Genomic DNA, 58,625 nt, shown 5'->3' with positions numbered 1-58,625 from the left:
AATCCTTTGGGAGTGAGGGGGGGTGTTCAAAACATGCTGAAACTGTGGCTGATTCGTTTTCAGGTGAAATATCTTGAAAAACTGTTTCGATGCAAGAACATCCTGCTACTGACAAAGTTGAATCTTTATTGAGAATGACAAGATTGCATTCAAACCATAGCCTCTACAAAATGTATTGCATCTGCCTGCATTCAGAGGGTCTATAACTAAGTGAAATTTTGACCATCTTGGATCCAAAGAGTCCACGTGTGCTCTGGTGTCAGGATTTCCCCTTCCAGTTTCAGTTCCTGATGTGGCCCTTTGGGATTCCACCCTAAGTTGCAGCACAGAACGTGTGTGGAAGTTAAGCAATAGTGCAATCCTTTCCAAAAGAAAGTCCTATTGATATCATTGGAACTTATTGCCAGATAAATAGGCTTACAGCCTTGAAGTCTCATTTCACTGGAAGAATTAATAAGCAGTTGCGCAACTCTCTTCCATCGAAATCAATGGGACTGTAAAAAGTGTTTCATTGTGCATAATTTTACCTGGACGAACCCTAGCGTATTATAGCAGAAAGATAAGATTTGTGAGAAATAAAATGCAACAGAAGCTGATCTATGTTGTCCCCCTTTCACTGGAATTAATGGGAGGCTACAGGAGATCATAAAAGAAAATGTCGAGGCAGCGCGAGGCGACCGGGTAGGCGCCCTCCTTGCCAACAACGTTCTTCCTCGGACAACGCGTCTGCTGCGCAGGCCGGCCTTTCCCGCAGGGCTGCGCTGCGCCCTCTAGCGCTCGGCCGGAGTTCTGCGTCCTAACCTGCGCCCAGGACCAGGAGGAAACGGCACCCGCTGGTTGCACGCACCAACGAAGGTTCCCCGGGGAAAAGCCAAGCGAAGGTCGCTCTCCCCATTGCCATGGAGCGGAAGGTGGCCAGGGAATTCAGGCACAAGGTAAGAGAAGGGCTCTCGGCCCACCGCCTGCCCTACGGTCCCTGCGACGTCCTCGGGCTTCCACGCTAACCTCACTTTCCGCCTCGTAAGCGAGAGAAGCTGCTGCCGCTGCCAGCGAAGGGAGCGTGGGCATTTCGCTGGGACTATGGACTCTCGGTGTCAATTAACTTGGACCTGGCGGGTGGGGGAGCAGGGGGAGGGGAAGGGAGGGTGGCATGCTTCATTTAGCAGAAGAAAGTCCCCCCCCTTCTCTCTCCCAGGGGACCCGGTGTGTGTGGCGGATTAGGGTAAGATTCCTCTCGGCAGGAAGGAGCAGAGCCGTCCGGCCCCCCCTCGCCATGGGCTGCTCGCAATGTGCGCGCCCAGCAAACCTGCTTCTCTCGGGCGCCATCCATCTTTCTTCTACCGACCCAGACCTGCTGCCTTTCCCTGCGCCTCTCAAAGCAGGCGAGCTGAAGGCAATGGAAAGTTCACGGAGCTGACCTTGCCGTTTCTTAACTTTCTGGGCAGTCTTTACAACAATAATCAACATCACTACATATAGAGAGAGATAAATCGCTGCAGCATCATTTTAGAAAATCTCACAGAGCAATTTCTCAGGAAAGGAATACCCTACAAAAACAGTTTTTGCCGCCTCCTCCTCCTCCTCTCTTTAGTGTTTCTTTGTCAATGACCAAGAGACTTGGCAAGGCTAGGTGTATTGCATAATAGCTCTTTTGTTCTTACTCTTTTTTAAAAAGTGAAAGTGAGTAGCTGCCAGGCAGCAATGAAAAAATTCTTGACCTAAAAGTAGGCGAACACTTGTTCTTTAAACAAAATTTGACCACATTGAGAAAACAAAGAAACAAAAAAGATTCATGTGTTATTTGGCAGGCAAAACGATATGAAAATAGTCTTTGGCAGTTTCAGTGATGTGGGAGGCTGTAATTCATTCACACTGTAAGAGCGTTTTTAGGCATCATACTGGACATATATAGGCTGTGTCTAACTAACTTTGTTGGACCTGTTGAAATGAATGAGCTGAAATTAGTCATGGCCATTAATTTTAATGGGTCTATTCTAAGTGAAAGTTGTCCGACTCTTTGTGACCCCATGGACCATAGCACGCCAGGCACTCCTGTCTTCCACTGCCTCCCGCAGTTTGGTCAAACTCATGTTCGTAGCTTCGAGAACACTGTCCAACCATCTTGTCCTCTGTCGTCCCCTTCTCCTAGTGCCCTCAATCTTTCCCAACATCAGGGTCTTTTCCAGGGAGTCTTCTCTTCTCATGAGGTGGCCAAAGTATTGGAGCCTCAGCTTCACAATCTGTCCTTCCAGTGAACACTCAGGGCTGATTTCCTTCAGAATGGATAGGTTTGATCTTCTTGCAGTCCATGGGACTCTCAAGAGTCTCCTCCAGCACCAGAATTCAAAAGCATCAATTCTCCGGAGATCATGGTTCCATACATCACTACTGGGAAAACCATAGCTTTAACTATACGGACCTTTGTCAGCAAGGTGATGTTTCTGCTTTTTAAGATGCTGTCTAGGTTTGTCATTGCTTTTCTCCCAAGAAGCAGGCGTCTTTTAATTTCGGGACTGCTGTCACCATCTGCAGTGATCAAGGAGCCCAAGAAAGTAAAATCTCTCACTGCCTCCATTTCTTCCCCTTCTATTTGCCAGGAGGTGATGGGACCAGTGGCCATGATCTTGGTTTTTTTGATGTTGAGCTTCAGACCATATTTTGCGCTCTCCTCTTTCACCCTCATTAAAAGGTTCTTTAATTCCTCCTCGCTTTCTGCCATCAAGGTTGTGTCATCTGCATATCTGAGGTTGTTGATATTTCCTCCGGCAATCTTAATTCTGGCTTGGGATTCATCTAGTCCAGCCTTTCGCATGATGAATTCTGCATATAAGTTAAATAAGCAGGGAAACAATATACAACCTTGTTGTAAAAGTTAGCTGAATACAAACCATTAGCGGGGGGAGAAAATGAAACTCCAGTTTTGTTCATAATCCCCTTAACGTCTAAGATCCATTTATGTTTGCATGCATTCTTTTTAGGGATTAGCACAAATACACCAAATAATTGTAATTATTATTTTTATATTTGCAACCTGCTCTTCAATCAAGAGGTCCTCTGGGCAGTACACAACATTGTATTAAAATACAGCATATCAACATAAAAGCCATTACAATTAAATAAAACCAGTAACAGACAACACAGCAGTCCAGGAAAGGCCAGGTGTTATTAATCAACTCTCTTCTCCACTGAAGCTACCTGAGTCTCAAGTGACAGTAATGGCTCTATGAACCTTCAGAGGAAATGCAGCTCCATCCTCAACAGGCTGCCTTCTCAACTCTTTGGACCCACAATCAATACCAACCTTATTTTATATCTGTGCATATTTCTAGTAAACAAATAATCATGAAGAGCATTCAGCTACCCCCCCATTAACATTGATCTTCCCCCCTTTTCTGTCTGTACCAAACTCACCAATCTAGGATAATTTAGTCTCATTTTTAAGTTCCACCCAGTTTCATTTTAAAATTGCATTTGTACAGCTTAACTTCGAGTTATGTGTCTTATTGGGCTCTGCCTTTGCCTTTTTTGCAACCTGCTCATAAACACATTTCTCTAGAAATAAGCCTGTAATAATAATTGTTGTTGTTGTTTAGTCGTTTAGTCGTGTCCGACTTCGTAATAATTACCTGGGAATAAATAAATGGGAATTACTTATGAGTAGACACATATCAGATTTCACTGCCAGTTACCATTCACTTCAGTGGCATTATTTCTGATAAGCATATTCAAGACTGCTCCTTACATTAGCAGAAAGAAAACCTCACTCTTCTTTTGTCTTTCGTGGCTAAGAACTAAATTATCTAACAAAACATTAGGCTTAATTTCCTTCCCACCACGATAAATAGGGAAGCACTATCGTGAAATTAAATGGTGAGGTGAGGTTAAAATATTTTTGGCAGCTTTTAATAAAGGATCTCTGCTTCTGTAACTATGATTGTTTTTCATATCTGTTAACTATAAGTGTTGGACTGGGTTGCAGCAGACATATTGCACTCCTGTGTAACTAACATAATATTTATGGTCTTGTACCTTGTACTTGTGGCCTTTTATGATGATAATATTCATAAATCATTCTGAGACCAATCAGGGATGCCTGTTCTACTCTCACCACAGTTCCAATACCTTTGTCTATAAGCCATCCCAGCCTCTGAGACATACAAAGTAGAGCATGTTAATTCCAGCCAGATAACTAATGGCCCATTTAATGCAACTGAACAACAGTGCAATCCTCACTCGTGTTCTGTGCCACTGGAGGGAGTTAGGGTAAAGCAGATGGGACTCTTTCCTGGCAGAGGAGCTCCACTGCTGTGGAGGCTCTTTCTGCACTCAGCAAGGAAGGAAATTGCTTCCAGTGGTGGTTCTGTCAGTGATAGCCTGAGGAGAAGCCCAAATGGGTTGCCAATCCTTGGAAGCTGGTGCAGCGGACCTGAGTGAAGACTTGCTCAGTCTGGTCCACTGCCAAGGCTCCACCCCACCCCCTCCATGGCCAATTTGAATTGAATAGTTGGTGGGCACTCCCATCATTCACCGCAGTCGACCATGGCCAAAAGCAGTGGCCAGGGCTCTTCCCACCCTACCCCAGGGAACTCTGCTGGGCTGCAACTGTAACCCACCCCCGATTCTGGGTAAGCAGCTTTTATTGTGTCTGGACACATACGCTTGGATACCAACCTTCATTTTATGAACAGAGCAGAGCTCACATTTTATGGAAGGGTAATTTCTTACTTCCTCCTTCCCTCTGCAATCCGGGAGATACTTGGGAATGATGTGGGATATAGTACAGGATGTTAAAGATTAGGGGAGGGGTAGAAATGCCCACCCACGTGAATAGAGGAGAAACTTAGGATCCAAGCCATAGACTTCAAAATCTAGTCATCATTATTTATGTTCTTATTTTATGTGCTCTGCTGCTGGAAAGGCCAAGTGATGCCATACAGAACATTATTGCACAATTTATGTCCCTTCTACAAGTATTGCTCAATTTACTGTTGCATATTCAAAGTCACTAAATAACGTATACATATTCTGTTCATATATTTATGGGTGTTTTGGCTTTCCCATTTGTACGTCATTCTATTTAGAATACATAGTTCAGTGATATCGCATGAGTCCTGACAGCTTCTTCACTAGAGATTGGGGGGGGCAGGAAAAACAAACAACAATGAAGAAAATGGTTTGACAGTGTTCATGGAGAGTGTGTCTGCACTGTAGATTATTTTCCTATTGTCAGTTGTTCATTTGCATTGCTGCAGCAGTTTTGTATGGGGCTTACATGGTTCTTCCTTAGACCTTATTAGGAGCATCTAGGGCACAGGGCAGCTGCAAGCATTTAATTATATTCAATCAATGCAGGTGTTGGGAGGTCGGCTGCACCCACAAGACCCTCCTCCTTGTTCCATAGCCCCATCAAAAACTCATTGTCATAGGCAGCAACTTTAAGAAGAACACAGTTACACAGGGAGTTCCAGCCATGGAGCTTCACCATTATGTTTTGTGCTTCCAGTCTAAAGGACAGCTGTGGACAGTGGTCACTATAGCATGCTGTAAACAGTAAGTCCTATCCCATGTTTCAAAGCTCCTGCACAGCAGAGCTTGGGGGTCAGGATCCAGCTACGGTAGAGGTTGAAACCCATTGACTCCATGGCTACAACTTAATACAGCTCAAAGGAATGGGATGCAAGCAGGGGCGCAGCAAGGGAGGGGCATAGGGGGTGCTCCGCCCTGGGCAGCATGATCCAGAGGGCGCCGTGGCTGCTGCCCACCCACCCACCCACCCGCGCGGGGTGCCCCGCCCCCAGAACGCATGCCAGCCCTGCTACCGCCTGCTCTCTGCCCCTGGTGCCAGAGAATGAAGCTCCACCAGTGGATGCAAGAGATATATTTTCCATGAACACCTGTTTCAGCCCAGCACCTGTGTTTCACTGCTGCACTTATTCTTTCAGTTGAAGTGCAACCCCACCTGGGCAGAACACCTAATTCCCAGATGTACACTGTACAACTCTGTACACTGCCTCCATCTTGTCAGGATTCAGCTTCAGTGTATTGGTCCTCAGTCAGCTCCTGTATCCAGGCACCAATCCAGCACACACATAGCCTCATCTGACTCAGATGACAGAGAAAAATGGAACTGTCATTAACATACTGATGTCACCTCACTCTAAATCCTCTGATGACCTCACTCTACAGCTTCATATAGATGTTAAAGAACATGAGGGACAATATAGAACTAACTTTTTGTTACTCGAACACAAGTGCCATGGAGCCAACCAGAAATCTCCCACTGCAACTTTCTGAAATTGACTCTGAAGGTAAAAGAGGAGCCACCATGTCACTGTGCTGCCACTTCCCATCCGACAGAGTTGATCCAGCAGGATCCCACGGTCAATAGCACCAAAAGTCACAGAGAGATCAAGGAGAATCAACAGTATCACATTCCACTTGTCTCTCTCCTGGCAAATATCATCTATTATGGCAACCAAGGCTTCCTCTGTGCCAAACCCAGAACTAAACCTGGATTGAAATTCCTCCAGTAAATATGCTGGGGATTGCAGTACATGGCTGAATCATGCCCCATTAATTTTTTGCAAATGTTACTTTGCATGTTGCTTATGTAGGCTGAGCAATCTTCATTCTCTTTAGCTCTAAGGAATGAACCAATAGTACAGGATATGGTTTTGTATGCCATAGTTTCGAGCTTCATTCCCCAACAGCTCCAATTAGAAGAGTTATAAAGAGCAGGGCTGAGAGAGCCTGACACTTTGAAGACAAATCCTCAAAGTTAAAGAACATATTAGAAAATACAGTTGGCATCCATCTGTCTCAGGAGACAAGGGAGGCATGTACCTTTGGGGTTGAAAGCATGCTAAAGGTATCTAATTTGAGACAATATGCTTTGAATAAATTAACCCAATAAATTGAATTATTGGTCTTCTGAAGAGCATTGGATGTATTGCAGCATCTAATGTATTTCTCCATTTCAAGCAGGCTTTGTCTCTTGTTTTGTTTTGTTTTGTTTGTTGGCTTCTGGTCCCCTTGGGGTGTTGCCATTTCCATTTTCTGCTTGAGACCTGGGAGATCCTCTGCACCATCAGAATAGATGACACTGGCATAGATGGACTGATATACTGAGTCAGACCATATGTTCCTATGTTCTTCTGAGAATTGCCTTTGTAGCAACTCCAAAGCTCTTAGGAAAATGAGCACAGACATGATTGACTTTCACTGATGTGACAGCCACAGGCAGTGGTGGTCCTTTCTGATTACTAAAAGTAACTTGTTCTCCCATGATATATGTGGGCGCCGTGCTTTTATTTATTTTTGAACAGTCAGCAAAATTAAAGTCTTGAAACCTGACACCAATTTAAGTGAACATGTTGTGATAGACAGTGAAGAAAGAATAACTCTAGCAGCGAGCTCTCCTCTGTCAAGCTATTAGAGCTGCAAGGAGCAATCTAGTTTGCTGCACAGTGTCATGAGAAGGATGCTGGCATGTCTAGTTTAAAACCATTGAACTTTGTATCTAGATGGTTTTGGTAGAATTGTTTCTGGTTGTTCAGTCATGTGCTACATTAGCGAATGGCCTAAAAGGTTTCTGAAGATATTTATTCAGCAATTTAGTCATTATCAGGTAAGAGAATCAATATATTGCTCTGTGGTATGAAATGACTAGATTTTGGCACGATAATAAATTCCACAGGTGTAGTTTTTATTTCACATTCTTAAAAAATGTTGCTGCCTTTGCAAGAAGCCTCCTGTAAGCAGAAAGAAATACTGTATATTTAATTATAATATTTTGGTTAATAAGTTGGGGTGTATTCAGCTGTCACAGTTTGTGGTCAGAGTATTACAATGAAATTATCATCTTTTCCAGGTTGACCTGCTGATTGATAGTGAAGCAGAGAAAGATTATCTGTATGATGTGTTGCGGATGTACCATGAGTAAGTTATTCCTCCATACTAATAATTGATTTCACACTTCTGGCAGTTTGGCATTTGGTAGGAAGGAAGTTATAACAATAGAAATGTCTGCTCATCTTTAACCTGTAAAAAAAAATAGGCAGAGGAACTATTTAAGACTTCCTTTTTGCAAAATTGCTTCCGCATTTAACACACAACTAAGGAATAAGTAAGACTTTTTACAATGTTCCTGAATTATTCCCAAAGTCTTATTTCAAACTGTTATAATAAAGGAACGTTTGATAAAATGTCTTTCGGAAACGATTGTCATTAGGAAACTAAAAGCACATTTGAAAATGCTAATACTAAGATCCACTTCTTAACTTTACTTGATTCTGGTATTCTAGCCTTTGGTATTCTAGTCACATTTGAACAACTACAGTGCAACTCTATTTGTGTCTACTCAGAAGTAATCCCCATTATATTCAATGGGACTTGCTCCCAGGTAAACATTGTATAGGATTGCATCCTTTATTATTTTAACACAGAGATCATCAGCAATTTCTGTTAACATTTTGGTCATATACGCTTGTGTTTTTGTTAATACAATACTGTAAAACAATACTGTACAAACAAGATACAAATATAGTTTCTGATATAATTCCATTTCCACTGTATACTATTTTCACCCAGCGTTTCATCTGTACACTGTACTTTCACCTGGTCCATTTTGTTGTTGTTGGGGGAGATTATTTTTCCATTCTTCATAGATGAATGATTCTGGCCATTATCGTTTCTGGGCATAACTTAATGAATAGCATCATAGTGGAATGAAATGTAGACTTTTCAAGTTTCCATGTGCTCTTTGTGTTAAAGCAGAGTTTTGTGTAGCCTTGGCTACAAACCCGGTTTGGTTTCAGTTCGGGCTGTCTAATTGCTTCATCATTCATAAAGCATTGCCTGCAGCTCGTGACATCAGGAAGAATTCAGCGTAGTTAATTATTTAAAACTTCACTGGCGTTGTAAACCTAACACATACCTCAAGCATTTATATTTCCCACTCCACCACCCCCAAAGCTGGGAACTGTTGCTTACACTTAAATAAAATGTACAATATTGTTACAAAGGTATATGACTTTTTATGGTCCTTAGATTTCAAAGAAATACCCTAAATCCATTTTGCTAGATGAATATTTCATTTCCGCACGTGCCCCTCCAGAAACTAACACCGAGCACCTGTAAGTGTGTTTGTGTATATTATTCCCCTGTTACCCTTGCCTCTGTGGTCTTTTCGCTTCTGTTAAAATTTACAGAATAAGCTCACTGGGGCTTTTGTTTATGTTATTCTGTAAAGATATATAGTTTTATTATTTGTGTCAGGAATGGATCACATCCATGCTAAATGGTTCCTGCATTAATATGTATTCTGTGTAGAAACTTGTATGACACAGTACTATTGCCAGTTTTTCCCTCTGTCTTTCTGTTCTCATGAGAGAGACGTGTGCCTGTGACCACTTCATATATCTGTTGTTCTGGACTCTAATCCAGAAAAACGTATGCCATAATAACAAACAAATGCTTTTATATAAACATATGACTGCTTGCCATGGATATCTATAAAAATTTTGTGGGTTAAATATGCACTTAGATTTTTTTTGGCCATAATATAAAAATCATATAATCCAAAGCCAACACTGAGAACACAATATTTGTCAAACTTAGAAAAATAAGAAGACATTTGTTTATATTTTTAAAGATCACAACACATTCAGTTTGGCATTTCCTTTAATATTTGGTGATGTATTTCCGACCCTGGTGTGTATTTAATTGCCATTAATAATGTGTTACTTGTACATCAAGTGACATACTAGGGTGTCCAGTATCTTGTGATGACTGATGTAAAGAACACAAACAGATGGTATGGAGTTCTGCCTTTGTTTAGGCTAGAGTAACTCGGCTGAAGTCAACAGACTGCCTACAGATTAATTCTGTTATTTTCATAAAGTTGTTGTCATAGAATCCCGTTAAAATGTCAGTATGCATGTAATCTTAAACACTTGAAGATTAGCTGTGTCAAATACAATTGGGTTTACTCTTAAATAAGCATGCTCATGATCAAACTCAAGAACTTGTACACAGTACCATAGGAATGGGCAGTTATAACAAAAAAATGTGTATGCCATATGTTCAGATGCCTTTCAGGCATTCTGTGGATGCATTTGCTTTGTGGGGAGAGGGGAAGGGGATTCACACTAGGGACCCCCCTGCTGTGCCTTGACAACAGCCAGAGGTCTGAAAGATTCCTACTGTACATGCCTGTGTGTATACAACTTGTACATTCACAGGCTTCTCCAGAACACTAGAGGTTGGGGCCACAGATAGTGAGCACCATCTTCAGCACCACTAGCCATTGGAAGCATTGGAACCTAGGAAGTGAGACTATTGGTCCATCTAGCTCAGTATGGCCTGCACTGATTGGCCATGGCTCTCTAGGGTTTCATGCAGGGTTCTCTCCCAGATCATTCTGAAGATGTCAGGGGTTGAACGTAGGACCTTCTGTATGCAAAGCAGATAACTACCACTGAGCCCTTCCCCCATGTGTTCAGATGAAACTGTGATTAAAGTTATATAGCCTTTTCATAATGTTCAAGGGCTGGCAATTTTTTTCAGAATGCTGGCCATTTCATTTCCAAGTGTTTTCTTAGAAATGGTGAACATTAGTCCTCTGTGTGCAGTTTTGTATTGTGCATGTTGGACAAATACAGAATCACATAGCATTGGGGTTGTGTAATCCACATAAATTTGGACCAGGCATCCCCAAACTTCGGCCCTCCAGATGTTTTGGACTACAATACTCATCTTCCCTGACTACTGGTCCTGTTAGCTAGGGAAGATGGGAGCTGTAGGCCAAAACATCTGGAGGGCCGCAGTTTGGGGATGCCTGATTTGGACTAAAGCCTACACTGATCTTTTGTCTATTCTCATTGTAGCTTTCAAATATAGCCCTGCAGCATATTTTACTTTAACTCCATGAAGTTTATTCCATGAACTCCATTTAAATGCAGGTGCCTTATGTATCAAATCAGTGGATTTAACATTAGAAGCAGAAGAAGAATGACTCTTGGGGGCATGGGTTTTAAGGTAGCATCAATAAAGTCAGAGAGCATGATATGTTAAGTACATTGTCAGTAGTTAATTTTGCATTCTCCTTATAACCTTCTTCAACTTCATTTTGTAGATCCATGAATCTTCCAGTGTTGGTGGGAGATCTGAAGTATGTAATCAATGAACCAAGCCGTCTGCCCTTATTTGAGGCCATACGCCCTCTAATCCCATTGAAACATCAAGTGGAGTATGATCAGTTGACACCTAAACGATCTAGGTAGGTTTCAATGTACCTCCCTATATGAGCACACTTTTTTCTTTTTCTTTTTTGCTAATTATGAATTCTTACTCAAGAACTCAGCAAGCATACATAGGCATATTGATCAGTTATTTGCCCCAATCCTCACCTAACCTTAGGTGGCCCCCCTCTCCAAAATACCCTTTTCAGGATGCCTGCTGTTTCTGCAGCAGAAAGTTAATATCAGTTAATCAATCATAGCAGGTCTCCACCTGAAGTTCTTCCCCTTTTCTTCCTCCCTCATCCTGATAAGAAACAGGAGGCAGAGGTGCTCCCTCGGTCCTTACCCTTTGAGCCCAGGAGCCCTGCTGATTAAAGAGCTGTCGGTCTTTGGTTTGTGGAGACTGAGACTAGAGTTATTTTTTATATTTTAAGTGGGGCTCTTGTGTCTTTAACAGCTGCACAGCAGATAGAAGTTGAACAGATGCCTTTTCTAACATGGAAATGTGAATCATTTTTAAAAGCAATACCAGTTTCTATCTGTTGTGATCTGTTATAGGGGAAAGAGTCAAAAAAAGAGTGGCATCCTTATAAGAGTCTGGAGTACCCAGTCAGGGTAAGGGAGGAGAGCTAATGAAAGTTGGAAGTTGCTTCCTACTGCTCTATATAAGAGGCCTTCCCTTCCCTAAGACTTAGTTGCATGCAATGCAAATACAAGTAATTTATAGGACAAAGTAAAGTATAGGATAACACACACCACATTCTTCAGAAGCCTTGAAAATTGATACCAGTGAATGGCAGATGGATACATGGGACTGTTTAAGTAGCAACTGTATATTCTGTTTATCCTATTCCGACTTTTGCAGAAAACTGAAGGAGGTGAGGTTAGATCGTTTGCATCCTGAAGGACTTGGGATAAGTGTGAGAGGAGGTGTCGAATTTGCCTGTGGCCTTTTTATTTCTCAGCTAATGAAAGGTGGACAAGCAGACAATGTTGGACTTCAGGTGAGAAGGACATTCTGTCTCGTATAGCTAGAAAATATATTATGCATAGTCTAGTATTCAAGTTGGTGGAATTGCTGCTGCTTCCTGAGAAGGGGAGGGGAGAGGTGTCAGCAAGAGTGGTGCAGTGCAACACACAGCAATGAGCACTTTGGCTCTGCTAGTGTGTTTCCACTGTGCCAGCCTCATTGCTGCCTCTACCTCCCAGTAAGCAGCAGTGACATGAGCACCCCAGCATACCGTCCACTAGTAGTAAAATGTATGAATACTGTTTATCACTGTAAGCCCTTTTTGCCAGGAGGTGAGATTTGACCCCTTCAGGGCTCTTATATCCATTAACCATTACTCTACAAGCAATGGTATTGTTGCTGCTTACCAGAACCGGAATGGCTGAGTCACTACTCTGCACTTCATATTCCAAACTTCACATTAAGTTCTGGATTGGAGTGGTCCATTTATGACAATAAAGACTGTAGGAGGAACCTATGTTATGAACACTAACATACTTAGGAACAAGAAAACAGGCACAGGACCTGTTCAAACCTACACACACAATAAAAATGTGACTTTAATATACAAAAGGATTAGTCCTCCTCTTGCATATATTTTAAAGGAGAAAACTAGCATGTGCCCTCTGTAACTGACATGACACATTTTGAAACCAGTGAACTAAGTTTGTTGCTTCATAATGGATATTCACATGCATTCCTGTTTCATGAATGGTTTGAAAAAAGCTTAGATCATGAGCCAACCCATACTCAGAAATCTTCCAACAGATGAATAAGAAGGGAGGGGAAAATGTGGATCCGTTCCTAGACAAAGGGGATATATGAACAAAGACATCCCACACTTTCCTATTTTGACTTCGTTAAAGTATATCTATTTATACCAAACCAGTAATCTCATTTGCAGAAAATGTAGCTCTGCCTTCCTTGGTTTGTTGATATGTGATGTTAAGAATCAGCTTAAGATGCCTTCATAATAGTCTGTACAAGACACTTTCTAAAACTTTCTAAGACCAAGTGAACAAGGGGAGTTGACAGGCTGCTCATTGTTCTAAATTGCTGCCTCATGATAAAGCCAAATGCTTCTGAAATTTCACCCATCTGCATTATTTCACTAAATCTCCACACATTTTCCAAGCTAGAAAAAAATGTAGTCTGGGAAAAGGCATAATGATCTTCTATCATAATATCAGTTTCTGGCTCCTTTTTTCCCCTATACCATTTTGATCCATCCTCTTGACTATGAGAAATGAGGTAGTTTTCCCACCACTTAAAGTGTGTATGTGTGTCTGTATAATCAAGATACACAACTGAAACGTTTGTGGCATTGACCTATTTTCTTGTGATTTCTCCTTCTTCTTTTTCCTAAATGGATACAGTTTAGCCTTTTCATGCATTTCATCTGTCTGTTTTGTTGCTCTCACAGATACTGTACTCATATCTTTGGGGATTATGTTAACTAAAAAGGCATGGAGATTATTATGAATAATAGAAGTAAAGGAAACACTAAAAAAGTAAATCTGAAACCATCATGATTCTGCTCCATATACTTTAGTTAGTTTTTTTTAAAAAAAAGGTCCCCTTTTAATTGTAAAAACAAGGGAATGCATGAAACAATTTTCTATTTTAGTTCCCTGCTCCCTTGTTTTCAGACCCTTAGTCAATTCTTCTGTAATAACATACTGGTGCTTAATACATTGACAATAGGAAACAGAAGGGTTTTTGCCAAGTCTACATTGAACTCTATAGAAAAGCTAGCAAACATTTATTTCATGAAGGGTGTAGTTTGCCAATAATGTTTTAATGGCTATTATTGGAGCATTGCATACACACAGAGAGAGAGAGAGGGAGAGAGAGAGTGCAATTCATCCAACTTTTTTTGGTGGGGTGGGGTAGAAATTTGTCCAATTTTGTCCTCCTGTAGTGTGACCAAAAGCCAATAACCTATGTATGTTTTAGACAATATAAGCAGCTAGGATTTGTTCTTACACACTGACTGATATTTATACACTGGTAGTTGTATAAGTGCCAAATAGTGTTGGTCCACACTCACAAGGAGGAAGAAGAAGAAGAAGAGTTGGATTTGATATCCCGCTTTATCACTACCCGAAAGTCTCAAAGCGGCTAACATTCTCCTTTCCCTTCCTCCCCCACAACAAACACTCTGTGAGGTGAGTGAGGCTGAGAGACTTCAGAGAAATGTGACTAGCCCAAGGTCACCCAGCAGCTGCATGTGGAGGAGCAGAGACACGAACCCGGTTCACCAGATTATGAGTCTACCACTCTTAATCACTACACCACACTGGCTCTCAACTGCCTACTGTGGCAGCCTAATTTATGGAACTCCCTGCATATACAAAGCCTTGGCAATACTGTCTTCGATACCTGCTAAATACTTTTTGGTTTTGTTTAGGTTTTGTTAAGTCTAGATAATTTCAAACTCTTGATTTTATCTGGATTTGCTCAATTTTAGTACTTGTTATAAAGTTTGGTTTTATCAGTATTTTCCCATGGATATTTTATATTCTTTTCTGTAACCTGCTTCAACTATTTTTCTGATTAAATAGTAGATAAGTCTTGTTAAAGAGAGGAGTAAAAATAAATAAATGTGTAGAACCAGCCCCAAAGCCCAGCCACAACAAGATCAATCTCCCGCTGCAAGACAGTAGAGGGAGCAAGAGGGGGCCACAGGAGACCATGGAGACTGCTGGGGGTGGAGCAGAAGAAAGCATTATGCATGGATACAGTTTGCATTTGGAAAAGGAAAGAAAGAAGTCTGGCTACTTGCTGGATGGCAAGGAGCAGACTTGGGGAGAAAGTGAAAACAGGAATCACTCTGATTTACCTTTGTTACATAACTTTGTATTCAAATCTGATGCACTACATGGCATTTGTACACAGACAGTGAACAATAAGTAGGAAAGAGAAGCAAGAGAAGCATTATGGACATATTTGCCTCCTGAAGCTAACCTCTTCATGCAGAAAATTTTCATTTATGCTGGGGGTGAAAGGACCAAAGAGAGAACACACCCTCCTCGCTATCAATAAGGGATTGTACAGTTTTTTAAAAATTGCCCAGTAGGTGGAGCAAGCACATCATTCCTAATATCAGTGGAGACAATTATTTTATTCCACTATCTGCATGCCGTGCAAATAGTACTTTGAATCTAAACTAGAATCTTCTCCTCCCTGTAGAATTGTTGGCTGATCTTCTAGGAAGGGCTTTTGTGCCTTTAGCAAGTGCATGGTATGAATGAAATAATAAGCAACAACAAGGGGAAGAGCTGTAGAATTTGTATCAGTTATGCAGCTATTAATGGCACAGGATTCTTATCTGGAAACAAAACAAACAGATATTGACACTCAACTATGTTGCAATGCCCCTGTGATCTTTGCTCTTTCTCACTTGTGTCTTGTTGCAACTTTGTGCATCTACATCCAGGGTAGCTATCCCGCCCCACATCGTGGGGGGCTGATACTGGCCTCCAAGCACATTTTTCTAGCCTGCCCTTCCCTCAACCCTACTGATTCAGCAGTGGGGAAAAGTTAAAGTTAAAGTAGACAAAGTGCTGGGATGAAACCTTGGTAGCTCCCTCTTTATGTTGTTGTTTAGTGGTTTAGTCGTGTCCAACTCTTCGTGACCCCATGAACCAGAGCACGCCAGGCACTCCTGTCTTCCACTGCCTCCCGCAGTTTAGTCAGACTCATGTTCGTAGCTTCGAGAACACTGTCCAACCATCTCGTCCTCTGTCGTCCCCTTCTCCTTGTGCTCTCAATCTTTCCCAGCATCAGGGTCTTTTCCAGGGAGTTTTCTCTTCTCGTGAGGTGGCCAAAGTATTGGAGCCTCAGCTTCAGGATCTGTCCTTCCAGTGAGCACTCAGGGCTGATTTCCTTTAGAATGGATAGGTTTGATCTTCTTGCAGTACGTGGGACTCTCAAGAGTCTCCTCCAGCACCATAATTCAAAATCCTTTGGCGGTCAGCCTTCTTTATGGTCCAGCTCTCACTTCCATACATCACTACTGGGAAAACCATAGCTTTAACTATACGGACCTTTGTTGGCAAGGTGATGTCTCTGCTTTTTAAGATGTTGTCTAGGTTTGTCATTGCTTTTCTCCCAAGAAGCAGGCATCTTTTAATTTCGTGACTGCTGTCACCATCTGCAGTGATCATGGAACCCAACATGTTAAATTGAAAGGGTTGTAAACAAATTAATTAGTCTTTTCCAATACTGACAAAATTTTAAATAGATATTCAAGCACAAAGAGGCAGACATCAAAATTGTAAAAGCAGCTTCAGGCAAGGCCTGCAATAGGCCAAATTAGATCTCTTATGCAGTGGCAGAAGGGAACTCCATTGATGCGATCTGGATCCAACTTGTGAAAATTCACCTCAGTCCTAGCAAATGTGATTACAGTAATGGGAAAAAGCAACCGCATCTGTGTTGCTACACCATTCCAATGGATGAGTGGCACATAATTTCAAACAGAAGTTAACATTGCTGTAAATAGCAAGGTTTGAGGAAGGGTTTGTGGGTTCCAGAGCAATCCTGGGTCTGGGCTTTCATGCCAGATCAGGCAAGGTGGTGGTGCCTGATTAAATAAGCCGTGGCAAATGAAATTTTAAAAAGACTTACACACACCACAGATCAGGTTCTCTGTGTTTGCCGCAGTGATTAAATGTATCAACTAACATCTGTTTAGGATGTGATTTCCTTGGCTGGAAAATATGGTCTGAAATCAGTTATTTCGGGATTGAATTAAATTAAACTTGACTCATTATGTGAGTAAAACAAGTACCATGTAATGATAACTGATAAGCAAGTGCCATAAACCAGAGCCGAGCAGCAGTCCACTGAAAGAATGCATTGTTCTTGCAGTTCACCTTAGCATGCCCATACTAGCTTTCCTTGCCCATCAGATGGAAGCAATATCGTTAAAATGAGCTTTTAGTAGACTACAAAGGAAATTAATTGAATTTAGGATTTGATTGAATAAAATGGCATGTAGACAGTGGTTGGCGCTTATGCAACAAAACTAAAGACAAACCCTTCGCATTATTTAGGCAGTAGAGGACAGTGAGGCAGGGCTGCCCTAGTCACCTGAGCTATGTACTTCCAGCTGACTTGCTACTGCATATAGGGAGGGAGAGGGGCAAGGCAGAATCAAAGGCAGCATGGTGCAAACAAGCCAGCAAGAACACTGAATTACCTCTGCTGCAGCATTTGCTCCTTGCTGCCACTTTGCCCCTCTCCTTCCCCATCCCAATATGCAGCAGAGACTCAGATTTAGGGAGGTCAGGTGAGTGGCACAGTCCACCACGCCATCCATTGTTGGGCTGCTGTGTGGATTTGTTACAGCAAAAACAGCATGACGTCTTAAAAACTGACTTAATACTTGGGCTCAATAAATCCTGGAAACAGCTAGCTCATTACAGAAAATAATTCTCTCTGTGCCTGTTTGTTGTATTTTGGTCTTGCTATGCCTATTCATCACCAGCAGACACTTATCAAGAGTGGATCTTGCACTCACTGGATTGGAGTCTCTGTATTGATTAGCACTGAGCACAGCATTATGGCACACTTACTTCATTGCTGTTGACTTTTTGGCTTCACTTTGCACCAAAAATAAAAATATTCTATATGTACTCGGGATATATATTTACCTACTTATTTAGGTGAACACTACATGCATCTAAAGAACTTACATAGTTTATGTATTGGAACGTATCATGCAACATTGTGGTCTTCACTAAAAATTTACTATGTAATTTAGTCTTTGCATCATTTGCTATGCTCAGTCTTTAGTTCTTGCTGTTAGGAGACTACAAAATTTAACTGCCTCCATGTGGAGACTGTCTAAAAGCACTTACGTTAGTGCATTATACAGTGGCTAGGTTGTTGGTATGCAATATATATCTATTGTCCTGAACATTGAGTTAAATGAAGTAATGTACTCTAGACTTTAGCTGGATGTCTAGAGTAAGTAACCATTAATTTAGGTCCATCACCAGGTTATATATGGCAGAATGCAATGCAATGAAATTGCATAGATTCTGATTATACTGAACTGTTCCCTAGGGCTTAACAGCGAGAAATGCAAGTCAATGACCAAATAATATACTCCATCAATGTATACAAATGATACTGTCCATCCCAGAATCAGATTTTATGTGTGATCGAAAAACTTTATCTTCAATGGCTTGGATCCTGAATTGCTCTTCTATTCATAGGACTTTTTGTCTTAATGAAATTCACTCTGATCCTGCTGGCAGATAGTGGAAGGGAGACAATTTTCACCAATTCCTCCTTTTCCCTACACCCTCAGGGTCACCTCTCATGGTGCTTCAGATGGTCCTGCAACCCTGTAGAGAAGATTTTTTTTGGAGGTCACAAGTGGAAAGGGGAATTAGTGATCATCACCTCTCTGAGTGGATTCCATTCACGCAGAGTTAGGATCTGAGCTGATCCACATAAAATAGCTGAAAGAAATAAAGGATTGCTGGACAAAGCAATAATGTACTTCTCAGCAAGGGAGCATATGTAGGCTGCTCAGATGTGATCAAGCAACTGCATAAAACTTGAAAGTTGTCATTTGCCCATTCCCAAAGATGTGTTCCATTAATTTCACAGCAGCATATGTTTCATTTCTACACAAAAAAGCCTTCTTTCAAATGGATTGTCAATTTGAAATTGTTTGTTCCTTCTGAAACACACTATATAAAATACTATTTTCACAGAAACTTAGAACTGTAGAGTTGAGAGTGATCACAAGGGTCATCTAGTCTAACCCTCTGCAATGTAGCAATCTTTTGTCCAACATGAGACTCAAACCCACGACCCCAACCGAGCTATCTCAGCTTCCATCTCTCTCTCTCTCTCTTTCTTTTTTAAACTAAGGTTGGAGATGAGATTGTTCGAATAAATGGATACTCCATTTCTTCATGTACTCATGAAGAAGTGATTAATCTTATTCGCACAAAGAAAATTGTGTCTATAAAAGTGAGACGTGAGTAGAACATTGTTTTGATATTTTGCTAAAATTCCCATACTTTAGTGCTATTGTGGCAACTGACAGTAAACTTTATTTCATTGCAGATGTTGGTATGATACCTGTGAAAAGGTAATTGTCTTTTGGCTAAATGCATATTTTACATACAATATGGAATGGATCTAATAATTTACAGTGGTACCTTGAGTTACAAACGCCTCAGGTTACAAACACTTCAGGTTACAAACTCCTCTAACCTGGAAGAGTTACCTCGAGTTGAGAACTTTGCCCCAGGATGAGAACGGAAATTGTGTGTTGGCGGCGCGGCAACAATTAAGTTCGTAACTAGAGGTACCACTCTACACTGCTTCTGTCAATTTCCTCTGCTTAGTAGCATCACATTTTGAAAACTGAAAACTAAACAGTTTTATGTTGTTGCCATCCATCTGTCTTGGGATACAATGTAGTATATGTCCAGGAGGGAAGTCAAACATCTGCGTTAGCAGCACTGAAGTGACCTCCTTAGAGCACAAGCCTGGGCAGTGCATAAGGAGGTCTTGGGCTGCCAAGGTAACAAGCCCCCGCTCTGGGCCTCACTGATGTGGTCCAAAGGAAAGCAGAGGAATTCCTAGCTTGGCTGCAGGTATTGTCGGAAGGAGGTGTACAAGTTGCCATCCAACCATCTTACGGACTCCACTCTGGACTTGTATAGGGTTTGCTGCTTAGCCCAGGCATCCCCAAACTGCAGCCCTCCAGATGTTTTGGCCTACAACTCCCATGATCCCTAGCTAACAGGATCCCTAGCTAACAGTGGTCGGGGAAGATGGGAATTGTAGTCCAAAACATCTGGAGGGTCAAAGTTTGGGGATGCCTGGCTTAGCCTTTTCTTCTCCCTCTACAACACATACAAAAACTACCTTATTGACTGTTGGACCCACTATTGGTCTCATCTGCTTAATCTGTCAAAGCCTCTCTTTGCATGCATTTGACTCTGTATATTGGCGGTCATATTGCTTACAGCCAAACAAATATTAGCTATCCAAACCCTTTTAAAATCACCAACAGCCAGCTGACAGAAAACTGTTTAAACATCCCGACTGGTCCACAGCAAGGGGAATTTAGGTTGCAACCCAACATCAAGAGGTGTGGTACGAAAGCATCCTCAGTGCATTACTTATTTCAGCATCTTTTCTTTGTTCATATCTAACCACTTATATATTTTCTAGTTCTACTGATGAGCCTCTCAAGTGGCAGTTTGCAGACCAATTTGTATCAGATCCTGGGGTAAGCATTAAGAAAATAACTTTTGCTGCAAATTTTAAAGTCTGTGATCATAATCAAATTTTGTATTGGACCTATTTATAGTGTATATATTTATATATATTTCTATAGATATATTTATATAAATACTATATTTATATACGTATAGTGTTTTGAGCACTGTACAAAATTGTTTGGTTTACACTGAGCACATTTGGAATGGGATGACTGTATGAATTATATATTTCCAAAGCACTTTTGGATATAGGCACGTGGAGAATTGAGTTCATTATATGATAATGCTGAGTATGTGTAAACCTATCAACAAAAACTTATGTATTTCCTTCTTTGCGAAACTTTATCTAGACTTTGATGGTGGGCAAAAAAAACAAAAAAATCAGCATGCCTTTTTAGCTGGTGGACTTCAGTGTCGGAAACTCTGTTGCCCTCATTTTTGCATTTTAGGAAGGTAAAAGCAGTGTTGCAGGTCTTGCATCATCTGGAGGAAAAAACCACAAAGAAAAGAAAGTTTTCATTAGCTTGATTGGTACAAAGGGCATGGGATGCAGGTGAGCTGCCATTTTTTTCTCATCACTCATTTTGTCTGGAAAATATAATGGGTGTGATCTAGCCAAAATTAAGAAGGGTTTAACTGTGACTGGATCGTAAGTTAAATATATTTATGCAAATGATAGTGTTCAGAAACAGATATAAGCTGCTGCACACATCACTTGTCCATTATTGGTCAAAGCTGCAACTCTTTTCGTCTTTGGGTAATGTGTGCTGACGGTAGGCCCCTCTTTACTGAATCACTGTGCGAAGAATTGTTCATTACCAATAATTAAGGAGGTCACAAAATCAATTGATTCTCTTATCTTCTCATATGGACTAAGGCATGACTGGGTTTCTTTTATACAGCACTTCTTTGGCATGCTGATAAAAGTTGTGCCTTGTCTAATTGTGCAACAGTGTTGACTGTGATAGAATATTAGTGTTAGTGTTATGGCACCAATAGAGCTTAAATGAGGTACATTTGCTGTACATCTGATCCAATGTATTCTCATCAATCTGAAAGTAACCAACTTATTTACAGTACTTGGTTATTTGACCATGATTGTTTACTTGCATTATTCCATCGTGTAATGCCATTTTGTTTTCATTGTTTATTCCAGCATTTCCAGTGGTCCCACACAAAAACCAGGCATTTTCATAAGTAATGTTAAACTACATTCTCTGTCTGCAGAAGTAGGGTTAGAGGTAAGTGCAATGTTGATAAAACCATCTGGTTCCATGATAGCCCCATGCTGTCCCCTCCACCGATAGAAGGCATCTATTAGAGGAAAGGGGAGGGAAGACATTTTGAGGGTTCTTTATTGTCCGCACATCTTCAATCTACTCCAGAGAGTCCTTCAGTCCTCCAGAGCAGAATTTGGAACATACAGAGGTCTGCAAAAAAACCGGGAATAACCAAGAATTGCCCTCTTCCCTGTACTATGGATGGATGCCTCCCATCAACAGAGGGGACAGCACTGTTGAACCCATGACAGCTCTTATGTTGAAATGGCCATGTTAAAGGAAACAAAATCAGTGTTGTCTTTCAGACACCAATGCAAAGTGAATAAATTCAATAAAATTGAAAGATTAAAAATAACCCAATGTTTATCTTAATCTTCAAATTAGTTGTTCTGCAGTGGTCTCATCTTATTCATTTTTTCTGAAACAACTGGTTTGAGAACTGAAGCCTGTGTGAGAACTCTGCTGAAGCTTCAAGTGTTTTGTTTGTTTCCTTGCTTTCAGGTTGGTGATCAGATTGTTGAAGTAAATGGAATGGACTTTTCTAATGTGGATCACAAAGAGGTAATAAATGGGGCCAAGTTGTCCTATTCTTATAAATTGAAAATGGACATTTTACACTAACTTTTTAATAAATCCGTTTCACAACTCTCAGATTTTTTTAGGATTCAGCCAACAAATATTGGAGTATAGTTTAAAATGTTTGAATCCAGACGCTGCTGTTACTACAAAGTCATCTGCATTGTTTTAACTGTCCTGCTCATGAGATTCAGTCAGCATCATTACCAGGTGGAGAGGGTGCCACTGTAGTTGTGCTGTGTACACCTTTGCAGCTGGACAAAGACTTGCATGTAAATATATTATCCTTTCCTCTCCCCCACCATTTTTTCAGGCTGTAAAGGTGTTGAAAAGCAGTCAAACCCTGACTATCACGGTTGTAACTGGAGCCGTAAGTATGAATGTCATCGTAATCAGCAAAGACCCTGTAAAAATCTAGAGGTTCTCAAAGTACATATGGTAGACAGACACTGGGGGTGGGAGACATACGGTATACTCAACTCCAGTATAATCTAGATTCAAATTGGTTGTTTGGGGCTTAAGTAGTTTAAGTAATTTATGAACATCTGAATGTCATCTTTTAGAGACATCAGCAGTTCACTGATAAGTTCCTCTGAACTGGTTGTATTTTGTTGTGCATATTATTTTGTTCATTTTGTGGCATGTGAAAATATTTTAGAACCTCAAATAAGCCTTGAATGTTCAAGGGAGAGTTAGAAATCCTTCCAGGGGGCAACATATTTACCCCATAGTTCTCGTTTACTCCTGCACATGGAACCACAGGGAAAGCAGCCATGAAAAATTGCCTTCTATAGCTACCCAAATAAGACATTACCTGTTTGTTACAGCAATCATGTATGAATGCAGCACATCTGCATCACAGCCCACAAGGGTACACAGCTCTGCAAGTGACTTAATCAAGTTTACTAACGTTAATCGTGTTTCAAGGTAGTATAGCTCTCCCATCAAGCATGACACTGTGCTTAGACTGATTTTCAGCTACAATTTTTTACCCATTCTTTCAAATGAATAAAGGAGGGGGGGAATAAGATAGCAGTGTGACTAACCCAGTTCCTAAAATACATTCCCATTCCCCTCACAACACAGTCAGAATGCTTGTATAACCAGCTAGGCATAACACCTCTTGATGCTGTATTCATACCATTCAGTGTGAAATATGCAGTTACAAGAAGATAGAGGTAGGCTACCACTTCTGAAATACTGTATACACGTTGAAGGTAATGACAGTGTCAAACACAATGCTAAAGTGAAAAAGCATGGCATTTAATTTATCTAAAATAGACTTAATAATCACACGTATATGAACCTGAGTTTTACACTAATAATCTGGATTTCATAACAAAAAATTTAAAAAATCCTTCCAGTAGCACGTTAGAGACCAACTAAGTTTGTCATTGGTATGAGCTATCGTGTGCATGCACACTTCTTCAGATGGAAGCTCATACCAATGACAAACTTAGTTGGTCTCTAAGGTGCTACTGGAAGGAATTTTTTTCCCCGACTACGTCAGACAAACACGGCTACCTACCTGTAACTGGATTTCACAGCTACCTACCTGTAACTGGATTTCATATTTCTTGTAATGAAACCCCTTCAAAAAAGAACCCAGAAAATTGAAATTTTTGCAACATTTTATGTTCACACAAAAAAATTAAAAGAGGTTTTACATTCCTACTGATGACTAGAAAGAAGGGAGAGAGAGAGAGATGATAGATAGATGATAGATAGATAGATAGATAGATAGATAGATAGATAGATAGATAGATAGATGATAGATGATAGATAGAGATAGATATAGATCTTATTTATAAGATTTACAAATCTAATTCGTAAAATTTCTTACCAATCAATAACTACAAACAACAAAATAGCTCTTTTTTATACATCTGCTAGATAAAAGCAACCATTTTCATTGCCTAGGGGAAAAAGTATTGTCAATGTGTGTTACCTAGAAGATATTCAAAGGGAGAATAATTCTATACAAATTTGCTAACAAAACTTAATTAACAGGGATTTGAAATAATATTTAGGGAAAGGAGCTGTTTATGACTGAAGTGGAGAAGCAGAGGGAAGAGTCTAGCCGTGAGTTGGAGCGGCAAGAACTGATGCGCCAGAAGAGGTTTGCACTGGAGACCAATAAGATCCTGAAAGAACAGCAAGAAAAGGAGAAATTGTAAGATCTTGGTGATGCATCGGGTTTGCTAAAATTAACTGTGGCATTAATGTGCTAGTGCTGAGGCTTACAGTGTGTAGGAAGCGTCTTAACTAACTTCGCCTTCTTCTGGAGGCCTCAGGGCACTGCAGTGACTAACATAATCAAGATTGTTGTGGCTTCTCGGTAGTACATTAGATTTCTTGGCAGCTGGTAGATAGGAAATTTGTTGTTGAACAGTATGGTGTTAAAGGCAAAAAAGTATAACATAACCTTTAGGGTAAAAAACCCCAACAACTTCAGTTACCAGTATGTGTCCTGATTTACAAAGCAATACACAGAGCCAGCCAACCCATGAGGCAAGGTGAGGCTGCCGTCTCAGGTGGCAGGATCCACAGGGGCAGCAGATCCAGCTTCCAAGAAAGGCATCGCCCACTGCTGCTGCCATGATAACAGCAACAGGTGCAGTGTACACCTTGGATGAAGGATCTACCACCTCCTCAGCAGCCGCTACCCCTCTTGGCAAATAGGAGGCACTGCAGGTGTCCTCCCACCCTTGTTCCTTATCCCCCGCCCCTGTTTCTGATGTAGATCTTCACTTACCCCTGCTTCCTTAGCTGGCGGGAGAGCGATTTTGTAGTTCACCACAAGTGCAAAAAAAAAAAAATTGGGCCGACCCTGGCAATACTATACATGTCTACTCAGAAATAGTTCACTGTGACATGCTCCCCAGTAAGTGTGCACAGTTGTTATCTTCGACAAATTTCACATGAATTTTTCATGTGAAATCTAACATTTTGATGAATAAAGCCCAGACAACCCTAACTACTTTTGCAAGACAGGGTATGAGCCTAACATTAGGGTGGCAACATTGCTGAGAGTTGCCGGGGGGGGGTGTCAGGAAATCTTGCAGTTCCCATGTGCGCATCTCACATTTGAGTACGTGCTTGGAGCTTCCCATGCTTATTAAATATTTGTGGTGGAAAGCTTGTCTTTAAAAAAAAAAAAGCAGTGTCAAAGGGTACCAAAGAAGGCTTCTGAATTTGTGACTCATCGGAGTGTACACAGTCTGGTCTATGTATGTCAGTTCCCCTGTTCTTGCAGTTTCAGGCAGGCACCCAAAGCAAGAAGCCTACGGTAGTAAAATGCTGGTGGGCCACCAGTTATATAGCTTTAGTTCAGGCATAGGCAAACTCGGCCCTCCAGATGTTTTGGGACTACAACTCCCATCATCCCTAGCTAACAGGATCAGTGGTCAGGGATGATGGGAAGTGCAACTGGACTTCTCCACAACCCTTCCCCTCTGCAGGGAGGTGGGACCGATTCGGATGGTCCGCCCCCGCTACTTAATGGATCCAATTGGCTTCCAGAGAGTGGTAGGGGATGTTTTATCCCATGTCGATGGCCTTTCAGCTGATTCCCTGGTGGCCCGCTGGAATGCGGAGTTAACCAGCGCTATTGACTGTCTGGCTCCGAAGCGCCCTCTCAGATTGCATGGAGCCCGGACAGCCCCGTGGTTTTCCCCGGCGCTGAGGGCGATGAAACAGTCGTTGAGACGGCTAGAGCGCCGGTGGCGGAAAACTCATTTTGAATCAGACCGGACACGGGCTAGAGCTCAACTTCGAGCCTACCAAGTGGCAATGGCGACAGCGAAGAGGACCTTCTTCACCGTCTCCATCGCATCTGCAGAAAACAGCAGCAGGAGACTCTTCCAGGTGGTTCGCAATTTAGCGGAACCACCTGCTCCATCCGGGCCCAGTACGGGCCACATGATCTCCTGCAATGATTTTGCAAAGTTTTTTGCAGATAAAGTCGCTCAGATTCGGGAAGAGGTAGACTCCACCGTGGGAGCAGGGCCGGGGCGGGGGAGTGCTAGAGTCCTGTCTAGTCAAGTTTTGTGGGATCAATTTCAATCTGTTACCTCCGAGGATGTGGACAGGCTGCTTCGACGAGTGAAACCAACCACCTGTCTCCTTGATCCTTGCCCATCCTGGCTTATAAAAGCTAGCCAGGAAGGGCTGGGCGATGGGCTTCACGGGTTGGTAAATGCTTCTCTCCATGAAGGAGCCTTCCCAGACCCGCTGAAAGAGGCGGTTATTAAACCGCTTCTTAAAAAACCATCTTTAGATCCGGCCAATATGGCCAACTATCGCCCAGTCTCAAATCTTCCATTCTTGGGCAAGGTGATTGAGCGAGTGGTTGCTGAACAACTTCAGGCACGCCTGGAAGAAGCGGACCATTTGGATCCCTTCCAGTCAGGATTCAGGCCTCACCATGGGACTGAAACTGCCTTGGTCGCACTGGTCGATGATCTCCGGCGGGCTAGGGACAAAGGTAAGAGCTGTTTCCTTGTTCTGCTGGATCTCTCAGCGGCTTTTGACACCATCGACCATAACATCCTTCTGGATCGTCTAGAGGGTTTGGGAGCTGGGGGCACTGTCATGCAGTGGTTCCGCTCCTTCCTCCTGGGCCGTGTTCAGAAAGTGGTGGTGGGGGATGAGTGTTCAGACCCCTGGGCTCTCACTTGTGGGGTGCCTCAGGGTTCTGTCCTCTCCCCCATGCTTTTTAACATCTATATGCAGCCGCTGGGAGAGATCATCAGGGGGTTTGGGCTGGGTGTCCATCAGTATGCTGATGATACCCAGCTCTACCTCTCTTTTAAATCAGAACTAGTGAAGGCGGTGAAGGTCCTGTGTGAGTGCTTGGAGGCAGTTGGAGGATGGATGGCGGCTAACAGATTGAGATTGAATCCTGACAAGACAGAAGTACTGTTTGTGGGGGACAGGAGGCGGGCGGGTGTGGAGGACTCCCTGGTCCTGAATGGGGTAACTGTGCCCCTGAAAGACCAGGTGCGCAGCCTGGGAGTCCTCTTAGACTCACAGCTGTCCATGGAGGCACAGGTCAACTCTGTGTCCAAGACAGCTGTTTATCAGCTCCATCTGGTACGCAGGCTGAGTCCCTACCTGCCCACTGACTGTCTCTCCAGAGTGGTGCATGCTCTAGTTATCTCTCGCTTGGACTACTGCAATGCGCTCTACGTGGGGCTACCTTTGAAGGTGACCCGGAAACTACAACTAATCCAGAATGCGGCAGCTAGACTGGTGACTGGGAGCGGCCGCCGAGACCACATAACACCGGTCCTGAAAGACCTACATTGGCTCCCAGTACGTTTCCGAGCACAATTCAAAGTGTTGGTGTTGACCTTTAAAGCCCTAAACGGCCTCGGTCCGGTATACCTGAAGGAGCGTCTCCACCCCCATCGTTCTGCCCGGACACTGAGGTCCAGCTCCGAGGGCCTTCTGGCGGTTCCCTCACTACGAGAAGCCAAGTTACAGGGAACCAGGCAGAGGGCCTTCTCGGTAGTGGCACCCACCCTGTGGAATGCCCTCCCACTAGAGGTCAAAGAGAACAACAATTACCAGACCTTTAGAAGGCATCTCAAGGCAGCCCTGTTTAGGGAAGCTTTTAATGTTTGATGGATTTCTGTATTTTAATGTTTGATGGATCTCTGTATTTTAGAATTTCTGTTTTGTTGGAAGCCGCCCAGAGTGGCTGGGGGAACCCGGCCAGATGGGCGGGGTATAAATAATAAATTATTACCGGTATTATTATTATTATTATTATTATTATTATTATTAGTCCCAAAACATCTGAAGGGCCGAGTTTGCCTATGCCTGGTTTAGCTGGTCAAAAGCATTTTCTTTCTTCATCCATGTTATTTTTCCATATACTGTAGTTAGGTTAAAAACTCCAAATTTTTCCCCCTTTTTTTGTAGGCGAAAAATGGAGATTGCACAAAAAGCTGCCGAGGAGGAGGAAAGATACCGTAAAGAAATTGAACAGTTAAGTTACCTTTTAGTTCATTTCTCTCTCTCTCTCTCTCTCTCTCTCTCTCTCTCACGCACCTGCATTTGGTTATTTTCCCTCTATGATCTATTTTTTACAAGGATTTTATGGTCTGGAAAAGGGTGAAGCAGGATAAATGCATTGCCATTCCACCCCCCTGTCAAAGCCCCCTACCCTGCAGCACTTCAAATTGCAGAAGGATAACTCATGTGTCCTCCCCGGTATAAAAACTGTCTGCACACAGAAAAATAGTATGTGAGGGAGAAGTCTTCCCTAGAATGCTTCTCTTTGACATTGGCAAGGGCTGTATTGCCAGGCACTCCTTCTTCCTGCAATCCAAAGTGGTACAGCAGAAGAAAGCCTGTACCAGGTGCTATTTCTGAATTTGCATCTTGACTCTCAGTTTTAAATTTATTGCAGTCTCAAATTATTGAGGCATCCAAATGTTCATAACTGTTTGTTTGTTTGATTGATTGATTGATTGATTGATTGATTGATTGATTGAATGCCTAACCTTCCCACACCTAAGGCTCAAAGTAGTTAGCAATGGCATTAGGAAATAAATATGAAAGTCCAATAAAATAGCTTAAATCCAAAATAAATCCCATTTGCCAGTGGAACCTCAAAATCAGTCTGAGCGAAACACATATATACTGTTGTAGTGATAAAACACATTGCACTTGCTACATGTTCACTTTACACATTGCTTTCCATGAAGCATGTACAGCGGTCATGATATTCTGCCGCTTGACTACAGATCCTCCAACTGATCTACACTGTTGCCCTTCTGTGTGGCAAATGCCTCCATCAGCTCGCCTGAAAACGGGATCCTGCATGAAATCCTAACTAATCTCAGGAAGCTGTGAAGAAAACTGGCTGAATAATGGGCTCCATTAGAATGCATTTCCATATGTGGCATTGCAAGTTAGGGTACCATGGGAATGATCGTGTTCCAAATGTTAAGGTTCAGCAGTGGGGAAGTGGAGATAGTGGGGAGGTTGGTACAATGCAAATACCCCAGCAGGATTGCTGGGGTCTTCCTGTTGCTTCTGTTCTCCCCCTCCCAGTAAGCAACATTGACTCCCTGTTGGGAAGATAGTGTAGAAGCTTAGTACCACCTGACAAGCCAATTCCATTCAGATCACTGGATCATGGATTTAATCCATGTTTAACTTACTTGCCAGCTTTATTGTTTGCTTGTTTACGTATCCGTGTATATAGAGGGCAGGCCTCCATGGCACTTAATCTGCCACATGGTGTTTACGGTCTGAAATTCAGCACAGAGGAAAACAGAGGAAGAGGAAGATAGTAGAGATAGGGTAAACTGGGAAGGAATATGCAGCTGTTTCAGCTGCATGTGACTTGGGTCTTACAGACTAAGTTACAGTAGGGCATGGGAACTAGGGGTGGTGCCAAAAGATTTCCTGGAAGCTTTACTGGAAGCAAATGTGCTGGTGCAGTTTACTCACATTGCTCATTCTAAGCTGAGATACTTAAGTATAAGCCAGACTATTGGAAATATTTGGATCCTGTTTTAACTCCAGTTCCTAAAGGAAACAAACAAACAAACAAACAAAAACATAGAGCATGAGGCTCTATGGCTCTTTCTTGTGCATTTTACCCATAAATTATGAGCAGGTTGATATATCAACCATCTCAAAACCATGATGAAACTCATGGTTAGGTTTGCTAAAGTTATGTAATTATTGTCTTACGTACACCATTTTGTAGTGTTAAGAGTGTATTAGTTTGCACTGTGTCATTCTTCTCCTCCTGTTGCTTTTGCATTTTAAGAGATCTGAAAAACTGGTTTTTATGTGTGCATATAACACTTGTGCAGCAGTTGGGGCTTTGTTTTTAAGTGGTTTCAGGGCTTGGACTCATGCACTGGAGTTGGCCCAGGAGATCCTAAAAGGTACAGCAGGAATGGGGAATCTGTGATCCTCCAGAAGTTTTGTGAATTACATTTCATTTCATCCCTTACCTTTGGCCATGCTGGCAGATACTGATGGGAACTAAAGTCCAACAACATATACAGGACTACAGGTCTCTCATATCTGGTATTAGGGTGATGACTTTTTCAGTTTTTTCTCAAAAATCATTTCCTGTAACACAAATGGATGAACTTTTGCCTATTAATGACTAAAATGAGGTATATTCCATTGAAATATTAAAAAAGGTTATGCACAAACCGTTTTTAATTTTTTTGTATGCCATTTTACCATTTCATAAAATTGTATTAACAATTCTATATATATTTTGTATCAAATTTGGACACAACACCACATTCCACAATGGGGAGTGTTTTTAGCAACTTAGGGTATACAAATGTCACAGCTGTGCAAGGTAAATGCCCCTTTTTGGGACCTCAAAACTCAGCCAGCAGACCCTGCCGGGCATGCTGGGAAAAGAACCTACAGGAGAGGTAGCAAAAGATCGTCCTCTAGTGGCGTCTATACTGTTACTGCAGCTAAAAAAAGCTCCCTTGTGTGTTTGATGACCCTATATAATGTTGTATATATGTGACTCTAAAGCTTGGGTTCAATTTTATATCTGCTTATAGTGACTTCAAAAATGGTCAAAAAACTGAAAAATAAATTTTTAAAAAATCATTTTGTGCAAGAGGTTTTTTTTATCAAATCTCCTTGAAAGTAAGATTTTATCTAATCTTTAATGAAAGCTCATCATATTATGATACAGGAAAATGAGGTTGTAAAAAAGTCATCACCCTAACCTGGTATACAATGTAAAAATGAGGTAACTGTGTTCCAGAAGCTGGCCCAAAAGTAAAAGGCTAGGGTGGTTATTTTTGGTTCAGTAGCAACACTAGATCTAGCCAAAGTTAGACATTTTTAAGCTCCATTTATTTCAATGGGGGGAAACCTAATCTCTTCAGCTGAAATAAAGAGGATTTCAGAGTACTTAACTTTGGCTGACTCACACTCTTTATTTTAATATGCAGTTGAAAGGTCTGCATATTTTTAAAGTGTGTAAGTGATAAAAGATAAAATAAGCAAACTCAAGTGTTCCCATGTAAAACTAAGCCAAAACTATGGCTTAGTGTGAGCAAGCAAGCATGCTGGCGCCCAGAGCAAAACTCATGGTTGCTTCACTCCTCCTCTGGTCCTTCTGTGCACTGCTTGTAACTAAACCATGGCTTGGGCTACTATTGCATGGAAACCTAGGCTCATGGTTTGTCTTGCTTCAAACTAACTGAAAGTGGGGTTTTTTTGCTTACCTCTGGAGGTTTGTTTAGAGGAGATGAAACACTAAGCTGGGTTCACACATAATGATAAATAAAACTATGGTTTAGCTTCAGGTAGTGTAGAAGGACTAAGTGAAGAAGGAAAGTGGCCATGCTTTTTGCCATGTGTGCCACACTCTTGCTCAGCTATGCTTAGTTGTACGTGTGAACTGGCCCAGTCAGCCTCCATTTTTAAAAAGAAATCCAACTGAATATTTTATACTCCTTTTCAGGATAAAGGCAGAAGAGGAGAAATTTAAAAAGCAATGGGAAGAAGACTGGGGTCATAAAGAGCAATCAAAGTCTCCCCAAACTGTAGTTGCAGAAGTACATAGGCCTCCTCATCATAAACACCGAAGTAAGTAAAAAAAAAATTCATCCAAGACAGTGTTAGAACTTTGCATCATTAACTACAATTTACAACTCTGTATTTCTCACAAAACAACTGCTTTGTGAGAAGCTAATGCCTTTGGGCTGTGGAAATGGGTGCCTGGTGTAGTCATTGATTCTTTTCCTCTTTCTATTAACTTGATTAAGTGTTACAGATTCAGGGGAGCTTTTAATCAGAAGGAAGATAAAAATGAACTGAGGAAGAAAAAGTAGAACTCAGTTCCACACAACACAATACATCAAAACAAGGATTAGTTCCAAGAGATCAGTACAGTTGTACCTTGGTTTTCAAACAGCTTAGTTCTTGAACGTTTTGGCTCCCGAATGCCGCTAACCCAGAAGTGACTGTTCAAGTTTGCGAACTACTTTTGGAAGCTGAACGTCTGACAGGGCTTCCACGACTTCCGATTGGCTGCAGGAAGCTCCAGCAACCAATCAGAAGCCACTCTTTGGTTTCTGAACGTTTTGGAAGTCGAACGGATTTCTGGAACGAATTCTGTTCAAATTCCAAGGTATGACTGTACTGGTTGCCTGACTGTTTGGACAGTCAGAATCATTTTCACTGCTCTGTTGTGACTTCTGGCTGTAATGGATGGATGGCTGGCATTTTGATTCATTTTAGAATAGCATTGCAGAAGCCTTTCTGTCCAATCCTTCAGAGTCCAGAAGTAGAGTGTTAGTTTGCAGAACAGCACTATAATGCCCAGTCCCTTTTGAATCGTATATGTGTTTAAAAATAAGTGTTCTTGCTTGAACCATAGAGTTCATCTGATTGTTAAATATATAGCTGATGAATCAATCAGCTTGCTCCATTATATGAATCCCCCATAGCTCTCCTTCCATATTACACCAGTGTAGCTGTCTCTATTCAGCTCTATTTAGGTATATGTGTTCTAAAATAGCACTTGTAAAGACAATTTCATTATACTGATTACAGTTTCCAATGCTAGCGTAGTATCTCTAAGGCTAGGGATGGAGAGAACAAGGAAGTGAAATGGGATGATACAGAGATGTCAGTTGTCAGTAAGTCCCTTCTCTTCTTTAGCTATTGAAAACTGCTTCAGCTTCCTCAAAAATTAAATCCGAAGAAAACATGCCTAACTTCTGCAGGGACTCTCCCTTTGTGTCAATTCTTTCCAATCCATTGGTGGTGTGGAACACCCAAAGTATTATCTTTTCTTTTTTCCTTTGTTTCTTTCTTCCTTTGTTTGTCTAGTAGATGTAGATGAAACTGCACTTGACCATTCTGCAGCAGGTGATATGGTTGGAATGAAGTCGAAAGAGAGTCAACAGGTTTGCTGTAACACCTTGGCTTCCTATCTTGACTTTGATGCTTCCTGCTCTCCTCTTCCTCCTGGCAGTCAGTCTTAATGATGGACTGGACTACACTTGTCTTCCTTATCCCACAATTCTCTTCTTAGGGACACTACTTATTTTAACTTGCTATGCTAGACCCGTATATATAAATATGGAGCAAGTAAGGAATGCCGTGCATGATATTTGAGCAAGACAGGAAATAATACTGGATTCAACCAACAAGGGATTTTTATGGGTCCTGTTTTCTAACACTGGAAACTGGAACAGTGTTCTGGGGATGGCTCAACTCATGCTCTGAGAAACCAGGAGTTAGCTAAGAAACTAGCCTGTTACTTTTTTGCTAAATGTTCATTCACCACAGTACATCAGGATGTAAAGCCTATAGAATCAGCAAAACATAATTCATAAAAATGAAATAGTTTGTTAAATTAATTCTTATTCATTAAATTTGTCTGATAGCTTTTGAAGGTTATAAGCTTTTCTGTGCAAAGATGAAAAATAAAAGGGAAATTGCATTCTTAACTAACATCCTTGGTTATAGGGATGTCTAAAGGAAAGGGGAACAGATGCCACTGTAATCGCGCATGCTTGTGTACAATATGTAAACACAACAAAAAATAGTGTAGCTGGTGTTCAGCTGATCTAGAACCAGTGAAAGTAAAACTGGCTAGCTGCTAACAATCATTATATAAATTGCAGTTAACTGCTAGAGAAATCTGCAATATATATAGTGACTATATGAACAGAATTGTGTTGTTTCAGTAGGCATATAACTATTTCTATTTGCACACTTTGTGTTAAAGTAATTTGATTATTGCACACTATTTTCTATTGAAAAATATAGCTTAATTGTTCCCATTTACAGAAAGCTACATGTCGTGAAAGAACCATCAAATCATTGTGGGCTTTTATTTATACTTGGGTTCAGAGCTTTGGCTTATATTTAACTAAATTCTACCCCGAGTACACCAATTGAAATTAATGGGCCCAAATTAGCTGTAGCCATTAATTTTAATGTGTCTACTCTGAGTGTGAATAATGTTTAATGGAACTCTCAATGGGCATTAGGAGCACAAAGCTCCTGTGTGTGTGTTTCCTTATTCATACAGCTCTAAACAATTGTGTTCTCTATTGATATGAGCAGTGAAAAATAACAGAGTGCTATTATTTGCCTATTATCAATAGCTAGTTCAAAGTTAAAATAAAAGTGTGGCTAAAGATACAGCATTCTCTACAGTGTGTGATCCCATTGGAGTGCCTTTCCCCCCTTTTAAACAGCTGCCTACCTGGTACATATGGAACTCTACCTTTTCGTACTGTATACCGGTATGTGTAATATATTGCTCTCTGTCATATATTTCTCCTTTACCTATTTATAGCTTTTGGGTGGTTTTATCGGTATGAAGGAAAATTTCCCACAATTCGCAAGGTACAAAGAATGTTGACAAGTGTGAATGTCGAGAAGGTTTGCTGTGGAAAGTGCATTCTAATCCATTCTGTATTTTCCCCAATAAATTGTACACTCATGTAAATTTATTGATGAGCATGAAATTATGGGAAAGTTTGTTTACGTCACAGTGACTTAGATGCAAAGAAAGATGCCTTGCATGAGTTCAGGATTTGTGCCGCTCCCAATATCTGCAATTCCACTCCATGCTATTTAAACATGGAGTATGCTGGAGTAATAGCTTTAAGAACAAATGGTTAAAGATGTAATCTCACCCTACCCTATATTACGAGTCTGTAAGTTTTATTTTCTCCCATGGGACATGCATCAGTAGCTATGCACAGAATTGCAATCTATATGCATACTGTATGCTTGGAAAGCTCAGCAGCATATTCCAGAATTGGACTGATGTACGTTGAACTCTGGAGGAAGTGATTTAAAGCCTTGACGGAGCAGTCATCAAAACAATTAGGGATATTTTTAACTTAAGCAACTCCACTTTGCAAAATATGTTTCTAACAGCAGACAAATTCTTTGTCGGCCCATTTCTAAATCACAAATTATGTTTCTCTTAAGAACATCATCCTTAACTATAAATGATCAATGATAGCCAGTTAGATAGTGCAGTCAGGTACTATTTACCTACCACTGTTGAAAAGGAACGAGGTTGAGGGATACCTCATGCCTCTACCGATGGGCATTGCAAGCTGATGGAGGAAACTGGGTGATTGAGTTAGTCTTGTGTGCTGACTGCCCAGTAGTGTCCTATGCAGGCCCTACTGATGGCATTGGTCCATATCTGTTGTTGTCATAGCTTCTACTTTTCTCTGCTGTCACCTCACATTACCCCGCCAATATAGATATGGGCTTCATTTCCCCTTGGTTGCTACTCAGCAGCAGCAGCCAAACACAGTCCCGTTTTCCAGCTTCCACTATGGTCTGCAATGTTTGTTTGAAAAGCCTGCTTGAATGAACTGGCTAGATTTGACAGTTTCCCTTTAAGTTCATATCAGAAATAAAATTCATATTTAATATAACCAGAGCACCAGTGCAAATTATTTTTAGATGTCTGTGTTGTTAGTACTGCAGTCCTGTGCATGCCTACTCAGAAGTAAGTCCAATTGAGTTCAATAGACCTGACTTCCAGATAAGTGTGTGATGTGACCTGCCTTGCACCTCCTAAATTAGCAGGCTGCCCTCAGCTACAGTGGAGACACTAGGCCTATCCCAATGTTGAAGTAAGATTCAGATCTAGTCCACTATCAACCAGCTTCAAGTGACTGAAGTTGAATCATTTGTTTACAATTGCTAAAGATACAAGACCTGATTTATGTGGCTTTTCTTTAGGAAATACAAAGCCCTGGATTTTTAACATTAATCCGATAGCTGAAAGGCAGTTTTTGCTTGTACAATTCCAAAGAAGCAGTTTGGTTCTTCACAGTTTTCTGCATTCCCACCCCCTTTGCAGTTGTTTGCTGTGCTGTTTTGGCAATATGTGTGTGTGAAGTACTGAATTATTTTCTTGCACAATAGAATAATTACTGCTACTTCATATGCAACCTCCTGTTGTGTAAAAGCCATAATCTAAACATGTACTTGCTTCATTTGTAGAGAGACCACAGTTTATGTAATATTTTAAAAGTGATGCAGTCTTCAGTTAATCTGTATCAAAGGCATCTGCACACATTGTGAAAGCATTGACATTTTGCCTCCAGCTTTTCAATACCTCGCCCTTCCAACAAGGTTTAGTTAAAATTAAATTCATTATGTGGCTGCTGTTTCTTCTTGCCCAGCCTCCGCAATCACTGTGAATGGTTGCATGTGTATATTAATAGAGCCCATTTTTCTAGGACATCTGCTCTTGTATATATAATCTCAGATTATTGAAGTGGTACATTTTCAGCCCCTGCAAAATATATATTTTCTAAATGTATGTAAATATAATAAAAACCACCTAGAAAGGCAAAGAAAGAAAGAAATCCAAAAGTGACAGTCTCAGTGAGCAGAAAAAGGGCAAAATGCAACTGGAGTTTGAGCTAAAGCTTCTCAAGGAAAAGGAAGAGAAGCTAGAAAGAGAAAAACAGCTGAAAATCAACCGGCTTGTACAAGAGGTATGTTCTTTTAACATGTTCTGATGCCTTTAGTTTTACCATATATTCCTGGGGGGAGGAAATATGGGTGATATTTGAGTATTTACATATGCAAATAACTTTAGATATATGATTAAATGATCAAAAAATCACATTGACACTGTAGTTCAAGAACTCAAGCTAGACAGCAAAAGGTGGTTATCACAATTTAAAAGCTTACGGTAGCTTTGGTCCTCTTTGATTGGCTAGTGGCATAGGCAAACTGAGCCCTCCAGATGTAGTGGACAGACACAATTGGTCATGTGTTTATGCTTTCTAGGACTTCATGCCTGTAACTTTTAATACATGATGCCTTTTGCACAGAGACTATAGAGATTGGAAAAGGAGATGAATTAACAACAATGTTTGTACAGTATCTGTGCACAACATTTTTAACAGTGAAATTCACTTTGCGCAATTGAATATGAATTATATATCTGTAACAATAGCTTTACACTTTCTTCTGCAACTGTGATATGACTCAGGTATCTGAGACTGAACGAGAAGATTTGACGGAATCAGAAAAAACTCAGCACTGGGTCGAAAGGCTTTGTCAAACACGTTTAGAACAAATCTCCTCTGTGGAGAATGATTCTCCTGAGGTAAAATCATGCTCTGATCCCCACCCACAGAGATATCTAAAATGCCTGTCTTGGTTTTCTTTTTTTAATCTATGAACTATTTTACAGATGCAGTTAGCAGTATCGTCTCTAATAGTCTCACTCGTTTAGTTTACATGGTGGGGAGAGTTTCAAATTCATCCAGAGAAATAGATACCCTTTCTCTAAGGAAGGAGATTTTAAGAAGGTAAAGGCACTCAAGAGAAGCAGAATTAGAACAAAAGCCTAGCTTCCCAGAAGTAACTTCTACTGATACTTAGTCCTTTAAAACAGGCATAGGCAAACTCGGCCCTCCAAATGTTTTGGGACTACAATTCCCATCATCCCCGATCATGGGAGTTGTAGGCCAAAAACATCTGGAGGGCTGAGTTTGCCTATGCCTGCTTTAAAATCTAATACTTGCTATATGACACGTTATTACATACACTAAAAAAAACCACTAAAAACCTTAGTTTTGACTGCAAACCAATCCTATGCACCTATATTAGAATAACCTGTGCCAAATGTCATAATGGAGAACCTAGAGATCAGTGCTTTTTTCTGGGGGGACGCAGGGGTATACATACCCCTAAACATTTAGTGAATCTAAGTTTGGCCTCATTGAGGGCCAGCATTTAAATATGAGTAGGAAAATGGGAGTACCCCTAAACATGTTTGTTTTTTAAAAGAAAAAAAGCACTGCTGGAGATACTTTCCCACAATTTTATCACAAATAAATGAACAGTATTATTTTCTGCAATGTCTTTTTCCCTTCTAATTTACAAACATGTATGCAATCATGTGGGTGTGGAGTCTTAAATTATACTGCTTGCAATAGAAATCCCTGTTGGGAAGCTAGGTGTTTTCTTTTTAATTTGCTTCTACGGATTGGTCTTACCTTCTTGAAATGTCTCTTTCAGCTGTAGGATTTGCCGTCACAAATACTGGTTTCCTTTGACCTGAATTGCTACATATTGGTATGTGGGCCAATCAGACAATTGGCATTGCGTGGAAATGAAATGTTCTTATAGCAGCAGGCAGCATTGTGCCCCGTTGCTTGCTCTTAGTGAGGATGTATTCAGGTGGTTTTAAGCAAGTGCTACGTTAAAACAGGTTTTTTGTTATTATATTAGACAACAGGTGTACGTCCTGCTGTTTCTCCTTCTGCTACATCTGTGCGGAGGTTTGCTGGTGGTTTGCAGCTCCACACCACTGACCTTGATGATATCAGCTTAGATGATGTTGGGAAGCCTCCAAAACGCCCAGCACCTCCGCCTCCATTGCCCCATGCAACTCCTGTATTCCCAGGGACTTACCCGCCTCCTCCACCAAGTGTTCCAGCTCCTAGGGGACCGCCTCCAATGCCCTCTACTGCAGTATCATGGATTGCATCGCCTTCTTCTCCTTCTTGGGTGCATGCTGCACCTCCTCCCCTGTCACCCCCATCTTCTCCCCCACCTGCTCCCGCTCCGATTCTCCATCCTGTGCACTTGGAAGAAAGGGTGGGCAGCCACAGCTATCAGCCTAATGGGCCAGCAGACTCAATGAATGACTGGGAAATGAAAAGCTACAAGGGAAGGAGCTTTAGCCCAATTAGTTCTCAGACCAGTGAGCAGACCTATTTATCCAGTCCAAAGGTATGACATAGTATGGAATATGTTTTGCAACTGTGGCAAACCCAACCACCTCCTGCTTCTGTACTTTGAGGTTATCCACAGAAAATACTGTATACATATTCCACTGTGAGTTTTGCTCTGCATGATATTGTACTGCAGCATCCCCACTCCCCCACAAAAGAATAGAAAAGATAAGCCCATTTTAGAACATGGTCTTATCATGCCTGTCCTCTTCCACCCCCGGCTCCCCAGTGTGGTCTTTTGCACATTTCTGGAAATCCTATTGTGCTGCATGGAGACATTTGTACAGCTTATATTAGTCAACTGTGCGTGTTTTTCTGCTACATATGTCTGTTTACATGTAGGTAGCCAGGTTGGTCTGCCGTAGTAAAAAAAACAAAAATTCCTTCCAGTAGCACCTTAGAGACCAACTAAGTTTTTCATTGGTATGACCTTTCATCTGAAGAAGTGTGCATGCACACGAAAGCTCCTACCAATGACAAACTTAGTTGGTCTCTAAGGTGCTACTGGAAGGATTTTTTTTATATTTGTCTGTGTAAGAAAAAGGGAGGCTGCTTGAGCAAATGTGCATAACAGCTGAAAATAAAACAATGTGCTTCTGAGTAGCACATTAATGATCAAGTACTTAATTTGCTGTTGAGCTACTGATAGCTCACTATGCAATTTACTATCTGTTAACATCAACGGGGATCTCTAATGGTGCACATTCTTTGCAGATTCCTACTAAAGACCATCCTTGGTCCTCCCAAACTGCATGTTCCTTCTGTCTGCTTGTGATTATTTGTTGTTTCAAAAGGCTTTCTTTGGTTTCTGGTTTTTGTACGTAAAGTTTTTTAATATCAGTTCTCCATCTGGGTGGAAATGCTAGTGTTCATGTTTTCAATAGTTGAGCTTGTTTCTGTTTCATAAGTTGATTTCAGTGTTTATAAATAAGTTAAGAGTGCTTTAAATTGTATTGTAGGGATTAGTCTGTGTTCACAATTATTTGCATGCTTGTTTCAATGAAGGAAGGAAAGTATTAGTCATTGACCACTATACTGGTAATATATGGCACAATCCTATACACATATACAGTATGTACTTAAATCGCATTGAGTTGAATATTTTAAATGAGAAAGTTATCTAACAATTCTAACTCTAATTTTTTATCCTGTTTTAAAGTAAGACAGCTCTTTGAAGGTTGTCACGCTTGCTTCAAAAAAAGTACTGTACATATTTTGTCACCTACATGTTATTCTTATTTCTGTCGTAAACCGATTTGTTTTTCAAATGATTATTGGTTGTGTGGTATGTCAAAACCATAAGTCATCATACCCCATATGAAACCTGTTGTCATTTAGGTTGCACGGAATACAAGTCACCTCAGCAAAATGTCATCTGCATCAGGTAGCCCATTGGTAGGTCATATATATATATATAGTAAATAAATGAAATGTGACAGCCTTCCAACATAATACCATAAGACTTTCAGATCTCAGAAGAAACTAGTTCTTTTATTTATGAAATGCCTAGTTTTATGGTCCTAGCTATCAGTGCAAAAGCAAGCATTTTAAATGAAATATCCAAATGGCCCTGAGTATTGCTTGGTGCTTAAAGTGTTGTTCAAACTGTAAAGTTTCCCACCCCACCCCACCCCACCCCACCCCTATTGGTTGGTATTGTGGGTGGTGTGGGTTACCTTCGTATGAGTTTCATGGGACTTGATAGAAGTTGATGAAGTGTCTGAATTACATTTAGAATGTATAAAGCACACAGGTGTTTTCTGTAATATTCTTAAATTGCACCTCTTTAGCAATTTTCTCCAAGCCCTCCTGCCCTGCGTCGCCCAGCTGTGCCTATAGTCTCCAAACCTGTCATGCTGCATCCTGACCACAATATCATGGTCAGACCAGCAATCAAATCAGAAGCCCTGGTAAGATTAATCCTATATAATTTGCATGCTGCAAGTGTGTTGGGTATAGCATGTCAAGTGATCTGCTCATGATTGGTGTCCACCTCTCCGTCTGAGTTCTAACTCAGAATGCAATCTGAACATGTCAGATATATTGTAACGTGTGACAGATCTTAAGCTCTTAACATGGATGGCATTCCTAATGTCGCCTACAAGACCCTGGCCCCTGGAGGTCACTCAGCTACTGCCCTGAATCTAGCCTTCCATTAATACTCTTCACAATACCTACCTGCTGCCAATCCCATGTGAGTTAAGAGACCTATAGGACTCTTCTCCTGTACATTTAACTGAGTATGTCCACACAGGATATGTGGGCAAAACAAAATAAAAAAAATCCTTCCAGTAGCACCTTAGAGAACAACTAAGTTTGTCATATGTGGGATGAGATATGTGGGATGAGAGATACTGACCTTTATAATCCAGCCAGGCCAGAACACAGTTAAAACAGTGAACACATTTATCTAGAAAAAGCAATACCCAGAAGTAGTAGTATTTTTTAAAGGATACTAAAATAAGTTCTGGACGTGGGTGGTGCTGTGAGTTAAACCATAGAGCCTAGGGCTTGCCGATCAGAAGGTCGGCGGTTCGAATCCCCGTGACGGGGTGAGCTCCTGTTGCTTGGTCCCAGCTCCTGCCCAGCTAGCAGTTCGAAAGCACATCAAAGTGCAGGTAGATAAATAGGTACCGCTCCAGTGGGAAGGTAAATGGTGTTTCCGTGCGCTGCTCTGGTTCGTCATGCTGGCCACATGACCTGGAAGCTGTACGCCAGCTCCCTCGGCCAATAGAGTGAGATGAGCGCTGCAACCCCAGAGTCGGTCACGACTGGACCTAATGGTCAGGGGCCTCTATACCTTTACCTTTAAAATAAGTTCTAGTATCTTAACCTAACACAGCTGAGTCCTCTCCTTAAGTTATCCTAACTATTTAACTATTCCTTCATTGCCTCTCATTTCCCCATCTTATTCCCTCTCCTTCTGTGAGAGGGAATCCAGATAGTCCAGATAGGCAGTGTCTATTTGAAGTGCAACTGATCCATGATACAACACATAGTTTGTACATGTCCAAAAGTAACCTTGCTCTTGCTAATGTATTTGTAGGAAATAACTATACTATCAGGTGGCTTCTGTTTCCTTAGGCTTAACAGGCCAGTGATATTTGGTAATGAAACATGGATTCCACTTTTCAATACTTTATGGCAAAGACATGTTACATTTTGTTAGTGGAAGGACACTTCTGTAACATAGCACACATTCCCATGGTTTGAATGCTAAGATAATAGCCATTACCAATTGTTTAATGATTTGGGAATCTTTGCTTTCCGTCCTGAGATCTGTTGATTATGTCTTTGGCTAGTTCAGGTACAATATAATCCTGGTAAGGGGAGAATTGTGATTTGAAATGCATTTGATTTAATACATTGTTGGGCATGCATTAGAATCAGCTGTCCTTGTTGATTATTATGATGGCAACAACTTTGGACAGCAGGATTGTTACTTAGTTAATGGTGACTGAAATTATAATTGGTTAGTCAGATTGCTTAGGTTCACAAAAGCCCTATACAGGTGTTCTACTCATGTTTAACACCAACACATGAAAGGGAAAGAACGCTAAGCCAAGTAGCTTTACCTCCTGGCGTCCTCACACAGAGTATAAATATGTAAAGAGTGGAGGAGTCTTTGGGTGTACAGGGGATCCAGATGTTGTGGAAGCCTGATTGCACAAAGGTTTCCCCTTCTCATATATTTCCATTATGTCTGTATTCCATATGTCTGTACCTAGGGGAGAGGGCTACTCAGCATGACTCAGTCTTGCTTCATGGTCATATGCCTATGCTGGTGCTAACAATAAGTACAATGTGAATGTCCAAGGAGAGATAAAGTCAATTTACTGGCAAGTCTCTAAGAAAGCAGTTTCCAATCTCATTGCAGCTGCTTTTGCAAGGTAGCTTCATGCAAAAACACTAGCATCTATTGAATATTTTCAGCAGTATTTGGTACCACCCAGACCTTTAAAAAGTCAAAAGGATTCTTTCCATTGATTCTAATTAACTTTAGCTGCATAAATCAATTATATAAAAGTGGAGACCATTTGTGTGTGTGTGTGTGTGTACAGATAACTAATTGCACACTTGGAAATTTGTTTCTATCTTTTTTTCAGCCTCAAGAGATGTTTAAAAGGATGGTGGTTTACAATTCATCATTTAAAAATAACAAAAAACAAGTAAAATAACATTTTCTTTGTTGGTGTGGCATTTTGGTGTTTCAGTTGTGCTTTGATACTAGCATTCTCCCTCTCTTTATTTACCCCCTCTCTGTTGTCATTTGGAATAAGGACACAGTATTTATTATCAAGCTTTATACTCTCTTGATGAATCCATGCAACTCCTGCTAGCATATTGAGAAACTAGGGGTCATATTCACATACCAGTAATGTTTATCATGTAGTTTGTTCCCAAGTGAAAGCTGCTTCTATCACAAATCACCACTCTGGGAAGGAGTGGTGATTGCCCCTTCTGTAGTTCTGATTAGGGCCCCTGCATCTGCAATTTGCGCTGGGAGCAGATTGCAGGTGAAGAGAGGCCCAGTCCAGGTTGGGACTAGAGCTGCGGGATAAAGCTTAACAGCCCCCAAACCCTACACCAAAGTACCAGACTGGACTGGGGATCCCTACAGTGGTAATTAGTGAAGGGGCAAAGTACATGATAAACACCTTATGTAGTTTGGTTCTAATTACAAGCACTAAAAATAATGTTATTTTAAGACATCAATGGGAGCTTTCTTTGCAGGCATAGCCCTTTGCCCTGATTTGGCAAAGGGTTAAAGCCCCCCTTCCCCAACTCCACAGTCCTGACCTTGCTTTTCCCCATCCCACCCATGCGGATTATTTGTTTTGGTTTATTTAAAAAAACTCTCAAGGCCAAGTGATGTGGTTTTAAAGTACAGTGGTACCTCTACTTACAAATTAAATGCGTTCCGAATGCACATTCGTAAGTCAAAAAAAATTTGTAAGTCGAATCCCATAGGAATGCATTGGGAGAAAATTCGTAAGTTGAAGCAACCCTATCTAAAAATTTGTAAGTAGAAGAAATCCTATCTAAACCGCATCCAAGATGACGGACGGAGCTCCATTCGTAAGTAGAAACATTTGTAAGTAGAGTTATTCATAAGTCGAGGTACCACTGTACAGGAATAAAGTCGTTGCCTTCCAACTTGGAATCACTCTAATGTTTTTTCCTTTCACCATGAAGCAGAAGTACAATACTAGATCTGCAATTTAAATTTTAATGTAGCAATGCCCAGCGGTTGTGCACCTGTTACACAATGAAAACAGTTTGGTGAGACTTTCCCCAGAAACACTAAATGCATTTCACAGTGTTTATTCTGGAGTGGTAATGATTTGTTTATTGGATCCAGCCTGTGTTTGTTTAAAGGTATTGTATTTACTCTTTCTTAAAACATACTTTCCCAGGAAAGTATTCTTCAGGGACAACATCTGTTTGTTATGAAACTGACATTGAGGTTAAGGAAGATGAAGTGATTTGCTTTAAATCACACCATGAATCAGTGGTTCCACTCAAATTACAACTCCCTGTTCTAAGACATTTGTTCAAAATATTCCTTTCTAATATAGAAAGACTGCCCAGATCGCTTTCATTTTCGTCTTCTTTACAGAATTCATTATTATAGACCCTATTATGTCAGAGTTGTACTATTTGCAAGTAAAGTGCTTTGTGAACAAAGCTATTCCTCAAACAACAAATCTAGAACCTCTGAAACCTGAAACCAGAAATCTAAAAACTGGCCCAAACGAGTTAATAAAGGGAGTGGGGTCAACAATGAGAAAGTTTGACACGCATAAAACTACACTGAAATTAATAAAACAGGACTATCCCAACGTGTTTTCCGTTCTGCTTATCATCCCACTAGGATGAGTGTTAAACTCTGGTATATGTGCTTGATTTTAATACATGTAAGCATGTCTGTTGTGGATCAGTGTTAGATGTGTGTGAAACGGGCACATGGATTCTAGTCAGGGTTAGACCAGAAGACCACCAAAGCCATACAGTCTCACCACCACCCCTGTTGTTTAAGAGGAGCAGTCTAGATGTGCAGTAAAAATGAGCTGGATTTGCTTTATACAGGCAGTTTAAAAGTTATGCATGCACTGAAGAGATGAATGTGGATGCATGTTCAATTAAATAAAAACTTTTTAGAAATGTTTTATTTTTTATTTTGTTTTTCTGCTTTGTAGCAGCCAAATTGCCAGTTCCATCTTAGCTTTACTCCTTCCTTATATTGCTGAACCTCTACCGAGAGCCTGCTACTCTCCCTTAATTCTGCTAGTGGAGTTCAGCAAAATACATCATCTGCATGTAGCCTTAACACTATCCATAGACAAAAGTAACTTGTCAATAGCTAAGTCTAAGGAAACTTCACTAGAACATTTTTATTTGACTATTACATCCTAAGCAGCTGGAATCTCTCTGTATGTCTTCTGACTGTCAGGAGGAACATTAACAAACTGTCTAATATGTCATCAACTCATTTCTTTTCTGGCTTTGCTCATCTAGGAGCACCCCCTCCCCATTTATTGTTTGCTATGCATGTATTTGATTACCAGTTTTATTTGCAGGGCTTCCAGAAGTACGTGGAAAACTTTGATCCCTACACAATGGTAAGGAGACATTTACAAGTACAGGTATAGGCCATTTGTTATCTCTTGTGCTTTGTGCTGCCTTTTGACACAGGTGGCATTTTTAGCTTTCCGAACTAAGGCAGAAACTAACGCAGAGACCTGCAAAGGGCATATTCTGCCTAGATTATATCGAGAAGTGCCTACATTCTGTTTTAAGATGCATGCTTCACTGTTCACATTATGTAATTTGTCTTTCGCATTTGAAAAAGGAGTGATGACTAATTCATGTTTCTTGATTTTCTGATAGTTTTCACCTGATCAGATTATGGGGAAAGATGTGCGACTTCTGCGCATAAAGAAGGTAATGTTTGTGATGGAAGAAGGATAACTGGTTAAGCTTTAGGGGGCAGTTTCTCTGTTGGGGTATGCAATGTAGCACTAGTGCTCATTTTCAAATGAAACTTGCTGGTGATGAAGATCAGCAGTCATTCTCTTACATTGAATGACCCAAAATCTCTTCTCCCAACACCAGATGTTATTGAAGGATTTGGCCCATGCCCCAAAACCGCTTCCATCAGTGTTATTGATTTGTTTATTTATTTAAGTAGATACTGGCTTTACTTCTGAAAACTCTTAAAGGCTGAACAATTTGTTCCTTTTCACAAAGGTGCTTTTCTTTCACTTTTTCTAAATTACATTTTTCTTAACAGGAAGGATCGTTAGATCTTGCAGTAGAAGGAGGCATCAATTCACCAATTGGAAAAATAGTGGTGTCTGCTATTTATGAAGGTGGTGCTGCAGACAAGCATGGTGGGTAGCTTTGATCAAGGACAATAGAAAAGATGAAATCATGTCACTCATTTGATTAAACAGTTACTGTATGTTGACATTTTTTGCCATCTTTCACACCTTACAAAGCTCTTTTTAGCAATGGAATTCTTCAGGCAGATATCTATTGTTTACTTGTTAAAGGGTAAATAAATGCTTTAATAGTTGTGCTTTGTATTCAGTAGCATTCCTCTGCTGAAGGTACTGAGGCTTTCTCTTTTTACAGTGGGGAGGGAAGCTATTTTTACAAATTTCCCTCTCCTTCTGCAACCTTCTCCCCATGCCACCACCTATGCTGTTCCAGAGGGTTTGCCAACTCCCTGAAGATGATTTGTAGGGCTTTAGCAGGGAGGGAGGAATTGGCAAAAAATATATCCCTTCTCATCAGGGGTGTAGCATGGGGACTACAACCGGGGCGATTGCCCTGGGTGCATTGTGGGTGGGGGGCACACTGCTCACGCCACCCTCCCCAAGTCAGCCCTGTGTGGATTTGGCCGAAGGCGCATTGGTGATCTCTGCTGGGAAGGTGCAGGGCGAAGCATCTTTGTCCCACATATCCCTTACACAAGGTAAGACAGCTGGCAATGGGTAGGTGGAGGATGGTGGGCCATGTTGGCTTGGCTGGATGGGGGGGGGCATTGTTCGTGTGACATGCACACGCAATGCTCGCCCCGCCCCCGCCCCCGCCCCCCAGTGGTGCAACTCAGTGCCGCTGCTTTGGATTCAGCACACAGAGCAAATTAAGCCTCTGAGGCTCTTTTAAAGTTTTCAGCTTAAAAGCTCCCTAGCCTATTGTTCTCCTACCCCTAATATGACATGGGATCCTTACTACTCCTGGAGGAGTATCACCAACTACTTGCTTACATGGCAACATGGCCAACTCTTTAGTCTTGCAGATGGGATGCTTACAGGCCAAGCTAGGGCCATTAACTTAGCAAACTGGTTTAAACAGTTGAGCAGTTCCTTCTAGTGTACACTAGAATCTTATAGATTCACAGACTTGGTTGAGATCCACAGACATTGGCCCCCTCCCTCCCCCATTTCTGTAACATTATTTTGATACGGTGTGGCATAGTTTCCCCTACCCAAGATTGCTGCCTTCATTAAATAGTTTGATCTTCCACATTGCTCAGTAGTAAATGCTTCTGTAATTAAGCCAGAAATGTTCTTGTTTCTTTGCTTTGTATTTTCTTTATCAGGAGGCATTGTTAAAGGGGATGAAATCATGGCTGTGAATGGCAAGATATTGTTGGATGTTAAACTGGATGAAGCTCAGGCGACTCTTGCAAAAGCCTGGAACATGGGTGGGGTAAGCTAGTCTGCATTTCCTAATCTACATTTCACATATCAGATATTTATGTTTCCTGCTCGCCTTATGAAAAGCAGTAGATAATTTTCAAAAGTATTGGTAAACATAAAGTTAAAAATAACATATATGCCCTATCTTGAAATAGAAGTGAAGAAGCTATAGGAATCCCACACTGGGAAATGTATTGTAAACTTTTGTATTGTAAACAATTGTATTATACAATACATAGTAATACACAACTTCATTACTGAACATGGATGCTATTATTAGCACATTGAAAGTTAGGGAAGGAGTTGTGTCTTGGCGGGTCTTCAACCATCCTGACACCCACACCCCAAATGCCCCATTACCACACATGCATGTTGCCAGCAGAGCACCGCCAATGGGTGGCTGTTGGGTACTTTTGAATACTTACTGTGTTTTAATTTGTTGGAAGGCACCTAATCAGATGGAAGGCAGTAGTATTGATTATCTTTTGCCATGGAGCTTTCCACAGGTGTACAGGGTGCCCTGGTGACATAAGTGCTGCTCACCAATTAGGCCCACCTCTCTGCTGGCAGAAGCAGCACTTATTCTGCATCCAGTGGCCTTTTGACCAGCTGTTCCTATACCATCCAGTGTGCAAAAACAAGCAGTAATAAAATATTGGACAAGAGTAATATCATTTCATTTTAAAATGTTGTCTGAAGAGTTGCATGCCAAATCATCAGATTTTTACATAACATACATAGGCCAGATAGACATTGGTTTAAAGTACAGCTTGATCATGTGTATATATCACATACATATGCATATATAATATATGTGTGTGAATACACACACACACACACACACACACAATACAGGTATATACACTAATATTATATATATATACATATACACACACACACACACACACACACACACACACACACATATATATATATATATATTCCTAATATTTTCTTAGAGGAAAATCCTACTGTTGGAACTGCACAAACATTTGGTACAGACCTAGTACAATAAACATAGAATAATAACCATACACTAACACTGACATTTGGTCAATCCTGACATTAGATAGGTTTCTGAGAGCAATTTTTAAAAAAGGATAGGCACATAAAGTTTATGTTCATCCGGCAAGATTTTCCATTGATATTGGGTGGGTTAGGAGCCTGAATATTAGATCTGGCTAGTGGCTCTATTCTACTTGATTCCTTCATGATAATAGGCATGAAGCTTAGGTGTGTTGCCTGCCCTATCAAAAAAATGCACATAATGAAAGAGTATTAACTGCATTTGACTTTATCCTGATTAGCCACTGGTGATTTAGATTTAATATTTATAAAACTTTTCTTTTGCAGGATTGGATTGATTTGGTCATTGCTGTGTCTCCTCCCAAGGAATATGATGATGAAATGTAAGGTTTCACTTCTATAGTCATATTAGTTCACAGAAATAAACTAGAGCTCTCTCTTATTTGACTTAAAGCTAGAGTCCTTAGATGTAGGCTCAAACGTTAGTGACCACATTTTAAGAAGAATGTCAATGAAATGAAGGGATGTCAACAAAAACAGATTAAATGCTAAGCAATTTAGAACCTAGGGGAATGTTTTAAAAATAGGCCTAGGGTAAAGAATTGTCAGGAGGACGTGGAAGCTGTTGCTGCCTTCATTGCTGCTTACCTTTTCTTTCCTGGCCTGACCAAATGAAGGAACAATCATGCTGGAAGTGATGCAACAGGACAGCAGCAACACTGAAAGACCCACCTCCCGCTCCCAGTATCTGCATAAAAGGCAGGATGCAGCAGCAGTGAGGAAAGTGGGAGGGGAGGGGGAGAGGAAGGGGCTGGATTCTAGACACATCAAGAAGTGTTTCAGTTAAATGCGTTGCAAACTTTGTATGAGAAATTGGGTTAGCAAAAATGGAGCTCCACAGCGCCATCTGGTGTCACATTGTTAGAATGCATAAACAACACGTATAAAGTGTATTTTCTTTGCCAATGTAGCCAAATGTTGGGTGGATATTGATTGATTTTCAGCAGGGGTGGTGGAAGAGATGTGCAAGGGTGGGGGGTGGGGTCATTATTCCACCAGAAAATAAGTTATTTTATAGTTTGAGTAATGAAAAGGAGACCTAAGCCTAAGTAGTGAATCCCATTAGGCAGTTTCTGACAGGAAAACACAAGCTGGGGCTCTGAGGATCCTTGGGACCTTATAGAACACAATTGTGACCAAATATTTAGCAGGACCTAGCAGTGAGTTGCTGTACGCAGAGAGCTTGATTGCTTATCAGGGCTACTAAGGGAATGGCAAGAAGTTAAGGCTTTAAATGGCCTAAAATCCATGAAATCATCCTAATTTTTTTGTCATTCAGCAAATAATCTACCATGTATTATTAAACATTTTTAATGAAACCTGGATATTTTATAATACTTCTTAACTGCTCTAATGGCAGCCTGAAATTATCAGCCTAATTCCAGTGCATATGGAAATTTGTTTCTGCCTCCAATGCATATCTCTAGCTTAATGAGAAACCATCTGCACAAATGAGGGAATCAATAAAACACCAGAAGTAGAGGAATAGCAGTAGCAGCAGCAGCAGAGACTATTCAAACAGCCAGAAGTTAAGCAATAAAAAGCCTTTCTAAATAATAATAAAAAAGTGTTAACCACTTGCCCAAACTTAGAAGGAAAGGAATTTGTTGGATTTCAGTAGAAAGAGCATTCCTCAACTGTGGTACCACCACTGACCAAGCTCTGTCCATGTATTCACTAATCAAAAAATAAAGCCTACAAAACAAGCTGTAAAGCTTGGGTAGTTTCAAAATAGCTGATGTTAGTAGTTATTCGTAGAGACGTAGAGGAGTGCAAACAAGCAGAGGCGTAACTTCCATACTTATTGTGTGTTTTCATATCCTATATATTTAGCCCTATTCCTTCATCATCTGTCATCTCCAACATAAACAGAAAGGTTTTTGAAGGCAGTGCTGCAGTGTACAGACAAGGGTTTCTTCTGCAGCTGTAACCACTGCAGTGTTCCCTCATGGTGAATAGTAAAACTGGGTGCACATATTATGTTTTTGTGCAAATGTGTACATTGCAATGCATGTGCCTGCCTATACTTTGCATGCCGCTGAAAAACCTTGCAGAATGTTCTTTGAAATTGGTATTTCTTATTTTCTTCAATTAGTGCTAAAACTGTGGGCCCTGTAGCAAGAATATTCATGTATCATGTAGTATTATTTGGTATTATATAATGCCCTTTTCCCTAACTGCTTCCAATGTAATGTGTTTGACAAAAAAAATTGGTAGAGACTTAAAAAAAATCAATTTTCTTCTGTTCTTTTTCACTCTGTGTTAGCTAAGTAACTAAAAGCCCCCTCAAATGCAGTCAGAACTTTACAGGATTGGATCCAACCACCTCTGTCAGACAAAAACATCAACTTCCACTGCTTGTATAATTAGGACAATCTTAAAGAATAACACTTATTTTTTCAGAATTTACAGTGATATGTGCAGTACACAGCTGCTTGTTCTTCAAATCCTATTAACATCAAATTGAATATTTAAACTTATAATCAGGCTTTCCAAAGGAACACATGTTTTTGTTCATTATTGGTGTTTACACTTTGCTTTTTTTATTACAGAGTGACTTAGAATCTTCTGATGTCATTAAAATTCAATGGAGCTTGCATCCGAGTGAATGTGCACATAGGATTGCACTGTGAACTCATGGTTTCTATAAGGCATATAGGAAAGCTGTGGCCCTCCAGATGTTGTTGAACTACAACTCCCATAATCTCTCACTATTGGCCATGGTGCCTGGGGCTGATGAGAGTCCAGCAATATCTAGAGGGCCCTAGTTTTCACAAACCTGGTCTAGGTAAAGATTCTTGATTCCAATCCTAAAGTTGCTTATAAATGAAGGAGATTTTTACCCTTTTCAAGTCATGGAGAGAAATTGCAACTGAGTCACGCTTCCTCTTTTTGAGCTTCAGGGGCAATGTTCTGTGGGGAACTCATACCACAACACTCCACTAACAACTCTACCACAACCTGATGTATGAGCTGCAGATGCAGAAACAGTACATGCATCTCTTCACAGGGAAGCACAAAAAGAAAAAGTGTGACTCGTTCCACATTCCTGTTTTAGGATTCTTAATTTGTCATGTTGATGTGCATGAGTCTTTTGTGATCATGCTCTGAAGGGTTAAGCACTGTAAATGCTAATTTTATCGTTTGATTCAGTTTTGCTTACTCAAGTTGTATCCCACCTTGACAGAGATGGGCATTAACCATTTTTTCCTCCCCTATTACAGGACATTTTTTTAAGATGGGAGAAAAAAACATAAGCATTCTGAAGAAATCTACTAATGTATAGGTATCAAGTTGCTTTTGTCAAATCAGACTTCTATCAGTCAAGAAGTGTGAATAAGATGAACATGAAATTCTGCAAATCATTCACGGCCTTGTGTTTGAACTCTCAGAGCAGCATGTCATTTTATTTCCTCTCATACGCCATGGTTTGTGGTTGCTTATAACTGCCAACAGCTGAATAATTCATTGAAGATGATAAAAAGAGCCAGGGGCCAATTCTGAAACTGTCCTAAGTACACTACAGTGAAATTGTTTAGAAGAGTTCGATCCTTTCTCAAAGGAAGATGTAGCACAATCCTATACATGACTAATTTCTAACACTAATACTTAAAGCACAGAAGATAGGGGGCAGAATTCAGCAAGGATACTGATGATATAAATAACTCAATGCTTAATGTGTTTCTGAATTGCTATTTTGAATCTTTACAGATACAGCATTTACATTTTCTTAATTACTCTATATTCAAAAATGATTTTTGCTTTTATGTTTCACATCTGCTGTTGTTCCAGTGTGCCAAGATATCCAAATATAGAGCATAATTTCTAAACTACCTTTTAATGCAATAGTGTATTTTGAAAATAAAATGGTAATTCCCAGACATTGAGCTACTGTGTTTTTTAACAGGATTCTGATAACTTGGTGGTGGTAAATCTGCCAAATTCTTGGTTTGTGTCAAAATAAAAAATAAAAAAACTTTGAGGAGGTACTGTACAAGCATTTACTCCCACTCCAGGTGTGTTGGGAGACAGGAATCCGTAACTTGGTAGTATAGCATATGCCCTGAATGTAGAAGCACCAGCTTCAGTTCCAAGCATAGGATCCAACTCCTAGGGGCCTTGGGAGCTTCGGCCCCCACGATAAAATATTTGAGGGGCTCCTGCAAAGTTGATGGGCATTTCCATTTGAATGGGGTGCATGCAATGCATCATGTGATTATGTGGTGCGGTGCTTACCTGGGTCCCCACAATATTTTATTCAGGTTGGCATCCCTGGTTCTAAGCATCCCTACTAGGAAGGATCTCAGATAACATTACTTACTTACTTACTAACTTGCTTACTTATCTATCATGTATATGCCAAGATGGTTTCTAAGTGGTTTCCAGGTATAAAATCAATAGATAATTAAAATTCACAATAAGTTCTATCGGGGCATGGCTAGGAAAGTTGTCTGCCAGAGCCTCTATGTGTGGACAGGCCAGTGTTAGAGATGATCTAGTCTAGAAGCACCAATTGTCTGACATACTAAAATACATGTTGTACTTTTACTTCTAGGTTGTGGGGTCCTTTTAGCATCAAAAGCAAGTTCCCTATTGAAGCAAATACAAAATGAGAGGACTATTTTTGTCTGGAGAAAACATCCCTCACATACTTGCCATTTGTCCTTTGTTAAGAGTATCCGGTGTTAAGGGGAGCCGAAAGTGAAAGAGCTTTTCCAGATCAATCTTAGTCCCATCGTTGGTAAATATTTAATGTGTCAAACCATTCATGTGCTGCAAAATTCAATTATTCCCAAAGTGCAGCATTACAGTATGAGAAGTAACGGTGAGTAAGGAAGATACAGGCTGCAATGTATAAATTATACTGGGAAATAATATCTTACGAAAGAATTTATCTGGCTTTGGGGGGGTTATGCAGCAGTCTTTCATTAGCCTGTGAGCAGAAGAGGTTTTCCAGTAGCAAAAGGGGACTTCTGACTCCCAAGTGCTGCATTTATCCCCAAAATACAATGAGAAGCCATAAGGCATCTTCCTAAAATGTTCACAGTCATCTTCTCCACAAATTATGCAAACATGTCCTAAAAAGAAAGATGTTAACTTTTGCTTGGCTTCAATCTTATTTTCCCCACTTCTACTCTTGTCTCTTTTCCTCTACTGTTTCCCATTCTGGGGATCACTGACCTCTTCATCCTCCCCTAACTTTAATAGGTTCTTGTTTACTTATGGCTTAACAGGAAATTTAAATGGGAAAGAAGAGCTTTTTCCCATGTAAACATACTGTACAACGAACAATCTGGCAATTATATTGACATGACATTTAATGAGACAAGAAGAAAACAAAAGTTTTTTTAAAGAAAAAAGACATCCTGCCACTATTTTGAAGGTCCTTTTTTTAAACTTTCTATTTGATTCCCTCACTTTTTAAAAGCAAAAATAGTATGTTCTGCTACCACAAGTTGAAAATTTTAAAAACAAAACAAAAACCATCTCAATACAAAGATTTTCATATTTAAAATAAATAGGATTCTTCAACTATCAATTAGTATAGAGACATTTCCCCAGGAATAAAGCACATGATCAACTAAGGCCAAACAGAGAATGAATTGTTTAACTGGAATGTGAGATTAGCAGACTCTCATTGCTTAAGAAAACTTCATGTCAGTGCAATGACTTTTAAGATAATTATGCCACCAATTTTACACAGATGTATGTGCTGGCTAACATGACTTTTGAAGGAGCAGAAAGGACAAAGAGGATCTCTAGGACCCATCTTTCCAAAAGGTCCAACTATTTGCTATTTTCCCTTCCCTTATAGGGTGATAAGGGAACAAATTATACCTTTCAGATTATCCTCTGAAGACCTCTGCAGCAGGCAAAAGTCACTTCAGGCTAACCACCAGCTCTTCAGAGACCAAAGCAAAGAGACACCAGCTTTCAAGTCCCATGTTTTTTGTTTAGGGGCCAAGTGAGAGGGAAACTTCCATATGTTTATAAAGTTAGTCACTACCAGTGCACAATCTTATGGAACTGGACCACAGTCAGAACTGCATTTGAGGAAATAAGTGGTATTCTGTCTCATATTTGTTTGGATCTGAAAGCAACAGGGATTAATATTGGCAGCCATACATATTTAGGAGACTGTACAAGACTTACATGTGTTCTGTACTTTTTCCTTCCATAACCTAGCTCAGAAGCAGAGATACAAATGTTCTAAGCAACAACAAAATGCTTAGTTCTACTAGGAATGCTTCTGGCTCACATGTCAGAGAGTAATCATTCCATGTGTTGCTTTCCATCTGGACACAGTGTGATTGAGTTTGTTCACACCTCCTAATAATGACAGCGTAGATGAGAAGCAGAACAGAGACAGTATGAAAGCAAAACTTGTTCAGCAATAGATATGGCCTCTTTTCATATATATGCTTCTAAACATGGTCCTGCAGTAAATTTCCACTAACCCTTGTGTAATCACATTGTTATCAGAAATCCAACTCTTTAATAAGTGCAATGCCTTGTTAATTTTATAAACAAAACAGCTCCATTCTATCCTTGGAGTTAAACCCAAGCTCTGGAACTGATTAAGAACATTACGCAGATGGGCTTTTTTGTTCCAGGCCACAGCTAAACAAGCAACCTTGGGTGTCACCATCTGAATTCTGATCAAGGCAGTTACTCTGCTGATGGAAGTTAGAAAGAAGACTACTTTTCGGACGGTTTTGGTACAAATAAGAAGACTCTATTAGCCATCTAAAACACATTTGAAAAATCTGAATAATGAACAAATGAGAAGTGTTTCATGTGTGCTCCCATTTCTTATTTATACCACTTAAATGTCATTTTTTAAAAAGCACTCAATGCATCTTACAATAGAATTCAATTTCAATTACATTAAAACATAGAAAATTACATTTAAATAGGAGTGAACTGAGTGAGGATGAAATTTATGAACATTTTCATCAGCCACAAAAGGCACTCACTCCTATTACAGTGATTTTTCAGGAACTGTTGTATGAAAGGGGGTAGTAAGAAGCAATACTCTGGTCATTTTGACATCAAGTGAAGACCTGTTATTTTGGATTATCATTTATTTGTCATAGGCAATAATCTTTTATCACTACTATAGTGTTGGGAAGAAATACAAAAGCTACTCCAAAATCAAGTGTAGCCTATACTAGGCATATTCTTGTTAGCACTGAACAAATGGCTACTTTCTGTGGATAAATATTTAAGTGATATATATTTTTACATGTGGCACTCATGTACATTCATCCTAGTCCTAGAGGTGTGGGCTGCCAATCACATAGCTGTTCATTAAAACTGCTTGGAAAGCACCATCTTGTTTGAAATCTGCACATATTTAATCTCTTGTTGCTATACTATGTTAACACACATCCAAGTTCTCTGCATCATGGACCTACTTGATACCACAGTTTTATGAAAATGTACAGTACAGTATACTTACAACAGTTCTGTGCTTCATTATGTTATTCTATGTTTGCACAACATCAGTTAAACTGGCAATGTTGTGCCTGACAAGGGAGAACACAGCCACCCAATTCTGTTGCTGAGAATAAAAATGTATACTACCACCAGCTAGAACTTACTGGGTTCAAAAGGTTGGAGCACAATTGCCCTTACTTAAAGGAAGAAAATTCTATGCATTACTTGTTCCCATTATTTCTGACTTGGATCCTGGACTATCCATCCATTCACTGAAGGGGCCTTGATCCAGGAGAAGGCTCTGTTGTTGGAAAAGGAGGGGAAAATTTTGTGAATGCTGGAAGATTCTTTCAATCTTCTGTAGACATTTTCGTGTGGCATAGGAGACTGCAGGGGGTAGAAGGGATTACTAGAAATCACCTCCCCCTCCCCACTAGCAAGAGTATCCCCTGAGCAAATCCTACTCATGGGAATTTAGGATAGAGATGTCAGTCTTTAGCTCATCAGTGATCCCTGTTCTTCTCTAAAGAAATAATAATAATAATAATAATAATAATAATAATAATAATAATAATAATAATAACATACTTGTACCCTGGCCATCTGATTGGGTTGCCCCAGCCGCTCTAGACAGCTAAATTATGACTAAGTCAGAGCTTGGCAGACACCAAGCTTGTGGAATCTACTCTGTTTTTTACCAGAATCCTGAGACCCATAATATGGAATCCAGTGCAAAAGACATATATGTACAGTGTTGTGTTAATAAAATCATTTGGTCAATACAAGCATTTCTGCTTGCCAGATGGAATGACCTCCCTTCTCCCTGTGTGCTATTATCTGTGGGGCATGGGGCATGCAGAAGCAGTGGGGGCAAGAAGCCCCATCACTCTACCAAGATTGTTGTGCTGATTTTCACTAGTGCAACTCTTTAGTTGAAATTAGACACAGAATTAAATAATTGTGACTCCAGGAACCTGTTTTTACAACAACCAGAACTGAATGGAGCTCACAATCCTTCCACATTTAAAAATAAAAATAAAAATCTTCTCCTTGTTATCCCGCACCCTCCAAAAACCCTTTCTTCATTTCAACACTATAATATGGGGGTAGAGAGAGCTACTTTGTTGCAACCATTGCTAAACAATTGGGAGTCAGGAATCTTTGCCAATTTGTTTCAAACCACCACTCAGAGATATATGAGTTCTTCCTGTTCTGCCTTCTATCCACAACTGAATTAGGTTACTGGCTGTACTAGGTATGGTATGAGTGATGTGAAGGGAATGAAATGGCTTATAAGGAGCTGACCTTTGTGCTGAATTTTTACAAGATATGTGACCAGATGAATCTGCAGCACCCACAGCATTTGATCTGAACCCTCTAAAGTTGTTGATAGCTTTATTTGACTTTAATAGAACAGAATCGGATCCTCATATTTCCTGCTCTTTGAAAGGTTCTTAAAAGTACAAAACCAATAAAGTCTGTTGAGTTTCTTATGTCTTCGTATTATTGAAAGTATAAGTTATTCGGCAGCTAGGTAGCTCCTACAAACTCCAGTCTTGATAGTTGTCGCAGTAGCTTGTTAACATTGTAGGAACAGAGTTGCAGAAAGAAGAGAAGACTATTCTCATAAATACTCCAGGACTATAAATAGTATGACATACATACCAAGAAAAAGTAAATCCTGCTCAGAATTTCCCAGAATTTTGTGCCATGGCAGGAGCTACTCCACTGAGCACATGCAGTGGATTTGGCAGCAGGGCAGAGTGAAACAGGACACCCTGCCCCTGGCTGGTGCAGAACTGAGTAACTAGGTGGACCCAGCTCATCCACCCCAAATTTCAGTGATGCAAGCCAGATAAGATTCTTCCAAACAATGGATTGTTGTGATCTTATTATGGCCTGATCAGGCATTTAGCAATAACAGCAACAGAGCAGAGGGCAGGCTAGCAGAACAAGGGACAAGGGAGCCCTTTTCGTTTCCAGGGCCGGCCTATCCATCAGGCAAGGTGAGGTGGCTGCCTCAAGTGGCAGGATTGACAGGCGCAGCAGATCAGGATGTAGATCTTTGTTTCCCTCTTGCTCCTGATGTAGATCTTCACTCACTCCTTCCCTAGCTGGGCGGGGAAAAGCGATCTTGCGATTGACCTCAAGTACCCAAATGTCTTGGGTCGGCCCTGTGTGCTGTATGTCATAATACTCCAGTTCCAATACTCTGGGCCAGAGCTTTCCAAATTTTTCATGTTGGTGACACGCTTTTTA

The 58,625-nt window shown here is 40.6% G+C and overlaps 1 protein-coding gene across 3 annotated transcripts; it reads left to right on the top strand.

Annotated features, from left to right (window-relative positions):
* The first annotated feature begins 797 nt into the window (after positions 1-797).
* Positions 798-56,888, top strand: USH1C (USH1 protein network component harmonin). Of its 3 annotated transcripts, XM_060276016.1 has the most exons (26): positions 798-935; positions 7,871-7,938; positions 11,135-11,278; positions 12,106-12,244; positions 19,144-19,252; positions 19,342-19,366; positions 20,461-20,518; positions 20,960-21,063; positions 21,667-21,751; positions 22,292-22,351; positions 22,680-22,736; positions 24,397-24,539; positions 28,295-28,360; positions 31,842-31,966; positions 34,695-34,744; positions 36,721-36,873; positions 37,377-37,519; positions 38,638-39,127; positions 40,468-40,524; positions 40,920-41,039; positions 43,236-43,298; positions 45,711-45,752; positions 46,021-46,074; positions 46,424-46,523; positions 47,741-47,850; positions 49,194-50,619. In XM_060276016.1, the coding sequence occupies exons 1-26, from the start codon at positions 900-902 to the stop codon at positions 49,251-49,253; spliced, it is 2,661 nt and encodes an 886-aa protein (XP_060131999.1). In that variant the 5' UTR covers positions 798-899; the 3' UTR covers positions 49,254-50,619. The 3 variants fall into 3 exon arrangements, with proteins under 3 accessions (XP_060131999.1, XP_034976221.2, XP_034976214.2); XM_035120330.2 differs by lacking the exons at positions 34,695-34,744; positions 36,721-36,873; positions 37,377-37,519; ... (2 more) ...; positions 40,920-41,039; positions 43,236-43,298 and adding exons at positions 33,218-33,291; positions 52,151-56,888 and having other exon boundaries at positions 49,194-49,249; XM_035120323.2 differs by lacking the exons at positions 34,695-34,744; positions 36,721-36,873; positions 37,377-37,519; ... (2 more) ...; positions 40,920-41,039; positions 43,236-43,298 and adding exons at positions 33,215-33,291; positions 52,151-56,888 and having other exon boundaries at positions 49,194-49,249.
* The last annotated feature ends 1,737 nt before the right edge of the window (positions 56,889-58,625 follow it).

This window comes from Zootoca vivipara, chromosome 1, assembly GCF_963506605.1.
Source record: "Zootoca vivipara chromosome 1, rZooViv1.1, whole genome shotgun sequence".
Classification (NCBI taxonomy): domain Eukaryota; kingdom Metazoa; phylum Chordata; class Lepidosauria; order Squamata; family Lacertidae; genus Zootoca; species Zootoca vivipara.
This window is presented reverse-complemented; position numbering and strand designations above follow the sequence as displayed.

What these genes read in the sequence shown, in the direction of transcription:
- USH1C (XM_060276016.1), top strand. Translation starts at nt 900, where the DNA reads ATGGAGCGGAAGGTGGCCAGGGAATTCAGGCACAAG. An exon ending in CCAGGGAATTCAGGCACAAG is followed by an intron (nt 936 to 7,870) that starts GTAAGAGAAGGG and finishes CATCTTTTCCAG; the next exon opens with GTTGACCTGCTGATTGATAG. An exon ending in AAGCCTGGAACATGGGTGGG is followed by an intron (nt 47,851 to 49,193) that starts GTAAGCTAGTCT and finishes TTTCTTTTGCAG; the next exon opens with GATTGGATTGATTTGGTCAT.